The sequence below is a fragment of the Pinus tabuliformis genome, chromosome 4_2 (genome assembly GCF_031772625.1).
Source record: "Pinus tabuliformis cultivar Carrire ecotype Pingquan chromosome 4_2, CPIR1, whole genome shotgun sequence".
Lineage (NCBI taxonomy): Eukaryota > Viridiplantae > Streptophyta > Pinopsida > Pinales > Pinaceae > Pinus > Pinus tabuliformis.
This window is the reverse complement of record NC_142304.1, coordinates 840253311-840325399: the sequence shown is the minus strand read 5'-3', so window position 1 is coordinate 840325399 and position 72089 is coordinate 840253311.

Sequence of the window (72089 nt, the reverse complement as noted above, 5' to 3'; positions counted from 1 at the left end):
GGTTGAGATGGTATCATAACCCACAGGTCCCAGGACTTAGGTGGCATTGGGATCCAGGGGAATCCATTAGGGGCATGATTGACTAGAGGATTGTTTGGGATCCAGGTATTGAAGGATCGATTCATGGTCATTTAGAATGGAGACATGGAATAACACATTGCGTTGTATGATATCTTGGTATCAATCTACATATGCTTTTGTTGTGGATAAAAGTGGATTGCTTGAGGGCAAGCAACCTTTGGGCGGGAGGATTTGTAATATTCCCTTCTTTTGGATATGGTCAAAGTGGACAGAATCTACCCATAGTATTTACCATGGTATTTGCCCATGGCATCGGCCCATGGCATTTGCCTTTGTTTTTCGAGGGAAAACAATAAAACAAAGTCTCTCGAGAGTCCAACAAGCCTATAAAAGGGGATAGGAGCCTAATAGCGTGAGCATTCTGAGTCTATCTATCTAATTGTGTTTGTTGAGAACTTGGCGTGGCCAGTTCCAGTTTGATCCTAAGGACGAAAACCCTGTGGGTGAGATTTCTCTAGTGGATCCATCCAGTATCCACAATTGTGCTTCAGTATCTTTAATTTCTCTATTGATGGGTAGGAATACATGCCATAGGCACAGCTTTAGTAGGCTTTGTGTGGGCATGCAATTTTGTTTCCAATTATTTACATAAATAAGAGGCTGCATTATCAGATCTGTTATGTGCTCAGTGTATTTACTACAAGAATTTTATTAGAACACCTAGAGTGTACTAGATCTGTTAAAAAATTTGATGTTTGGAATATTACAATGAGCTTGCTTCAATGCACCATAGGAAGCATTATTATTTACTATGTGCTTGGCGAGGGAGTGTGGTTCACAACAAGATCCTTAGGGGACTTTTGAGGGGTTGAAGTTTGAACCTTATGTTCATTGAATGTAGTTCATCATCAAATCACTCATCATCCTTGTCTAAATTAGAGGAAACCTCACTCTCCATAGGAGATGGTTCATAAGGATTTCAATTTTTAGCCCTAGAATTACTAATGTTCCACTTCCGGTGAGATTTGAGTAGAGGGAAATAATTTTTTAGACGGTTTGTTTGAGGACAAGAGAAGCAATAAAAAGTAGAATCTCATAGTCTAGACCTTCAATCCAATGAAAATCTCTTATTTTTAAATTGATATGGTCTGCAAACCCTTTATTGATATCGATTTCAATGCAGATTCTACCATAGGTATAAACAAAAAGATGCCCAAGAGAAGTATAAGTTGGAAGGAAACTACCCAGGGAGTTTCTGATGCCCTCAAAGACTAACTAGTGTCATAAGTGAGCAGGTAGATTAGGAAGCCGAACCCATATTGGCATCTTGGTAATGACTGTTGTAGAAGGGTCAAAATTTAGAAACCAGGGAGTTAGGAACAGTCTAGCGTTGCCGCAGAACAAGGGCCCTTTAGATAAAAGTTTCTGATAGTCTTTCGATTCACAAAAAATCACAATGAATAAAGGTCTGTTAGAGCATAAAATAAGCTTTCATTTCTTGATCCATGACGAATGGAGCCATTGGTAAAGATCTGTCGAGCGAGGCCAAAAACCAATGAAATGATAGATAAGGGATTTCTTTGCAAAGATATGATGGATTTCCTCAAGAGTATGGTTATATATTCTAAGGAGGGATCTTTCTCATATTTTTCAACCAGAAATGGCCTAGGAACTACATGGGACTAAGTTTCCTTCAAGGGGGGCTAAACATTGACATCATCTTTATAAGTAAAATCTCAACAAGAGGAAGGTTTGCCCACAAGCTCCCCCCCCATAAATGAAGGGTAATATAAATAGTGACATCATTACCAATACCATAGACTAAAAGAGGGGAAGAATCACCCAACCGTTTACCTTCAAAAATAAGACATTGCATGATTGAGGGAATACCCACCTAGAGCTTCAGGGAAAGCTTGAGGTGCCATGCCAAATATGTGGAATATACCCCAAGGATCAAGGATCGGCCAGAGAGAATGTTGACAAGGATCTGAAAAGAAATTTGAGGTTTGGGGGCCTCACCAATACCAAGAAGGTTAGTAAATATGAATCACTAACCTTAGCTTGGGGGAAAGAGGAACCCAACTGCAGAAAAAATTTCACAACTATCTTCTACTCACAAGAATTAAAAGGAGAGTGGCCCTGCACCAGTTCGACGTGCATTTCATCTAGTGGGGGCGAGGATTCACCTGTCATGGAGATTGTTTCTTTGTCCACTACGATTGATTCCTTGAGATCCATAGTAGCACGAGATGCCAAATAAGAACTTAGGGTGGGATCCTTGAATATTGCAGACCATTACTAGGGCTATATTTTTGTATTCCCGCTCAATGAGCCATGTCTCATTCCTTTGTCCATTTTTGCTTCGGTGCACCCATCAATTTAAGCCTTGATCTTTGGTTCAGAGAGCAGTATTGAAGCACAAACCCTAGCTTACCAAACACCTCATTGGTCATAAAATATTTAACTTATTATCATAAGTTTAAAACTTAAACTTAAATTAAACTTTTCTTATTGAATAATTTGAACAATATGAATTGAAAGATAATATTTTGAATGGTTAGGTGCTAAAGTTTAAGTGAATCTAAATTCTTGATGAAATATTTCACCTCCATTTATATGTATATTTAAAAATATTTAATATTTTTTTATACTAATAATAAATATATAAAATAAATAATTGATAAATATCAATTCATAATACATTAAAATACTCACTTCATAATATATATCACTGATTAATTTTTTTTTTATTAAACTAATTAAATCATAACTTTATTTTAAATGTTTTAGTGAGATATAAAAAATATATTTAATTAAAACATATTTTAATGAGAATTTTATAAACCGTGTTGTTTTTGGGATATAGTTTGTATGATTTGTTATTTAATATTTTAATAAAAATTCAATTTATTTGTGATTTTATTATAAAATAAAAAATTAGGAAGAAAGATTAAACTCCATTCGTTTTTATTTTTTAAAACTGGCAACTGTTACAGGAGAATCGATAGAACATTAAAGTCTACACATTAAAGTTTAAAGGAGAATCGATACCAAGAGTAACAGTTGACTTCTGTTATTTCCAAGTCTACTGAGGTCTCCCAACCTTTTGTTTTTGTTTATATTAAATGGGTTACTGGCATTTTAAAAATATCATCATGCTCTGCATCTCACATGAGTTACTGCCATTTTAAAAATCTGTGTTTAATTATTGGATCTTCATTCACTACACTAAATCGCTCATCAATCTGTCATCAATGGCTATTTCAGGCCCATTCCCCTATCATGTCACAAATTTTCCATTTCACAGGCCCATTCACTACACTATGAGGTTGCAAAATCTTTCCGTTTTCTTGCCTCTTTTCATCCTCTCCCTCTTTCTACATCCATCCTCATCTGCCCTTCGCAATTCATCAATCCATGGAGATGCCAATGCGCTCATTTCAATGAAAGAAGCCCTCCTTGACACTTTCCCTGAACACCACCCATTGCACATGGACTGGCGTCCATTGTGACCTCATGGGTCGAGTGGTGGCTCTAAATCTCTCTTCAATGGATATTTTAGGCCCATTCCCCTCTCATGTCGCAAATTTGTCATCCCTCCGATTGCTCGACCTCTCCAATAACGGACTCACTGGAAGCCTTCCCTCAAACATATCAAACATGAGGAACCTCGAGGTCCTCGATGCCTATTACAACCAATTTTCAGGGACGTTGCCACTAGATTTGGCCTATCTCCTAAAGCTCAACCATCTTGATCTCAGATTTAATGCCTTCTCGGGCAGCATTCCTGGTGAGTACGGGAACCTAAAAAGTGTGGAATATCTTTCAATCAGTGGAAACAGTTTGAGTGGAAAAATACCCGGAGAGCTTGGAAAACTGGGGAGTTTGAAAACACCTTATTTGTGGGGAAATTCATTCGATGGTGGGATTCCTCCTGAGGTAGGAAATTTGAGCAGCCTTGTAGAACTCCATCTGTCTGATTGTCGCCTCACAGGCCCTATCCTTCCTCAACTGGGCCAGCTTGTGACCTTAAAAACCCTGTATCTAGATGCTAACGTATTTCTGGTGAAATACCCATGGAACTCTCGGAGCTAAAAGAGTTGAGGGAGTTGTACTTGTCCATTAATAGACTACATGGCAAGATTCCATCTTTCATTGGGGACTGGCCAAATTTGGAGTTTTTGGTGCTTCCGGGAAACAATTTCATAGGTCTCATGCCACAGCAACTGGGCATAAGTGGAAAGCTGCAGGCATTAGATATAACAAATAATTCATTTGTCGGCCCGATTCCTGACTCTCTCAGCAAATGCAATTCGCTGGTTGAAGTCTACATGGGGAAAAATTATTTGAATGGTTTGATTCCTGAAGGCTTGCTATACTTACCCTTGCTGAATGTGATCAGATTGGACAACAATAATCTCAGTGGGAGCATCCCTGACGTAATTAATAATGTATCCTATACGTTACAGACAATGATAATTTCCAATAATCGTTTGAGTGGCTCTATTCCTTCGTCCATGTGGAAATTATTTGGTTTGCGGCAGCTTATGATTAATGGGAATCAACTAACAGGTAATGTACCGCCAGAGATTAGCCAACTGGGTAATATTGAAGAGATTGATTTCAACAAAAACATGCTTTTTGGTAAGATTCCCAGGGAAATTGGTTATTGTGTTTCTCTGAGACGCATTGATCTCAGCTTAAACAAGCTTTCTGGTATGATTCCTAGGGAAATTGGTAACTGTGTTTCTCTAAGACTCATTGATCTTAGCCAGAACGAATTCAGCGGTCCCATCCCACTAGAAATCGCAAGGATTCCCAATCTAAACTCTTTAAAACTACCGGGAAACAGATTGTCTAGGGAAGTTCCCTTAGACATTGATGGTCTGAGCCAGATTGAAATTGTCCACTTCAGCAAAAACAGACTTTCTGGTATGATAATTAGAAACTATACAACACACAACTAAACACAGAACACACTGAAGACTCACGAAAATGAGCTTGACATTTCATTACTAAACATAATTATTTATACACATGGATAGCCGTAAATTCTATAGCAATCCACCGACTGTAGCCGCTCTACGCCGACTATAGCCGCTTGCTGCCGACTTCTCCAGAAGACGCCGACTTCTCTAGAAGACACTAGGTTCTGCATTAATGTTGGTGGTTGGATTTAACAATGTTTTCCAACACTCCCCCTTAAATCCAACCATATGAAAATATATAAGATATTGTAAACATACTCCTAATTGACATGCCTACTGGTCTAAGTCTCAGCTAGGCTTACAACAAACATTTCATTTTTGTCTTCTTGCTAAAAGGTCCATTCTTGTTCATTTCTTGATGCAACTTCATCTTCACTTTTCTTGCCATAAAATAGTGATGGAGCTTCTCCTTTCCTGATTGCAGGTTAACATTCTTCAACATTGCTTCACGTTCTTGGGACCCATACTTGTCCTTAATGCTTGCTATTTCTTCAAGTTTTGATGCTTCTTCCTTATTGTCAATATTTGCACACTTAAAAACAATGTTAGATTCATAAACAAAACCATATTGATTTTTGTCATCGTACTCTTTGGAAAGAGCTTTTCTTCCTTCATTTTTCTTTGCTGGCATGGTTGGTTGATTCATGTCTTCAACCTCTTTCGTCAATTCTGTTACTGCAAACATGTTGTCCTGCATTTGATTTGTGTATGGAGGTAGGCAACTCTTCTCACCAAACAACAACTCATCAATAAGATGCTTTTCATGCGTCATATTTAACCACTCATCATGGGATACATAATTGTCATCAAATCTGACTTCATAAGTTTCTGCATCACAGGTAATTTCCTCACTATCACATGCTATGCTATTGTCAGTTAAAGACATACTTTCAGCCTTAATCCTAGCTATGATGCTTTCAACACAATCACTTTTAGCTACAACACCTTCATCAACTTCAGCTTTCTCACTACCCTCCATACTATATTTCAATTCAAGAATATCCCAAAGTATTTTTGCATCACGTATTTCACCAAATTCATACAATATATTAGACAAAATATTTTCATCTAAAGCAGATATGATGAGAAACAATGCTATTGCATTTCTACGCTTATCATCAAGATTTATAAAAGCTTCTTGGACAAATTTCCATAAATCTACTGAACCAAGCAATCCTTCCATTTTAATTGCCCAAAGCTTAAAATTTTTACCTGAGAAAATTGGCAGAACTGGCATTAATCGTTTCAGTATTGCATCAGTGTCTTCAAATTCTTCTATCTGATTCAAATCTTCATTAGGCTTAAATTCTGGAAATATTTCTAATTCTTCTGCAACTTCTGCCATTTCATTCTTTTTCTTCAAGTATTTCAATTTTCTCCGTGATTGTTTGAGTCTCTTTTGCTGACCCATCACTCTATCACAAAACCAAATATGCAACAAAGAACCAAATCTTCAAGCTTTCCGCTTCTCTAGTGTTCACAGAGGGTCCACCTTTGTATGACTCACATATCTCAGGCAAATATCTCTAACACATGGTGTCTCACAATACGCCCAGCTAACAGCTACAATGTTTTCTGCCACGACGGTCTCAGCCGTACAACATAGTCTTGCTCTGGATCTTGCAAGGCACTACCTTGAAACCAGAATGGGTCATCATTGTTGCCGCAAATGAACTCTTACAAATGCAATTCGGTGGCAGCCTCATTAATGCAAGATCATGCCCAAAAACTCATAACATCCACACCCTCGGCTAACAACAACAACCACACGATGATCCACTCATAGATTACAGAAAGATTTGGTCTCCACCAACAACGACCTTCACTTGTATCACACAGAATTAGCAATTGAATATTTCATCAATGCAAGAGTGCCTCCACACAGGCTGGACATCAGCAGACAATGTCGCTCAACGCAAGCTCTTCAGTAGCTAACAATTGGCTCTCAGTGATGGCACTCTCCAACAACGCCAAACAGAACAGCGGGCACTCAATTTCTTTGGCAGCTAGATCCACGCTCACACACAGTCCACAACACAGTCACACAACAGACTTACTAAAACCCACGACTCACACTGACCAAACAATGACTATGTGACTTTCACACACAGGCTTACTATATTAAAGAAACACTCTCTAAAAGCAAGATCTCAGAACCTCCAATCGTGTGTTTGATTCACGCATCCGCTGCACTGCTCTCACTTGGCTCACAACAGCGCAACAAAGTAAGGCTTAACGCCTCCTCGAGCCAATGCTCCTCACACAGCAACATCACACAACAACACTCAAACAGTGACACTTCCAGTGGCACTCAACAGCACCCTAGCAGGACTCTAGGTGTAAGGACCTGCAGTCCTTATGCGCGCGCTCTGGCTTGAAGGTGAGCTCGACCTTGGCATGCGAAGTATCGTGGAGTAATACAAGTGCGTAAAGGTTGGGTGGACGAGTCATATATATGCGTGGGAACCTTGGTTAAACATATGGAGGCCGACTTGGTGGATATAGGGGCTTATGTGATGAAGCGTGGGCATAGGGAGGTCGGCTGGGCAAGCCACCACCATGCCCTACGCTTGGTATAAGTTGTGTTGCGTTGGCTCATTCAAACATCATCGCAACTCGCTCATACATCTTCGCTCATGTAGAGAGGCGCAGATCTGCAAGTGTGCAAGTCTAAGGGGAAAGGCGCAGATTTAAGGATGTGCCCGTTCTTGGGAGGTCATGCACGGTGAAGCGTGGTTATGGGTGAAGGTGTGGGCAGGAGCGCCTGGCGGTTGGGTGAGGGCGTGCATGGGTGTGTGGTGCCCGACGGACGGTTGAGGCGTGCACGGGTGGTGCGCCCGATGATCGGGTGAGGTGTGCATGGTGAATGTGTGGCGCCCGTTTGTGCTAAGTCTTGGCGTGGGTGTCTTGGTGGCTCGGGTGAGCGCCCGCCCATCGTGCAAGTGTGCACGAAGGTGAACGAAGGTTGGAACCGGAGGTCGTAGAGTTGGGCAGGCGGTACTACGTGCTGTTCACACGATTTGGGCATTTTCCAAGAGTTGGCAAGTGGGACTGCGTGTGGGTAGGTGTACACAGTTTGGGCGTTTGTGACCAAACGAAGAGCGAACCGGCGAAGACGTGCGACGAGGTGAATGACGGGTTGGTGAGTCGTGCGGCGACCGTGCAGAGGTGCTGACGAGCTGGGCAACTGAGTTTGCCGAAGTTGGAAATTTGGCTAAGTATAAATTTGGGGTTTCCCAAGGACTTAGTCTGTACTTTGTAAAAGTGGAAAAATTATATATATTGATATTCAGGCAGACTCATATTGCAGGGAGTTGCCCCTCCCTTTATACTGTTGTGCATTTCTCTTGTATAATGTTGTTGATAATGAGTGTGTATGGGTATTCATTGGTATAAAGGAACACATAATAATACTTGGTAACGAAAATAAAACTAAGTATAGAATGTTAAGGCGTAGTCCACGAACATAAGTATTGGTGAAAAGAAAGTGTTTGGTGGTGCCGCACCTCGCTATAAGCAGTTGAAAGACTACCACAGGTGTAGGGGCGTGACACTTGGTATCAGAGCTCGATTGGAGCTGGTGTTAGAGCAGGGTTGCTCGTGACGAAGTGCAGGTGTGGACGCACTTGACAGTTGATGACAGTGGAAGCAGGTACTTGCAAGTGAAGGAAGTTGGTTTCACATGCAAGTGGAACAAGGGCTGGTTCATGGTTGCAAGGAAATTGGTGAAGTTGGTGAATGGTGAAACAAGGTTTAGCAGAGGTGAAACTTAGTGCTTGGATCAAGCTGAACGAAAAGACATGGCAGGTTTGGAAGAATGCGAAGGGAAGCTCTTGCTTACTTATACAGGTTGAAGAGGTTGAAAGAAGAGAATCCCAAGTTCGAAAGGAACTTGAAGTCCTGGAAAAGAATGTTGAAGACGAACTTCTTCAACTTGGTTGGACAATGGAGCAAGGTGAAGTTGTAGAATGCGCTAACAAGGAAGAGGAAGCCGTGATGATTGAGGATGTTGCAGACATGACAACGATGGAGGATGAACTTGAGGTTGATCAAGTTGGACCAGGATCGTGCAGTTTGTAGACATGGATGGATGAGGATACTCACATGGAGGAGCCTCATGATGATGAAGTAAGTATTGATACCTGTGTTTCACTTGAGCATTTGGTAGATGGACCGTATGCAGGGAAGGGCAAAGCCAGTTTTCCAATGCAAGGGAGCATCTTACCATGGATGTCTATGATGAGACCTTGTATGGAGGAGCAAGGATTGTTGATTTTTGCAGGACTTGTGGGGTTGTTTGTGACCTTATGGTAGAAGGTGCAAAGGCCCGTGATAAGGGAGGAACATGATGATCATTGTGGAGGATTGGGTCATGCTTTAGCCACATGGAGAATTGGCTAAGTGCCCGGCATGACTCATGGATAGATTGGAGGGCACACACTTGAGGTATAATGATTCTTGGGTGGAATTCTCATGGCCGAAACTAAGAGATAATCCTGGTGGAACCTCTAGTGGAGGAGATATGATGGAGAGACTCATGTGATGATGATATGGTTGGGTGACCGAGTTCACTAGACCGAAGATTGTAGACTTGGATGAGGATGACCGATTGTTGTGATGGGTCTACTTGGTTGGACTACATGGGCAACTTAGTCACGGACATCAGGTTGGAGACATGGAGCATGGCAGTCTTATGCAGAGACATTATGCGGGAACACTTGTAGACGTGTCACTTATGGGCATCCAAGGAGGAGTGCCAAGGCAGGGATGGTGTGCAAGTAGATTTGCTGATGTGACATGGAGATGTTTTACGTATGAGCCGATGGAGAGGTTGTACACTCTTGCACAACAAGGCCCTGAATTTGGATGGATTTGTGAGCAGAATATGGAGCATTCCTACTACATGGAGAGCTGAGGCATCTTACAGAGACCTTTGGACCGAGACTTGTATGCTTGCTGAGGTGTTGGTTGGGGATGGTTTATGGAGCCCATGATGACATGAGATTTTTGTGACTTTTGGGGACTTCATATATGGTGGACTTAGAAGATCTGATGCATTGAGGAGCTGAGGTCAGGGACTTTGATGCAGGTGCATACTTTCAAGTACATGCATGGGTGTGGCTTGAAAGAGTGACTTGATGTGGAGGATCGATATGAGACACTTTGGGGTGATAGAGTTACAATGATGAAGATGCTTTGGTGACTACACTTGAGCATGGGTTGAGCCGAGACTCAACCACCTTTTGACACATGGGAGCTGATTGATCTATGATCATGGGTAGCACATGGATAGATGAGACAAGTGTATACTTGTTTCTATGGAAGACTTGAGGGATGGCACATTGTAGATATGATGGGGGTTGCTTCATGGACCTGGATGTGGCACACCGAAAGTTGGAGATTGATGAGATAATCTCTTCATATGGAGGAGATACACATATGGATGATGATGTTGGGATAGATGCGGCTGATTTCATGTAGCACATCGACACCAAACATCATGGACAACATGTTGCAGATGAGATGAGGACTACTTCATGGACCTGAGCATGGCTTACACTTATATGGAGATGGATTCTTGATCGAGTTGAGGATGTGACAGGATGTTTTGAGAAACAACTGATGGTGGCATGAGGATGTGCATTCTCATGGTTTGAGCGTGACAGTTGGATTAGCTACCCAACTAGTTCAAACATGGGGGACGTCAGTGTACAGAGATGTGTTAGCATTTGTTGGAGTACCATGGCAGCAGTTCACATGATGACACATGATGAGGTTGACACAAGATGTTGCAATGGACATGTAGCTTGGATGGAGGAACCAGCCTTCCATGGAGAGCAGCATGTGGAGATTGTGACAGGGTGGTCGATGATCATGGATTGAGATGATCTCTGATGTATGACATACCGATGAGGTGTATACCTTGGTATGGTGATCTTGGTGATAGATGGTTTCCGAGGTGAGACATGGTGCAAACAGTGGTTCTACATATGATGCGGAGATGTTTGCAGTATGTGGAGGAGTTGACATCATGGATATTTGATGATCTTGGTGGATGGCTACCAGGATGATATGTTGTCGAGGACGACAATGACTTCAGGTGGAGGAGGATGTAAGGACCTGCAGTCCTTATGCGCGTGCTCCGGCTTGAAGGCGAGCTCGACCTTGGCATGCGAAGTATCGTGGAGTAATACAAGTGCGTAAAGGTTGGGTGGACGAGTCATATATATGTGTGGGAACCTTGGTTAAACATATGGAGGCCGACTTGGTGGATATAGGGGCTTATGCGATGAAGTGTTAGCGTAGGGAGGTCGGCTGGGCAAGCCACCACCATGCCCTATGCTTGGTATAAGTTGTGTTGCATTGGCTCATTCAAACATCATCGCAACTTGCTCATACATCTTCACTCATGTAGAGAGGCGCAGATCTGCAAGTGCGCAAATCTAAGGGGAAAGGCGCAGATTTAAGGATGCGCCCGTTCTTGGGCGGTCGTGCACAGTGAAGCACGGTTGTGGATGAAGGTGCGGGCAGGAGCGCCTGGCAGTTGGGTGAGGGTGTGCATGGGTGTGTGGCGCCCAACAGACAGTTGAGGCGTGCACGGGTGGTGCGCCCGATGATCGGGTGAGGTGTGCATGGTGAACGTGTGGCACCCGTTTGTGCTAAGTCTTAGCATGGGTGTCTTGGTGGCTCGGGTGAGTGCCTGCCCATCGTGCAAGTGTGCACGAAGGTGAACGAAGGTTGGAACCAGAGGTCGTAGAGTTGGGCAGGCAGTACTACGTGCTGTTCACACGATTTGGGCATTTTCCAAGAGTTGGCAAGTGGGACTGCATGTGGGCAGGTGTACACTGTTTGGGCGTTTGCGACCAAACGAAGAGCGAACTGGCGAAGACGTGCGATGAGGTGAACGACGGGTTGGTGAGTTGTGTGGCGACCGTGCGGAGGTGCCGACGAGCTAGGCAATCGAGTTTGCCGAAGTTGGAAATTTGGCTAAGTATAAATTTTGTGTTTCCCAAGGACTTAGTCTATACTTTGTAAAAGTGGAAAAATTATATATATTGATATTCAGGCAGACTCATATTGAAGGGAGTTTCCCCTCCCTTTATACTGTTGTGCATTTCTCTTGTATAATGCTGTTGATAATGAATGTGTATGGGTATTCATTGGTATAAAGGCACACATAATAATACTTGGTAACAAAAATAAAACTAAGTATGGAATGTTAAGGCGTAGTCCATGAACATAAGTATTGGTGAAAAGAAAGTGTTCGGTGGTGCTACACCTCACTATAAGCGGTTGAAAGACTATCGCAGGTGTAGGGGCATGACACTAGGGCTCTCAGCATCTCCAGCAGCAAAAAACAAAACACTCGATTCCACAGCTTCGCAGGTGGCACAAACAGGTTCACTCTTCAATAGTAGATCCGGCCTCACGTAGACACCATTGGGCCTTCCTCACGGCTCACCTGCGCTCTCACCCAAGCTCAAACCCTGAGCTCCGATACCAAATTAGAAACTATACAACACACAACTAAACTCATAACACACTAAAGACTCATGAAAATGAGCTTGACATTTCATTACTAAACATAATTATTTATACACATGGATAGCCATAAATTCTACAGCAATCCGCTGACTGTAGCCGCTCTACACCGACTAACACGCCAACTATAGCCGCTTGCTGCCGACTTCTCCAGAAGATGCCGACTTCTCTAGAAGCCACTAGGTTCTGCATTAATGTTGGTGGTTGGATTTATCAATGTTTTCCAACAATGATTCCTAAGGATATTGGTAAATTTATTCATCTTATAGAAATTGATTTTAGTCTGAACAAATTCAGCGGTCCCCTCCTAGTGGAAATCGCCACGATAAGATCTCTCTACTCTTTAAACCTATCCAGAAATCACTTCAACAGGAGAATTTCCAAAGAATTTAATGCAATGGCGAGCTTGATCTCCGCGGATTTCGCTTTCAATAACTTTTCCTGTCTTGTGCCAGAGGGTCTATTATCTCATTTAGAAGCAAGCGCTTTTGCAGGGAACCACTACTTGTGCGGAGAACAGTTGGGCAACTGTAATTCTAGTGTCAAAGGGTTGCCCATCCGAGTACACATCAAGCTTGAACTTCTCTTCCCTCTCTTAGCGCTTGGAATTCTCTTCTTCTATTCGTTGGTGTTGGCAATTCGAGCAGTCACAATTAAGAATAAGAAGAAAGATAGCGAGGGCAGGCCATGGAAGATAACGACCTTCCAAACATTGAGCTTTGGAATCGATGACGTGGTGGAATACATTAAAGAAGAGAATGTCATCGGCAAAGGAGGAGAGGGTGTTTGTGTATAAAGGAATCATGCCCAATGGGGAACTTGTTGCAGCGAAAAAACTTACGTGGATAGGCTCTTCAAATGCTCATGGCTTCTCTGCAGAGATCAAAACTCTGGGCAGAATCCGCCATCGACATGTTGCTAGATTGCTGGCATTTTGCTTCAACCATGACATCAATCTTCTGGTGTATGAGTACATGCTGAACGGAAGCCTGGCGAAGTTGCTTCATGGAAACAATGTCATGCCTCTGGATTGGAACACCAGGTACAAAATTGCAGCGAAAACTGCGCAGGGGTTGAGCTATCTTCATCAGGATTATCGGCTGGCAATCCTTCATCGCGACCTAAAGTTCGGCAATATTCTTTTGGGCTCCAACTTTGAAGCTCGTGTTGCAGATTTCGGCCTAGCCAAACTCTTGCATCGATCTGGTACGTCGGAATATATGTCTTCAGTTGCAGGGACCTTTGGCTACATAGCTCCAGGTAAGTGGTTGTTTCATCTTTAAATTTTGAAGTCGTCGATTTCTAATTTCAGTGGAGGGTTGCCTGAAAGTTTAACTGAGCTGCTAGCTTTCCGAAATTCTATTGTCTGTTATTGAAGTCCATCCATCATCTGTTATTGCCAATTATAAACATAGTATGTTGAGGCAAAGTAGCGTTGCATTATAAATAAAAGCAATTGTATAGAAGTCAAAAGTGCTTCATAGTATGCATATTGCTTATTTTACAGTGGTTTTCCCACTGGCTTTTGCTGTAGCATACCATTTAAGATAGGATGTTGAATTTACAGAGTATGCATACACTATGAAAGTGGATGAGAAGAGTGATGTATACAGCTTTGGAGTGGTTCTGCTTGAGCTCATTACTGGCAAAAATGCGGTGGATGAAAGCGAATTTGAAGAGGATATGAATATCACAGGGTGGGTGAAAAAGATGACCAATTGGAACAGAGAAGAAGTTATGAAGATTATTTATCCCAGACTTATCAACGTCCCAGTGGAGGAAGCCCTGCATATATTGTTAGTGGCTTTGCTCTGTATACAAGAGCAGAGTACCAGAAGACCTACTATGCACCAGGTAGTATTAATGCTAACATACTTCAATCCCAGGCAATAATTTTCATGATTCACATTTGACCACGGGATATGATTGGAATAAGGCATTCTCATCCTCAACCGGGTAGTTCAGGGTTGATTGGATGTGTATCTTGATGAAGGGTAGCTATCTTGACTGAAGATCCATATCCATCTGCTCTTTTAGCATCTATGTGCAGGAGCTTCCAATCTAGAAGTCCCTTCCTTTATTTTGAAGGAATTAAGTTGTGAAAATGTATACAACTGAGGCATCTGAATCGGTATTCCCTTGACTTTCATCTGTTTTCCGTATTTCCTTATAGGGGGCATCTGAATCAATGTTGCTTTTAGATTCCTTTGTTTTTTGTTTTTCTTTCTGATTTGCTTACCGATTCCTCTAAACTACTTCTTTTCTTTGTTCAGGGCAGAGTCAAATCCCCTGTCATCGATTACTCTCTGATAGAGAAACTTCGAGGATTTCCAGTAGGTTTGGTTTTTGTAAATCAAGTCCCACAAATTTTAAATCCTTGCAGTTCAAGTTTTGAGCGGGTCATGCATAGCTTTTGGTTGAGGAGCATGGCAAGGTGTTTAACACAATAGCATAGAAGACGGATAAAAAAAAAACTAATCGTTCTTATATTATACAAGAACATACATTCCTTTTTATCTGCAAATGAATTTCAAAAAGCAAATCTTCATTTATTTTGTTCACATCATTTCGATGATGAAAACATGATTTTATTACAAATTTTTAAGCATAGCAAGGATCAAAGGTGTTAACTACTAAGAAAGGATTCAACGTAACGGGTCTTAGATTAATATTTTGATTTTAACACGTTTGAATTGACTCGTGAATTAACAATACTTTATTTGCCTATCAATTATTTTCAATTACCAGTGTCAAAATTAGTATTAAGTAATATTTTGAGTTTTAATACGTCTGACTTGAGATTTTAAGTAACAATGCTTTATTTACATTAGCAAAAAATATGGCTGAAATTGAAACATTTTAGATAATGAGTATGTTTAGATTTTATATATTTTCACAAGAGCATAGAGTTATGAATCATTATATATATATATATATATTCACAAGAGCATATAATTGTGAATCATTATTCCGTGGTCATAGATTTAGAAAATTTAACAAAATTATTGCTTCATAATGGATTATTATATAATTTGTCATTTATTTCGTAAATTTTTTAATAAAACTATTTGAGGAATTGGTTTGCAGGACCTAATTTAAATTTTCTATTAGTTTATTGGCCAAATTATTAATATAATTAAACTTGGAAAAATAACTTGAAGCATTAGTTATAGTTAGTGCCTCAAGGTGTGCTACATAATAAATGTTTAACAAATGAGACAGTTTTCAAATGAAATTAGAGGCAATGAGACATTTTTCAAATCAAATTAGAGGCCAGACCATCATGAATACTTCTGATAGATCATTATCCATCTAGCCAAAATCCTACCATTTTATATTTTGATAAATTCATTACTGATAATAATCCCCAAGAAATAACTATTTTGATAAATTCATTACTGATAATAATCCCCAAGAAATTACACAATGATTTGGAGTGCTATCTTTTATTTTCAAAAAATAAATAAGTTTTGTTGCACGTAGCATCTTCTTCCATCCATTAGATATGTAATATATATACAATAAGGTGTTGCTCCACTATTTTATTTGTGATTTTATCCACCAGAATAAAACAAAAAAGACTAAAACAAATTTTTGACTTTAGTTTTTCACAATAGACGATTTTTGTTGATTAAAAAAACTCTTTTCAAGATGCAATATTAATATAGGAAGAATATTCATTGGTTAAAGGTATAATAGGTGTTACTTTGTACCTATTCAATTCACATAAATCTTTGTGCAAATCTAAAGGTAAATATTTTATAGCCACAAAATATTTAGTATCCATCACACTGATTATTTGTATTTTTGAACATTTAACATAGTTTCAAAATGTTTAGTCCAGTAATGATGACTGTCAAAGGTCATTGGGTCAAGGCAGCAAGGACAACGATCTTCAGAAAAGAGTGTTGGGCCCGCCTTGAGATGAGACAAGCCATCACTATGATCTGATGCACGTCTTCAACAAGCTAAATGAATGTATGGGACTCATGAAGTAGTGTGCATGTCATATGAGAAATAATTTCTCAGCATGGAGCTCCATGTAGTTAGGTGATCAAGGACTATAGGGTTGATCTATGTTTCGTCACTGTGACAAGAAACAGACAGGAGATGTAATAGTGGCAAGGAAGGCTATGCCTGATTACAGTTGAGAAGTCATGCCAAAGGACAAAAAAATTGTGTGAAACCATGAATAAGCATGGAGAGCCTCAATGATAGGAGAGTTTCACATAGAGGGGACCGTGCCTGGTTGGTTTGTGCAGGTGGACTGAGAATTCATTCTCATTATGGAGAAACTGTCAATTGCCCTTTCTCATGGTTAATGCAATGGCAGAGACCAAGGAAGATGCAATAATAGAATGGAAGAGCTTTGTTGAGGTACACTTGCGCAGTGTGAATGTAGGACAAAGTGGCAACATCGATTGGGGGGTAGCAAAGGAACAAAACCTAGGAGCTTATATGAGAAATGGGGGGGAAGCAGCATAGTTGCAAGTGAGTTAAGTGGAAAATATCTGAGTGAGTGAACTGTTGTGTATGGTTGAGAGAGAGCTAGTTCTGCAAAGAAAGGCTGAGAGTGCCTATGCAAAGGTAAGAGACCCTCAGAGTTGTGTTGTTGTGTGTAAGGCCAAAATTTACTTGTACGCGGTTGTGAGTAAGGCCATAGTCTCCTGTGTTGTGTGAGAAAGGTCGAAGTCGCTTGTACTATGTAAGAAAGGTCGAATGTGCCTGTGTTGTGAGAAAGGTTGAAGGTTCTTGTGCAGAGAAAGAAGGCCGAGAGTTGAGACTGTGTTGTGGAGAGAAAGAGGCCAAGATTTGAGTGAATGCTGATGAAGAGAAGAGAACAAAGAGTTGCATGGATGGTGATGAATGAATATTGATTGAGATGATCAATGGGTTGCTGCAGAGTGAGCAGAGAAAAAAGCTGAGATTGGGTAGTGGCTGCCAATTACAAAGAACATACAGTTCCTATTTGAGTGTGGGTTGGTGCCTGCATACAAGAAGTTGGTGCTTCCATATCTAGTGGGTTCTTGAGAAGGCTTGGGGGTTGGTGCCTCCTGCAAGTTGGCTTGCAAAAATCCAAGGAGCTGCAAGTTTGTGCTTGCAAAAACTCTGTGAGGTTGGTGCCTCACATGGTGCTTCTGGTAAGCTGGACAAGTGTCTACAAAAAGAGGGAGTTGGTGTTTCCTACTAGTTGGTGCTAGCAAGCAATCAAAGGGAGTTGGTGCTTCCTGTGAGTGGGTTCTCACAAAATGGATTGATGTAAAAGAGTAGGTGCTCTTATTTACATCAATAAAAACATCAAGCTTTGGTGGTTTTTTCCCAAAAGGGTTTCCACGTAAAACCTTGTGTCTCATGTGTATGATGATCATGGTGTATATTCTTTTATGTTGATTTCATGTTGCTACCATATTACATATTTCTGTTGATTATATGGATGGATGCCAAGCTTGAATAAGAAAAGTAAATAGGTTTAAAAAGTTAAAATTAGCCTTAATATCAATTCAACTGCCCTCTCAGTATTATCATTGTTTCCAACAATTGGTATTAGAGCCAAGCTCCTTCAAGAATAGCTTAATCGCTAGAAGGTAGATTAAAGGGGAAAAATGGATAATTGACCTTGGCTAATAGAAAAAGGAGTTCAATTTTTATACAAATCAGGCCATGATTTCTGGTATGAAATGTGGAAGGTTAGAATGGTAACATATTTAATGGCCTTGGATGCTAATATGTGGTTCTCCATATTGAATGGAGAAAAGATTAAGCAGAATAAAGAAGCCCAGAAGATTATCATGAAGGGGTTATCTAAGTCAGATGCTGATAAAGTGAGGCATTGTGAGTCAGGAAAGGAAGTGTTGGACAAACTGCAATGTCTGTATGGTGGAGATAGCCATGTGGCTCAAGAAGAGGCTGAGGATCTCTACTACCCTAGAAATGAACCAAAACATGGAGAATTTATTTCTCATCACACTCTTGTTGATGAGGAAGAAGTCTCAGAAGATAGACTATGCTTCTCAGAAGCTAGCACCTCTGGGTAGTGAAGAAAATGATCTAGATGAAAGGATATTTTTTGAAAATAGGTTGATATCAACTCTAAATGAGATCAAGGACCTATCAAAGGAAAATCTCAAGTGAGAAAAGAAACTGAAAATCTATGAGCTTGAGAATGAGAAGTTGAGAAAAATAATGGTTGAATTAAATGCTAAAAAAGAAGAGGCTAGTAGACTGATTGGGATGTTAACCAATCAGTTTAGTGAGAAGGAAGCTTACTATGAGAGACTACAAACTGAGGTAGTGTCATTAAGACATGACTTAGAAATGTCAAATAAAGAATTGTCTCAATATCAGAAGCTAAAGGGAGTCCAAGGTTCCAACAACAAGAAAGAAAGAAAGGTTGTTTTACAGCAGCAGAAACAAGGAAAGAAACATCAATGAAAGAAGGAAAGCAACAACAAAAGGCTAGGAAGTAGTGAACAAGAGTCCAACAGAAGGCTAAGAAGCAAAAACAAGAAGTGCAACATAATAGGGCAAAGCAACTGCAAGAGAGAGTGCATTATAGCAATGCAAGTTGTCACCGAAGGCACATGAAGAGCTAGAAAAGGTCCTTTCCTACTCAAGGACAAAGCCTTCAAAGAAAAGGTAACCTCTGTAATCAAAAGAATTTTTATGGGTTTTCTTTTACTTGCAATAATTTTGGACATAAAGCCATAGATTGTAGATGGCATGCAAGGAAACAGGATGTGCTAGGTAGAAGCAACTTAAGAATGCACAGAAAGGCTAGGAGAAGGCATGCTAGCCACGAGAGGGATTTTAACAAAAGAGTTGTAAAAAAGAGTAACTCCTATGCCTAGGTCTTAAGCCATATTGAATGCTACAACTGTGGAAATATTGAGCACAAGAGAGTTGGCTACAGAAATGAGAAGATACAAAATGCTTCTTAGCATATGCATGTGAATGCAATAGCTTGGGATTTGAAGACAAGGAGAAAGAATAGAGTTGAAAGATATGAATTTGTCTTCAATGCTCTGTGTCAAAAGTGAAAGATGGAAAGAGGAGGAAGAAATCAGAGGAATGATCCTCCTATCCATGTAATGGACCCCTATGTAGGGAAGAAAGGCTCCAAGTGGAATTGGGTAAAGAAAGAGGAGGTGAAAGAGAAGTTTCCTCTAGTCTTACGCAGTCAAGAGAAGACCCAAACATGGGTAAATAAGGAGCAAGATGGTAATGATTCTGTTAGGACTCGACCATTGAATTTATGGAGGAAGAAGGGGGGTGATTTGCTATGGGGGGGGTAGATCTTCTGTTTCTCTTCAATAAAGGAAGAGAAGGGCCTCAAGATAGGCCAAATAAGTTAGATGTAGGAAGCCAAAAAGAATGAACAAAAAGGTGCATCTAATTAATGAAGGTATGGCTGTGTTTTCTTACTGATTTCAATAATGAATTGGTTTATTTCGAATGTATCATCATTGAAAAAGAGGAGTGCAGCCAACATGAAGAGTACACAATAATACCTTATGTTGTGGGAAGAAGATGGGTTGCAATGGAAGTGTGGAATGACAGGAAGCTCATAGTCAAGTCTGGTCCATAGTATCATTCCTCATGCAGAGGCAAGAAAGGTGTTGTAGGAGATCGAGGAGCATTGGCTCAGGGGGAGCTGTTTTGATAAACAACAACAGGCAATAATGGGCAACCTCAGAAAGGGAGATTGCTGAGCAAATGAAAGGTTTGCATCTTTGGTGAAATACCCTTATTTCGTTTAAGATGTATGTTTTATTATGCATAACAATATTGTGTTCATAAAACAAAATTGGTGCAAGATTTCCATGTCCCTTAACCCGTATCGCTATGTTAATTGGTTGTGTTGGGCTCATGTTGAGTAACCTTGTGTGCAAATGGACATTTATTTTTGAGAAAAGAAATATTAGAGTTTTCTTGGTACATTGTTCCATTTGTTCATTTCCTTTCGAGAAATTGGTATTAGTTGTGAAGCAGTCCCTATTATAAAGATATGATCTCATGGGGAGAAGTAGAGATGTCGAAATAAAGTAAGTACAGTCTCGGAAGCAACAGTAGCAGTGAAGTCCAAGAAGAAATTCATCATCAATAATTGGTATTTGCAGCAATGATAATATCATGAGCAGCTTAATTGGTATTAATCTTTAATTGATACAAAAGATGCATTAGTGGAGAAAGTGCTCAACCACTAGCCATACAGTGTCCAAAGCCAGAGGCATTCAAATCAGAGGAAGTATATGTTCAGGGGGAACATATCACATATAACCAGTTTATGGAGCAACAATAGCGATAGTCCTGGTAGATATGTTTGCAAAGAAGAATGAACATCTCAACAACTAGACTCTGGTATTTACAACTAAGTCATTGCATGGGGAGAGAAAGGAAACTTGTAGCCCCTTGCTATCGATGTCATAGGGGGAAAGAAGTTAAAGAGAAGTTGTGATGGCATATGAAGAAGAAAACATGCCATTGGTGTCTCATGCAATGATATGTGTGGAAGCAACATGAGGTTTGACCATCACATGAAGAGAAGGATGGAGTGTTTCAATCAATGCCAAAGGGGGCGATTGTTGGACAATTGACATGGTCTGGATGGCCAGTGGCCTAGTGACGGAATCTGCAAGTGTGTTGGCATTGATGTCAACATTCATGCTGGGGAGATGTGTTGGGAAGTTGGCATTGTATAACTGTTGGCAGGAGCAGTGCCTAACTGTTGGTAGGATCATTGCCTAACTATTGGTAGGAGTGTTGGCATTGATGTCAACCAAACTAGCTCGGATGCTTGGCACAACAAATGTTGGAAGTGATGGCCCAAAAGGAATCTCATGATAGTTGCAGGTTTCATGAAGAAAATCATCACAATAGCATAATTTTTGGAGAATCCATCAAATGATGATTATAGTGATGGACCAGATGGAAGTCCATGGTAGCTGCAGGCTTCATGTATAGGATCACCTTGGTGGTTGTCAGTTCAGCTGTCCGGAGAGTCCAGGAGAAGAATAAGGACAGAGAGTTTGGAGCCATCTTATAGGTAGAATATGGGATCAAAACCTACATCAGACCCTCTCCATTGGAAATTTCTTTGGAAGAGCTTCCCAACGATATGCAGAAGTCCAAAACTAGACTCCTGGATCAAAATTTATGGCTTGCCGATGATCAGGGACTTGAAGTCCTAAAGAAAACTGGAATATTGGAGGTCTAGGATATCGAAGATCGACACGTCGACGTCTTGACATATCAGAGATTAGAAGATCGTAGATCAACATATCAATGCATCAGTGATTAGAGGTCAGCCTATTGGTGCATTGACGATTGAAGGCTAGCATATCGACGCATCGATGATCAAAGGTCAACATATCAGCGCATTGACGATAGGAGGTCCACGTATTGGTGCATTGGAATGTTGGAGGTCAACATATCAAAGATATCAAATATTAGAGGTGTGATACGTCAAAGTAAGCTATATCGGAGGTTGGAGGATATCGAAATCCCAAAGATTGGTGTATTAGAACATCAACATATCAGAGATCGCAAAATCGGAACTTCGTCAAGTGAAGAACCTTTAAAGATTTGTGATATCAATAAGTGTTGATAAGCCTTTAAAAGCACTAAGGAATGCGAAAAGAGAATTAACAAAGGATTTCGGTGTAAAACCAAGGTTGACGAATATTAATCCCATCCTCAAATATAATAATGTTTTTTAATAGTTGTATTATTTGACTTCAATTTAAATACATCAACTCGTGTTATTTGTCTTCCATATTTTTTAGATCAATCAATTTAGATATTTATTCTTAAGATTATCCTATTTAACAGATTACCATATTTTTAATAAAGATTAAATCATGAAAGTTAAATTCAATGAAGTTCCCCAAAAAATGTAATAAATGGTAAAAGAAACAATTTCCATGTAACATCATGTAAAAAGCATGTTACAATACAACAAATAATTCAATTATTATTCAATAAAACCAATGTATATTTTAATTTACCATTATCAATCCTATCTTATTGGCACAAAGCCTAAGTGTAATTTGGTAGCTTAAATTTTCTTTAACAAAGTGTATTTTAGTTTGTCATCACTAATCACAAAGTTTGGTGTATTTTGGTAGGCAAGTTGTTTTTAAATAATATATAAATGATCCTTATTAACTATTTTACACATTCAATTTTTTTTTACTAGTGGTTTGGAAATTGGAGATAGGTGAAAACTAACAAAATAAGAATATAGATTTTTATTCATAAACAAATTAATAAGATACCATTTTAAGTTTGTAAACTTTTTATTATATGATTTTTTAAACAAGAGCTAGAATAGCTAATTTATTAAAAGATAATGAGTTAAAGTTTAGTTTAGATACATGATTTTACATAAGTAAATTGAAACTAGTGGATATGGTCTGAATGAAACTAGTGGACATGGTCAGAATGGAGTATGTATCAATGACCATCTACAAAATTCTAACACTGAAGTTTATGAACAAAATGTTATAATGTGAACAAGATTCCACTATATGTGAAGAAATATTCAAAATATCTAGAATATGTAAGCATCCATTGTAGCACAAGCCTTATTTATATAGAAATGTTTGAATTACATGACATGATGTAACATTGATATTAAAGTTTGTATGAATAGACAACTCATATAAACATGTCAAATAGTCCAAGATATTTAGAATACAGTGAAAGATTATGTTTTCGGAATAAGAATATGAATGAAGAATATGATCTGGTTACAATGACGGTCCCATATATATACTTAGGTGGGTACACTTTCATGAACAATCATGTCTTTTGAAACATGCCTCTTCAGTATACTAATCATTGTTAACTATTAATTATTTACATTCAGAACAATGTATATTCACTAATCATAGTTAACTATTAATTATTAATTATTTACATTCAAATTCATAATTGTTGAGCTAATAAGAAACAAAATTTACAAAGCATCGAAATGCTACATTAAACCATAAGGAATTATTCCTCGACTTTGACTTTTGAGTCTAGTCATTAACCATTAAGGAAGGGTGACATAACCTTTTTCCCCATGCCACCAAAGTTCACCTTGATTTAGCCTTGAACCCAAAATAGTCATATGATTAGCGTTGGAGTTGTTTGATCTGAGAATATGGAGACATTTCTTCTTAGGGATACATTGATACAAATGATAAATCTGGATGAAAATATGACTTAGATTTATATATGAATCCCCAAGCATATCTATGTTCTTGATTTTACCCCCATTTTACAATGGGTATTCTTAATAACGTGGCCTATCAATATCACATATTAAAAAAAACATAACTCATTTCATATAGCAATACTTTATATAATTACAATCAATTTAATTAAAATATAGAAAAGAACATAACTAGCTTAAATATAAATCTTAACTTCTAATTTATGATTATTACAATGATTATTATAAAATATCATATAGAGATTAAATTTACATTATTCACTTAATAATTGTTGATAATTAAATTAAAAAAAAAATATTTAAAATATACACACTTAATTAATTTATAAAACTCTAAATAAATAAAAAATAAAAAATAAATAAATTATAGTAATTAATATGATAAAATCACTATCAAAATATATATTCATAAAATAAATGAAAAAAAGATAAATATAATAATATCATACGACTACATTATTGGCCCAAATAAAGGTTCCATCACTGTGAGTGAAGTCGGTAAACCGAAATTAACGCATCCCGAGATGCAGATTTCAAAAGTAATTTCCTATAAAAGAATTTTGGAAATGTCAACGAAGCATTCACTTTCTAATTTAATTGCCCTGCAATAAAGCCTTGATCATATGGAATTACATTCTTTTCACAGTTTCATAAAGGTCAAGGCTTCATTTTTAGAAACTTAGTTTTGGTTTAATGGTTTTTAGAATTACACATTTTCACATTTTCCGACAGGTCAAGTTTTCATCATCTCCAATGACAGTTCTTTATCTAAAAAAGTCAGTTTTGATTTTTATGAATAGTAATTGGTATTTTTTTGCATTGGAAAAATTTATAATAATTTATTTGACGAGCAACGAGGATAGTTATTTTTAGTTTTTAATAGCTAATGTCCATTGATTCACAGTCTTAGATTGATAACATGTTTTCTTTCATTAATTTCTTAGCTAAACAAAAATAATTTTAGAAACTAGGTTTTTAAAATTAATAAATTTTATACGGGTTATTTTAAAACCACTATAGATCCATCTTAACTAGAGATCTTGCAAGAGCAGAAAGGGATCAAATCTTTGAGGTGCAAACCTATTTTAAAGTGTAAAACTTGAATAAATAGTTTGCACCTACACAAAGTTTATCTCTATCTAAGCTTTGATAGATCTGTAATTCATCTCTCTATATATATAGACACTGCTTGTACTTTTTCATTGTTTAAGTTGCATTTTTTAATGTATAAAATGGATTCAAGGTGTTCAAAATTTACTTGAGCATAAAATAGTAACATTGCCTAAAATATTCTAACCCATTATTACTTTATATAATGTATATATAGTTTCCTTTTTTATACTTTTAACTACTTTTTTTCTCTATAAATTTTATATAAAATTATGTTATTTCATATGGATATCTAAACATCTTATTTATGGTCTAGTTTAGAGTGAAATAGTTTACCCTTTCTTTTTAGTATGACCACTAAGAATGAGATTATTGATGTTTTATAATATTAATTAAACAATCAAACACATACATTTATTTTTGATTTTTTATTATCTAGACAATTTTATTTATTTAAAAAATATTTTATTTTTATTTTAAATTAGACATGTGTCAAATTCAAATTAAGTAAAGACAAAATTACATATCTCAATTGTAAAATAAACCTATAAGATCAATAAAACTCTTAACTCAATTAATAATATTTTATAATTAAATAAATAAAATATCCGTCAAATTCAACCCCTAAGTGTCATTTTGGATATCTTTTTTACCATTGTTTGCACACGCAAATTACGTACGTGGACGTTGCAGTCACGTATAATTATTTTAGGCCTTTTCAAAACTGGTACTAATTACTTGCTGACATGTAAGAAAAACACTTTACTCTCTCGGCATCTCTTTATGTTTCATTGAAGAGAATTTTGTTTAATAAAGGAAGGGTTAGGTAATCAACCTTCATATTTTCTATTATTGCGATGGATTCAGTCCATGCCCCCTTATCAATCAAAGCATTGAAATGTATTATAAGTGCGAGTTTGTGAAAGTTCTATTATAGCGGTTGCTTCTTTGCTGACTAACTTTCTTGATATCAACACTATTTTCCCATGTTAACCGGTTATGCTGTTATGTTTATATGTATATATATGTGTTTGGGATTTGTTAGTTTCATGGAAACTAATTAGAGATTTAGAGTTTTTTTTTGTCGCACTTTCGGAGGGTGTGGCATGTTTGGATTCTTGGAGTAAGAAGGTAAAGGAAGGGCAGGAAAGCACAAGAGGGTATCGGGATCAATAACTACATCAGATTTGCTAGTAGGTATCGAGTTTTATGTATGTTTCCTTCTCTAGTTTTGGCATGAATAGCATATGCATGTGGATTTTTGGTTGTAGTCTATCATTGGCATGGAGGATGGACGAGATTAACAGTGGATTTCCTAGCCTTGCCATTTCCTAGATATCCATGGTGATTGTGGTTTTATTTCCTTGTTGTGTTTTTGGTTGGTTCTCATGTTTCCTTAGCTTAGGTTGAGTTATTAGTCTTGTTGGACAAATGCTCTGGAGCCATGGAACAACTTGGGTCGAGTTACTAGTCCCGTAGCCTGGGTTGGAAAAACGCTCTGGAGCCCTTGGTGGGTTGAGTTACTAGTCACATAGCCTTGGTTGGACATATTCTCTCTAGCCCAGTAAAAGTTGTGGGTTGATTTACTAGTCCCATAGTCGGGTTGGACAAACACTTTGGATCCCTCGATGGCTGGGATAGAGATCGATCTGGTGATGGTTTTGTGATGTCTATCCATGAGGTGGAATCATTGTTTGATGGGTTGAGGTGGATGGCCTCTGGAATCCATAGATAGTTTTTGATTGATGTGTTCTATGAGATCCCACATTCATGCTTGGAATATGGCACAGGGGTGAATGGCTGAAGAGAGATTTAGCTCAACCATTCTACAGGTGGATGGAGCGTGGAAATCTGATCCCAGGTTTGGATTTTGCATCATCAATGAAAGGTTATTTCTCCTGGTATTGATAAGAGTATTATGATGCACTAAATGTGGTTTATATGATTGTGATTTCATGGATAATTATGTCCCTATTAGGTTGGTTATGTATGTGTTTTTGTGACAACATCCATGAGTGGCTCTCATCATGTTTTTACTCGTAATTGAATGATCAATGTATCTATGACCTAATGGATGGAATGGCAGTTGTTGTGCTGAGGCGACAATGGTTCTTAGCAATTCTCAGCTAAGTATGAGACCCCTATGCTCAGAACTGTTAATTACACCTGTAGATTACACATTTGCAATATGTTTGAAAACATGCCTGTCATGGCTAGTAGGAGTCCATTCAAGGTCTTCAAAGAGTATTTGCTTTAGTATTGTCATTTCCATGTTATTTTATTGATATGAAGAGATGGTTCAATTATGGGCAGTGACCTAGGCTCTAGGCTTGAAAAAGTGGCCCAAATCCCAGAGTCGATGGCATAACACTGACAATCTTGGTTTTTGGTCGCTGGCAGGCAAGTCTGTGAGAGAGAATTTAGGTTTGTGGTTGTACTCATGCCTATAGCATGGGAGAAATTGAGCCTTAACTTGTCCAAAAGCTCAGTGAGACCCCAAAGCAAGTTGCCTAAAGTATTGGATTAGTTCATGAGGGTCTTGTAGCTGATGATTAATGTCTGTATGGTGTACTTCCATTGGTTCCACTTCCTTAACGTGACTTAGGAGGACGAATCATATCATAGTGATCTCTCGTCACATGTTTACCCAGGCTGGTCGATTGCTTGGGTAGATGTGGGAGGAGGGTGTTACATGGGGGGTTGGGAAATATTTTATTTCATGGGGAATTCATTCAATGGTCGGATTCTTTCGAAAAAAGGAAATATGAGCAAGTTTGTACAACTCAAGGGAGTTGAGGGAGTTGCATTTGTCCTATAACATACTATATAGCAGTATTCCATCTTTCATTGGGGACTTGCCAAAATTGAGAAACCTAGAAGTCCTCAACATCGATAACATTTTTTTGTCAGAGGCATTGCCAATGGATTTGGCCTATCTCATGAAGCTCAACTATCTTGACCTCAGAAGAAATCAATTCTCAAGTAGCATTCCTGGTGAGTACGCGAAGCTAAAATATGTATAATCTCTTTTTATAGATCAAAATAGTTTAAGTGGAAAAATGCCTAGAGAGATTGGAAAATTGAGGAATTTGAGAACACTTTCTTTGTTGTTCAATTCATTCGATGGTGTGATTCCTACCGAGATAGGAAATTTGAGCAACCTTGTATTCCTAGATATCGGTAGTTCTGCTCTTAGTTGTTCAATTCTTTGGCATATTGGTGGTCTTCAAATTCTGGAGATGGTGTTTTTGTACGGAAAATGCCTCGCGTGCCCTATCCCTCTTCAACTGGGCCAAGTTGTGAGCTTAAAACTCTTGGATTTATCCCATAACAAACTGCATGGCAGGATTCCATGTTCCATTGGAGACTTGTCAAATTTTGGTTTTTGGCAGATTTCATGGAATAATTTTATGGTTCTCGTGCCTTAGTAATTAGGTATAAGTGGGAAGATAGTGGAACTTTTTCTTGATTCTAACAGAATCACTAGTTCCATCCCTCCAAATCTCTGCAAGGGAGGAAGGGTACAAAAATTATGTAGAAGACATAATTTATTTTTTGGCCTAGTTCCTTAGTCTCTAGGTATCTGCAACTCCTTGGTTGAAGTCCCCATGGGGAAAAATATTCGAATGGTTTGATTCCTATAGGATTGTTATACTTAACTATGCTGACTTGGATCGAATTGGAAAATAATAATCTTAGTGGGAGCATACCTCACGTAATGTGTAATGTATCCTCGACGCTACTGACGATCATAATTTCCAATAATCATTTGAGTGGCTCTATTCATTAGTCCATGTGGAAATCATCTGCTTTGAAGAAACTTGTGATTGATGGAAATTAACTAAGAAGTAATGTTCCACCAAAGATTAGCCAATTGGGTTAAAATTGAACATATCGATTTCAGCGAAAAAAAGTTTTATGGTATGATTCCTATAGAGGTTCGCAATTGTAGTGCTCTAATATACATTAATCTCGAAACATACAAGTTGTATGGTAATGCTCCCTCAAATATAACATGTCTAGGTAAAATTGACCATATTGATTACAGCAAGAACAAACTTTCTGGTATGATTCCTAGACAGATAAGAAACTTCATTGCTCTTACTTACATTGATTTCAATGCAAACATGTTGTCTAGTAATGTTCTCTTAGATATTTGCCATCTGGGTAAGTGAGAACATATCAATTTCAACAAGAACAAGTTTTTGGGTAAGATTCCTACGTAGATAAGCAACTTAAGTGCTCTAAAACATATTGATTTGAGAAAGAATAGACTTTATGGTAAGATTCCTAGGGAGATAAAAATATTTAGTTCCCTAACATATATTAATATTAGCACAAATAGGTTGTCTGGTATGATTCCCACAAAAATTGGTAACATTATTTATCCAAAATGAATTCAACAGTACCATCCTAATGGAAATCGCCATCATAAGCAATATCTACTTCTAAAACTATCGAGAAATCACTTCAACGAGAGAATTTCCACAAAATTTGTGAAAATGAAAAACTTGATCACCATGAATTTCTCTTAAAATAACTTTTCCAGTCTTGTCCCAGAGGGCCTGTTTTCTCATTTAAATCCAATCTCTTTCATAGGGAACCCCTACTTATGCGAAGAACAATTGGTCAGTTGCAATTCTAGTGTGAAAGGGTCGCCCGTCTGAGTACACTTCAAGCTTGCATTTCTCTTGCCTCTCTTAACGCTTGCAATTTTCTTCTTCTATTTATTGATGTTAGAAATTTGAGAAATCATAATTAAAAAACCCCGAAATAAAGGATGTGAATTGACTTCCAAGCCTCCCTAACCCCATATAGAAGATTAAAACAAAACCTCATTACCCAAAGAAATTAGACCTATCACCTCAAGCCCTATCACAAAACTAAAATTAAGACCAATTTCCAAGCAGAGAGTAATTGACCTAAGTTTTAGTGGAGGGAGTTGCAAATGACACCCATAGCAACCCATTGTACTCCAAGATTCTAAGCATCTAGACATAGACCACACCTCAAAGGAAACTCCACGGTTTCCACCAACACCTTCTCAAGCCATAAAACTTAATTTTTGTCGTTTCAATCATAAACCCAAGCCCAAATGAAAAACTCCTTACACTACCAGTTGGAACAAAAGGCATGTATAAGGAGGTCGAGGACTTACCCTTGCCTCCACCCAAACCACAACCAACAATTTTCTGAAACTTTGATTGAGCTAGGTTTATAATGATCATTACCAATTGGGGGCTTACATGCAATTGCATGTAGGGGGTTGGCCACACCATCCCTTCATTAATGAATATCATGTCTGAGAGTGGTGGGCATAGCCTCCAAAGCCCCCTCTTTAAACACATTAACACCATATCCAATAAATCACCTTTTTAATCTTGAATTAATATTTAAAACTTGTTTTTTTCAAATGCTCCATTAATTTCTTCATGTTTAAAATCCAAACATGGTATTTTGACTGTCTGGGTAATTATTTAAGTCCCATAGTTTTGCAAAGAGAGTGCCAACACTCAGTTAGGAATCCACAATCATTACATTCGAGTTGGAAATCCTTTTGAAAGAAGAAAGGGTTCATAGTTATTTTGTTAATACCAAAATCAACCCACCATTATTGAAACCATTCACAATACATTACATTCTTTTTATAAAATTATTATAACTCCTTTCAAGACAATTTCATGAAAATATATATATATATATGTATGGGGGATTTACGCAGTGCATTATATTAGATATCATTTTTGGGATTCAACTGCGTTAAGTAAGTCATTCAAACGTATGACCATTTCCATGAGAGGTAGTCGTAACTGACTAATTTCTCATGATTTTTGAATAGTTCAGTTAGCACTCATTGCATCGGGTGATGCTCACAGGGGTGAAGAAGTGGGATTGAAACTAGTGAAATGTGGAGAACGAATCACATAGCATCAATCATCACTTCCGGGGCTTGCACCCGGTAACCAGGACTTCCCAGGAGGTCACCCATCCCAGAACTCCTCTGGCTCAAGCGCGCTTAACTGTGGAGTTTTTTCCACAATCAAGCCCACTTAGCTTGCTACCCCATTTGCAAAACCTTAGCAAGTATTGTGCCTCATGAACCATTCAAGTAGAGATCCCTTGACTCTTTTTGAATTTAAGTATGGGGGATTTACGCAGTGCATTATATTAGATATCATTTTTGGGATTCAACTGCGTTAAGTAAGTCATTCAAACGTATGACCATTTCCATGAGAGGTAGTCGTAACTGACTAATTTCTCATGATTTTTGAATAGTTCACTTAGCACTCATTGCATCGGGTGATGCTCACAGGGGTGAAGAAGTGGGATTGAAACTAGTGAAATGTGGAGAACGAATCACATAGCATCAATCATCACTTCCGGGGCTTGCACCCGGTAACCAGGACTTCCCAGGAGGTCACCCATCCCAGAACTCCTCTGGCTCAAGCGCGCTTAACTGTGGAGTTTTTTCCACAATCAAGCCCACTTAGCTTGCTACCCCATTTGCAAAACCTTAGCAAGTATTGTGCCTCATGAACCATTCAAGTAGAGATCCCTTGACTCTTTTTGAATTTAAGTATGGGGGATTTACGCAGTGCATTATATTAGATATCATTTTTGGGATTCAACTGCGTTAAGTAAGTCATTCAAACGTATGACCATTTCCATGAGAGGTAGTCGTAACTAACTAATTTCTCATGATTTTTGAATAGTTCACTTAGCACTCATTGCATCGGGTGATGCTCACAGGGGTGAAGAAGTGGGATTGAAACTAGTGAAATGTGGAGAACGAATCACATAGCATCAATCATCACTTCCGGGGCTTGCACCCGGTAACCAGGACTTCCCAGGAGGTCACCCATCCCAGAACTCCTCTGGCTCAAGCGCGCTTAACTGTGGAGTTTTTTCACAATCAAGCCCACTTAGCTTGCTACCCCATTTGCAAAACCTTAGCAAGTATTGTGCCTCATGAACCATTCAAGTAGAGATCCCTTGACTCTTTTTGAATTTAAGTATGGGGGATTTACGCAGTGCATTATATTAGATATCATTTTTGGGATTCAACTGCGTTAAGTAAGTCATTCAAACGTATGACCATTTCCATGAGAGGTAGTCGTAACTGACTAATTTCTCATGATTTTTGAATAGTTCACTTAGCACTCATTGCATCGGGTGATGCTCACAGGGGTGAAGAAGTGGGATTGAAACTAGTGAAATGTGGAGAACGAATCACATAGCATCAATCATCACTTCCGGGGCTTGCACCCGGTAACCAGGACTTCCCAGGAGGTCACCCATCCCAGAACTCCTCTGGCTCAAGCGCGCTTAACTGTGGAGTTTTTTCCACAATCAAGCCCACTTAGCTTGCTACCCCATTTGCAAAACCTTAGCAAGTATTGTGCCTCATGAACCATTCAAGTAGAGATCCCTTGACTCTTTTTGAATTTAAGTATGGGGGATTTACGCAGTGCATTATATTAGATATCATTTTTGGGATTCAACTGCGTTAAGTAAGTCATTCAAACGTATGACCATTTCCATGAGAGGTAGTCGTAACTGACTAATTTCTCATGATTTTTGAATAGTTCACTTAGCACTCATTGCATTGGGTGATGCTCACAGGGGTGAAGAAGTGGGATTGAAACTAGTGAAATGTGGAGAACGAATCACATAGCATCAATCATCACTTCCGGGGCTTGCACCCGGTAACCAGGACTTCCCAGGAGGTCACCCATCCCAGAACTCCTCTGGCTCAAGTGAACTATTCAAAAATCATGAGAAATTAGTCAGTTACGACTACCTCTCATGGAAATGGTCATACGTTTGAATGACTTACTTAACGCAGTTGAATCCCAAAAATGATATCTAATATAATGCACTGCGTAAATCCCCCATACTTAAATTCAAAAAGAGTCAAGGGATCTCTACTTGAATGGTTCATGAGGCACAATACTTGCTAAGGTTTTGCAAATGGGGTAGCAAGCTAAGTGGGCTTGATTGTGGAAAAAACTCCACAGTTAAGCGCGCTTGAGCCAGAGGAGTTCTGGGATGGGTGACCTCCTGGGAAGTCCTGGTTACCGGGTGCAAGCCCCGGAAGTGATGATTGATGCTATGTGATTCGTTCTCCACATTTCACTAGTTTCAATCCCACTTCTTCACCCCTGTGAGCATCACCCGATGCAATGAGTGCTAAGTGAACTATTCAAAAATCATGAGAAATTAGTCAGTTACGACTACCTCTCATGGAAATGGTCATACGTTTGAATGACTTACTTAACGCAGTTGAATCCCAAAAATGATATCTAATATAATGCACTGCGTAAATCCCCCATACTTAAATTCAAAAAGAGTCAAGGGATCTCTACTTGAATGGTTCATGAGGCACAATACTTGCTAAGGTTTTGCAAATGGGGTAGCAAGCTAAGTGGGCTTGATTGTGGAAAAAACTCCACAGTTAAGCGCGCTTGAGCCAGAGGAGTTCTGGGATGGGTGACCTCCTGGGAAGTCCTGGTTACCGGGTGCAAGCCCCGGAAGTGATGATTGATGCTATGTGATTCGTTCTCCACATTTCACTAGTTTCAATCCCACTTCTTCACCCCTGTGAGCATCACCCGATGCAATGAGTGCTAAGTGAACTATTCAAAAATCATGAGAAATTAGTCAGTTACGACTACCTCTCATGGAAATGGTCATACGTTTGAATGACTTACTTAACGCAGTTGAATCCCAAAAATGATATCTAATATAATGCACTGCGTAAATCCCCCATACTTAAATTCAAAAAGAGTCAAGGGATCTCTACTTGAATGGTTCATGAGGCACAATACTTGCTAAGGTTTTGCAAATGGGGTAGCAAGCTAAGTGGGCTTGATTGTGAAAAAACTCCACAGTTAAGCGCGCTTGAGCCAGAGGAGTTCTGGGATGGGTGACCTCCTGGGAAGTCCTGGTTACCGGGTGCAAGCCCCGGAAGTGATGATTGATGCTATGTGATTCGTTCTCCACATTTCACTAGTTTCAATCCCACTTCTTCACCCCTGTGAGCATCACCCGATGCAATGAGTGCTAATAGAACTATTCAAAAATCATGAGAAATTAGTCAGTTACGACTACCTCTCATGGAAATGGTCATACGTTTGAATGACTTACTTAACGCAGTTGAATCCCAAAAATGATATCTTATATATATATATAGATATATAGATATAGATAATTTAAAAAAAAATCAATTTAATAAACTTTATATTTATTAGTTTCTTTTCTATAAATTGTCCATTAAATTTTGACAAATATAGCATTTTTTCAAAAAATTATAATGATTGTGTATTTATTGACTTGCTTTTTGGTTATGATGGACAAATATTGCATGCTTTTTGTAAAAACAATCTATAATGACTTTCTATTTGTTAACTTGCTTTTGGAGAATGGTCCATTGAATTTGGAGAAATATTGCATGCTTTTCTTTAAAAACAATTTACAATGACTTTGTATGTATTGACTTGCTTTTGGGCAGGTCCATTTATAAGGACATTCTATTTGTTCACTTGCTTTTGGAGAATGGTCCATCGAATTTGGATAACATTGATATGTTTTTTAAAAATAATTTATATTGAATCAGTGTTTATTAAGTTATAATTTATCTATTTGATATGAGAATCTTCAAAAACAATTTATTTATAATGACTTTGAATATATTGACTTGCTTTTGGGTAATGGTCAATTGAAATTGGATAAAGTTCACATGCTTTTTAAAAATAATTTATATTGAATCAATATTTATTAAGTTATAATTTATCTATAAGATATGAGAATCTTAAAAAACAATTTACAATAACTTTGTATGTATTGACTTGCTTTTGGGTAATGGTCCATTGAATTTGGATAACTTTGACATGTTTGTTTTGAATAATTTATATTGAATCACTGTTTATTAAGTTATAATTTATCTATTTGATATGAGAATTTATATGGTCTTTGTGATTAAATTATTAAAGAAGATTATATATATATATATATATATATATATATATATATATTAATATGGTTTCTTGTCAATTAAGTTTTTATAAAGTATGTATATATATTTTAGATCATTTATATTAAATTTATGTTTATTAGTCATTGTTTCATCAAGGACTATATTATTCATCTCACGTTAAAGTGTGTTTACTTTCTAAGCTGAGATTTTGTAATTTAATTAAGGTTTTAAGAAAATGTTTAATATTCTTACTTTCTCGTAAATTAAAAATGTAATTTTCTAATTTTCTAGAAATGTTATTTCTAATTTTCAGTTGGTTGAGCTAGCTCTAAAGGGACATAATTCCCCTAGTGGAGGGTGTTTTATTTTTGGTATTTTTCAGTGCTTGAAAATTAATTTTAAAATCGAAAAAAGGTTAATTTTGTGAGTGGCAATTTCATAGGTGAGTGCTCTAACACTAACACTGGCACTGACATTGTTATGCTCCTGCTCTGCCCAATGATTCCAGAAGTGATTCGATTGCAAGTCCTTTACGTAGACAGGGAGGGTGGGGATGTTGAACTAATTTCCAATTAATATTTTTCGGAGCTTTCATTGTGAGTAAGAACCTCCACACAATGTTGATATCTAAGGTGGTGGAATAATAAACGAAATAACTATTACGAAGCATGATCATAACTAAGATATATTCATAACAATTGATATTAGTCCATACAAATTCTTGTGATGTGATACTCTCATCAATTTCATTAAATCCATTTCATTTGATTGGGTTCTGATTATGTGATGAATTCCATATGATCATGGGAATTCATATAGCGATCAATTTGGGAAATATCTGTATAGAGAATAATTGATCGATTTTCTCACTATTAGCAAATTTCTGTATTTGCAACTGAATTATATGCAGAAATACATTTTCTAGCATGCTAAGAATTATAGATGAAGCTTTGTTGTATGGCTTGTATCTTGCGTGTTACTGTATTCAGACATTAGTCAATAGTGTGGTGGTACACAGTTTGAAATTAAAAAAATTACATAACCATCTGAACTGAGTCACTCAGTTATCTATTGTTCATCGTCTCTTGTCCCTCTATATGTTGATGGAAAGAAGTGTTGTGGACTAACCTCATCCATTTAGTAAATCCCTTTCCTTGTCATAAACTCTTTATTTCACAGGGTTCAAATTAGAGATCGGTCGCATGAGCGACTCCATTTTATGGTCGGGAATTATACAAAATACTCATGTTCAACAAAATCCTACAATTTAATGAAAGTATTCCATGCATGAATGTTTGTTTCTATGCTTAAATTTTTGTAATTTCCTTGCTCTTATATTTCATTGTTTGATTTTTTAGTCAACGTTATATTTTATATTTTGATAAATTTTCCCTAACTCTATTAAGAGTTCATCGCAACTATGTTTTACTCAATACTGACATGGTGGAATTCACACTGCTAACCTCCGGTTCACTAATCGAGCACCACCACTTCCACTAATATTTAAGGGTTAATGGAGTCATTGGTAGTTCCAAGGAGAACATCATAAATGTAGGTATACTTGGGGGATAGGTACTATAAGTATCATAATGGGGATATCAATGTAACCATTTTTCTTTCCCATTGTATTTATCCCAATGGTCTTTGAGGATAACACGGCATGTCGGACAATCAAACTTGCTTTTGAATGCCAAAGAGACGATAATGGCCACGACACTACCATTAAGAATCCTAAAGCGCTGCATAGAAAACACTAATGCGATGTGCACCCCTCAAATTTTCTTGTTGGAATACTCTGACATAATAGTGGAAAATAAAGGATAATCTCTGCCTATGACAATGTCAAGCTAGAAAGTGTGTGAAGGATGGGTTGTTTGGAGGTGTGCTTTGTAATATGAAAGTGTGCAGAGTATGGCTAGTGCAGAGGTGCAGAGGTTGGGTTATGTGAACGATGCTCATCGTTTGATATTTAAAACTTATTATACTTACCTCCTTACAAAATACAAAATTTAATATAGTATATACCCAAATCACCTTTTTAAATAATTTAGGTTGCATATGGTGCCACCAGCTAGCATAATTTCTATTGATATAAATTTGTATATATGATCCGTGCATAAATTATCTTTTTTGGTTTGACAAGTACCGTAAACTATTTGCTGTTGTGGCTAACATGGACACTCTTGACTACATTACCTCAACAAATATGTGGTGACTCATGACATGAAATTGGTTAGACATGTAGAATCGAGTTTATGCATTCATTGGTCAGACAATTGGCCAACTTCTTTATTTCTTAGGCAGAAGTTTTTCATCCTAACTACTTGTATTAATGAATTATATGGATAGACTCAATAAGTGGGAGGAAGAAGCTACTAGAGTGGGAGTGATTGTGTTCCGACTTGGTACAGGAAGAGATCTAGCAGAGCACCAGAGACATATCCTTATCAAAGCATGATGATGAGGAGAATTATGTCTTAATGAGTAAGGAAAAGAAAGGGAAGGAGAAGTCATCCCATTCAAAATCATATTCTTGTCACAATGGCAAGAATAAGGACATGTTTAAAGTCAAGTTCTTTCACTATCAAGAGTTGGGACATTTTGCCACAAAGTGCTCGCTCAAGAAGGCCAATAAGAAGCCCTCAAGAGGAGCGACAGGTGAGGCTTTTTCTTCACAATTCGAACTGGACTTTATCGTCACGCTTGTATGGTATCATCGATGATGGGTAGTGTGTGGTACCTAGATAATGGAGCTTCTTTCCACATGACCGGTAACAAAGATCTCTTTGGTAACTTGGAGGAGAAGTATCTCCAGATGCATATCGAGATGGGTGATTATGGGAGGTATAGCACTACTGGGATTGGTACAGTTACCATTTAGAGGTATTTAGGTACTCCCCTCACTTTTAGACATGTTATGTATGTTCCTAGTTTGAAGAAGAACTTGGTATTTGTTGCCATGTTAGAGGATAGAGGCTATGATGTGATATTTAGTAAGGGAAAGGCGTTACTTTGTCACATAGCCAGAGGACATGTGAAGATGATAGGGGTTTGATTGAATAATCTCTACAAGTTAGAGGTAGACGACTGTGCTTCCTTGAGCACGAAATCATAGAAGGTGTAAAGACGAGACATCAGTGAGTTGTGACATAGGAGTTTGGGTCAATTGCACCATGGCACTTTGAAGATCATGCAACAAATTTCTACCAGTATTCTCATGGGTTCACAAGAGTAGGCAGACACATGAAAAGGGTGTACATTGGGAAAATACACCAAAGCTCCATTTCATGAAAAAGACATTCGAGCACAAGCGGTCCTCGATCGAGTTCACTCAGATGTGTGTGGACCATTCTCAATAGCATCCATGGCCAAGCATATGTATTAAGTTATATTTGTTAATGATTTTTCTCGTAAGTGTTGGATCTTCTTCATGCAGAAGAAAGATCATACTTTTTCAATTTTTTGTGAATTTAAAGCACTGGTCGAGAAAGATATTGTCATGAAAGTTAAATCTCTCAAGAGTGATAACGATGGAGAGTATGTGTCATATGAGTTCAAAAACTTATGTGCCTCAGAAGGCATTCAACGAGACTTTATAGCACCTCATAACCCACAGTAGAATTGGGTGGATGAAAGGAATAATAGAATCATTTTGGGAGTGGCACGGATGATGTTTCATAATCAGGGACTACCATTACACTTGTGGGATGAAGCATGCAACGTAACTGTTTATTTACAGAATAGAAGCCCTCATCGAATTATTGGGACGAGTACGCCGGAAGAGGCTTTTTAAAGGAAGAAACTAGATGTGGGACACTTCAAGGTTTTTGGTTCATCAGTCTACTACCATGTAACCAAAGATGCACGGTAAAATATTGAGCCAACAGCTAAGGTGGGGATATTTGTGGGGTACACTGATACACCTCACAACTATCGGGTGTACTTTCCAACCAACATGATGACATTGGTTTGGAGAGATGTAAAATTCGATGAAGAGAAGGCTATGAGACGTTCCCTTGAGAGGGATTTTTAACTACATGTGGTTGAGGAGCTTCTAGCTCTAAAGGAGGAACCTCAAGATGATGTAGAGTAGCCACATGCAGAGGATCAAGGAGTGGATATACCCACTCATACAGAGCCTTACAGAGATGGGGGAAAGTGCACCAGAGAGGTTGACAGGTTATTGCATGATGGTAGAGAGAATGTTGGAGAAACCACATCACAACACAAGTAGAGGAGGTCAATAGAGAGGTACACTAGCTACATGGCTCTGATGAGCAGATGTGTAGAGATTGAGCTATCCTCTTTTGAGGAAGTAGTGTAGAAACCAGTTTGGGTTGATACCATGGTTGAAGAGTATGACTCCATTGTTAGGAACAATGTTCGAGATGTGGTCCCAAGACCATCAAACAAGTTAGTGGTGAGTTCTAGATAGCTTTACAAGGTAAAGAAAGAAGCATATGGTAGTGTGGAGAAACAAAAGGTAAGGTTTGTCATCAAAGGGTTTTCTCAAGTTGAGGGGATTGACTACGATGAGACTTCTTCTCCTGTTGCAAGGTACTCATCAATCAGATCCATTCTAGCACTGTCAGCACAGATGGGATGGAAGATACATCAGATGGATGTAAAGACAACATTACTCAACGACATGATTGAGGAAGAGGTGTATATTGAGAAACCTGAAGGATTTGAGACCTTTAACAGAGAGTTGCATGTGTGCCGACTTAAACGAGTGTTGTATGGACTGAAACAAGCACTCCATGCTTGGTACACTAGGATCGATAAATATTTAATTAGGTTGGGCTTAACCAAAAGTTATTGTTTTATATGTCGACGATTTGATTCTGAAAGGTGATGATAAGTTGATCAAGTCTTTCAAAGAGGATCTTGCAAGAGAGTTCGAAATGAAGGACTTGGGGCTCTTGCATTACTTTTTGGGTATGGAAGTATGGAAAGGTGATGAGGAACTTTTTGTCTCTCAGGGAAAGTATTCGAATGAGATACTCAAAAGGTTCCACATGGAGAGCAGTAAACCCATGAAGACTCCTCTAGGAGGTAACTGGAGGAAGGAGGATTCTAATTCTGGTGAAGTAGTGGAGGATACTATTTACAGGAATCTTGTGGGTTCACTCATGTATTTGGTGCACACACGACCAGACATGTGTTATATAGTTAACTAGCTTAGTCAAGCGATGGTTAGCCAACCAAGTTGTATTGGCAGGAAACCAAACATGTGTTGAGATACCTCGGAGGCACTACTCAGTATGGTTTATTGTACAAACAGACAGAGGGAGTGAAGCTTCAAGGCTTCATAGATGCATATTGGGCAGGGAGTCCATCTGACAGGATGAGCACACCAAGTGGGATCTTCAATATTGAGTCAGTAGATGTTTCTTGGTACAACATGAAACAAATATCATTTGCACTTAGTTCAACAGAAGAAGAGTACATGGCTGCTAGTCAAGCAACTTGTGAGGCTATCTAGATGAGGAAGATTCTTTTTGGTTTGTTTGGTCATCATATGGATCCAACTGTGATTAATTGTGACAATCAGAGTTGTATCAAAGTCTCTAAGAATCCAATTTTTCATGATCAGTCCAAGCATATTGATATCTAGTATCATCATCTTCGAGATTATGTGGAGAGGAGAATTATGTTGTTGGAGTACATTCCCACAGAGGAGCAGGATGCAAATATTTTGACAAAGGCCTTGTCAAGATGAAAATTCAAGTTTCACAGAGGCAGGATCGAGGTAGCAGATAATCCCTTTATTATTGAAAGGAAGTTTTAAAAATAGCAACAAGAAATTCCAATTTAATGTTTCCTTGAATTAATTGTGAATTAAATAGAAATTCTATTTCATAGCAACTTGTAATAGTTAACTAAGCTAAATTGACTTAGCTGACTTAGGAAATTTGAGTTGGAATTCTATCTAGAGTCATGTAGAGTGATCGATAAATTTTAGGGGCCCAAGTTGAGTTCTTTTGAGTTGTAATTAATTAACTCAGTCTAACTGAGTTATAGTTGGTTAAACTAGTTCTAATTGTTAGAGGAACTAGTTGGAGGTTTAGTAGTGGGGACGGGAACTAGTGCATCCTCAATGCCACTCCAGTTAACTGAAGATTCACTCATAAATAACTCATGCATGTCAGTTAAGAGGAAGACCCAGTTTAGATTAGAGTTCAGGGACAATGTACTATCAATTGTATAATTTTCCAAGTTGTACAAATAGTGGATGAAATTAGTTGAGGACGTATGGATGGATTACGTAATCATGGGTGGATAATTTCCCAATTAAATATGGGCTAATTCTATTAGAAATTGTGCAAGGAAGTAGAGGATTGGCAGGCGGAAAATTTGGCTAAGTGGTGGCTTCAGATGGTTTGTGTAGTAGAGAGTTATATTGTACTAGTGAAGGAATTGTTCAGGTTGAACAAGCATTGTATTTTCTTCTAAGATATTCTGGTTAATGCAATATAGATAGCCAGGGTTTTTTAGTTGTTTCTTTCCCCAGAGAAGTATTGTGTTATGTGTGATTGATATTCTTCCTTTTATTCTTATTGTTTTCATCGATCAATTTTGGTTTCCATTGAAGAGTATAGTAGATTCTTGTCTTGTGTTTTAGCATATTGCATAAGCTGTTGAATCTACAAGTAAATATCTACATGGTATCAGAGATGAAGACAATATAGAAGAGGAGAATTCGAGTTTTTTATGCAGGTGAAATCGAATTTGCAATTTCATACTTTAGAGTCAGCAATATGTCATTCTACAGTTTGAGACTTGAGTATGCCCTCGAGGGAAGTTCAAATTACATAGCTTTGAAGGACAAGATGGAGGCAGTTATGGAAGACGATGGCCTCAAGGAATTCATAGATCATGATATTCTTAAGCCTCTAGCATCTGACGCTAAAGATATGGTTGAATGGAGAATGTGTGTGGCAAAAGAGAGAAGGATTATCATGGAAGGAGTTTGAGATCACATTGTCTTGAATCTCCATGGTAAGAACACTCCATTTGCAATGTGGAAGGAAAAATGGAATTTTTGGCACATTTGATTTATGAAAATAAAGGAAATTAGGAGAAAAATAAGGTGAAAGGTCACAGGTTGCATGTGAGGAGGAAATTGAAGGAAAATAATGGAAAATGAAGAAAATAGAGGCATTGCTAATAAAAAAACCTTGGTCAGTGTAAAGCTTGGTCAATTTAGTTTCAGATCTCTATCATTTTTCTCTCTCTCACTCACTCTTGGACACTTTAGAGTCTTCTTGGGGAACTCTTAGAGGGTGTGGCATACTTGGAGTTTTGGAGAAAGAACGCACCGAAAGAGCAGGAAAGAGCAAGAGGAAATCAGGATCAACAGCTACAATGGGCTTTTCTTGCAGGTACTGAGTTGCATGTATGGTTTCCTCACTACTTTTGGCATGCATGGCATATGCATATGGTTTATTAGTCATGATCTGTAACTAACATGGAGGATTGACTGGATTGATAGTGGATTTTCCTAGCCTTTCCATTTCCTGGATAACCATGATGATTGTGGAGTTATTTCCTTTTTTTTTTTGTTGGTTCTCATGTTTCCTTTAGCTTGGGTTGAGTTACTAGTTCCTGGAAGCCCTGGTTGGAAAACCGCTCTTGGAGACATATAATAGCTTGGGTTTAGTTACTAGTCCTGGAAGCCTTGGTTGGAAAAACACTTTAGAGGCCCTAGGTGGGTAGGAGTTACTAGTCCTCGAAGCCCTGGTTGGAAAAATTCTCTAGAAGCTCAGAATAAGTCATGGGTTAAGTTACTAGCCTTGGAAGCCTTGGTTGGAGCAAACACTTTGTAGCCCTGGAAGGCTTGGGTAGAGACCAATCTAATGATGGTTTTTTCATGTCCAACCGTGAGGTGGAATCACCATTTGATGGGTTGAGGTGGATGGCCTTTAGAAGCCCTGGATGGTTTTGCATTGATGTATTTTATGAGATCCCACATTCACGCTTGGAATATGGCACATGGGTGAATGGCTGAAGAGAGATTTGGCTCAGCCATTCTACGGTCGGGTGGAACTTAGTAATCCCATATCGGGTTTCGATTTTCCATCATCAATATAAGGTTATTTCTCCTTGTATTTCTATGAGTATCATACTATATTGTATGTGGATAATATGGCTGTGATTTCCTTGGTATTTATGTTGCTATTATGTTGGTTATGTATATTCTTTATGACAGTATTTATGTATGGATCTCATCATGTTTTTACTCGTAAATGAATGAACAATGTATCTATGACCTAATGGATGAAATGGCAGCTAATGTGTTGAGGCATCAATGTTTCTTAGTGATTCTCAGATGAGTATGAGACCCTTGTAGCATCAATACATAACTACTTGAAGCAGAAGAAAATGACAGCCTTCTGTTTCTTGACACCCTCATCAAAAGAAACCAAGATGGCTCCATATCCCACCAGGTTTATCGTAAGAAAACCCACACATAACATTATCTTCATGCCAACTCTCACCATCATCTAGCTCAAAAACTTGGAGTTCTTAACACTCTAGCAACTAGGGTTGTTCGCATTTCAGATCTTGACCATTTTGAACAGGAGAAGAACCATCTCATGGATTTTTTTGAAAAGAATGGATATCGAAGACACCAAGGAATCAAAGCTTTCAAGAAGGCATAGGCTCCTCATAACAGACAACCAATGGATGATTATGTTGGTAAGGTTCACCTCCCTTACATATTGGGCACCACTGATAAGATTGCTGATATTTTATAAAAGAACAATATAAAAACCACCTTTAAACCTATGAACACAAGTAACAGATGCCTAGAATTGGCAAAATATCCCATTGATCCAAAATGCCACAAAGGGGTGTATGTGGTTCTGTGTTCTTGTGGCAAAACCTACATTGGTGATATCGGTCGATCAATCTTAACAAGGATTCAAGAGCATGCTGCCGACATCAAACATAACCGGTCCAAAACCCCAACTTTGGCAGAGCACTCCAGTAAAACCAATCATCATATTTGTATTGAAAACTCTTGTGGTGTGGCAAAAATTGAGCATTATCACCATAGGAAGTTTAGGGAAGCTATAGAGATAGGAAGACACCCTTACAACCTTAACTGTGATGATGGTTGGAAAATAAGTGATAACTAGATTCCCACTCTAACCTCCGACTTCACCTTCCCGTAGCTAATCCCTGCCCTCTTATTGCTTAGTTTTTCCTTTCAATGTCTTCCTTATAGTGTAAAAATTCATAATCCCTAAAATTTTTCATTAAAATTCTTAATAATAGATGCTAAAAATTCTATGATTTTTAACTAAATTCAATTCTAATTTTATCTTAAAAATTAATCATAATAGTTAATAATCAACTAATAGGTTTATGATCATATTAATTATTAGCTATTATTAACTATATTTTCTTTTTAATTTTCAAATTAATTCCAACAAAATTTTAATCTAATTCTAAACCTTAAATATAATTTTTAAAACATTAAAATTCAATTTTATCTAAAAAAAATCTAAAAAACTAATGAAAGTTAATTAATACAATAAAGAAATTTATTCATTAAATAATAGTTATTAAAAACTAGAAATAATTCAAACTACTCATTAACCATGGGTTAATATATTAGTTAAAATTTGTTAATAATAAATAAACAAATAGTAGTTCCTAATTATTGTTAATAAAATGAAAATCTGTACAATTACAATTTAATTCTAACAAAAATTTTAATTTTATTAGAAACATTACATTTAACTTTAAAAAATTAAACTCAATTTTAATTTATAATTAATAAAAATTTATGAAAATTAAGTAATAAAATAATGAAAACTATTTTATAATCATTAAAAAATAAACAACAAAAATTTATTAATAATCTTTAAAGTAAACGAGGTATTAAAAACTAAAACTAAAATTAAATCATTATCTATTGTTTCACTCTCTTTCTCTCAGAACCTGTCAGTTGTCTTTCATTCCCATTCTAGCCCACACCTTTATTTATTGATCCTATTGAGTTCTGACTTATTCACTCATGGATATATCCTGATGACGAACTTGACCCTATTGAGTTTTGGCTTATTCACTCATGGATCTATCTTGATGATGAAGTTGACCCTATTAAGTTCTGACTTATTCACTCATAGATCTATCCTCATGATGAAACATAGAGGATGATTCGAAACATCGATTCCAAAAAAATAAAAAATATGAATGTGATGACTTTAGAAGATGACACCACACACACACACATGCACGCACACACACACACATAATTTTTTCAATAATATAAATTATTTAATAGAAGTATAACTTTATATTTAATAAAATTTATATTTATTATGTTAATTTCTTTTCTATAAATTGTCCATTGAATATGGACAAATATAGCATTTTTGTTTTTTTGTATTCAAGCTTCTGTGATCCATACTGAATTAAACAAAGTCTTTCAGTAGAGATCACATGAGAGAATTTTTTTGGCCAATGCTTTTCGAACCAACAAGTGTGGTTCATCATCAGGACCAGATGAAGAGGCAAACCATGGCAAAGGCTTAAATAGAGATCAATGTAGAGACATAATTATAATGACTTTGTATTTATTGACTTTCTTTTTAAGGTATGATGGAAAAATATTGCACGTTTTTTATAATATCAATTTGGAATGACTTTGCTTTTTGTAAAAACAATTTATAATGACTTTGTATTTATTGACTTGCTTTTGGAGAATGGTCCCCGCATGCTTTAAAAAAAAACAATTTACAATGATTTTGTATGTATTGACTTGACTTTGTATTTATTGACTTGATCTTGGGTAATGGTCCATTGAATTTGATAAAGATAACCTATTTTTTAAAAATAATTTATATTGAATTTGTGTTTACTAAATTATAATTTATCTATTAAGAGAATTTATATTGTCTTTGTGATTAAATTATTAAAGAAGATTATATATATATATATATATATATATTAGTTGTTTTTTTGTCAATTAATTTTTATTTTTTTTTGTAAGCTACAAAAGGATCTATTCTATTATATGCATATAAAATATGTACAAGCAATAGATGATCTCAACCCGCCCCGAAGGGAAACCGGGCATGTTGATCCCCATCAGTCTGAGAATGACAATTCAAAGCATGTAAACATACACCACCGAGTCTACAAAATGTATCTTGTTCTACCTACGAATAGCATTATAATTCTACCTACATACAACATTATGATTCTACCTACATACAACATTATAACAGTTCAGGACCATTATCAAAAAACTGATTCTCCTAGCGATTGACTGAAGGATTAAAATGAAGACTGAACAAAAAACTCAATCTACCATGGATTCCGTCTTGATCTCCTCCTTGCGCTGTCCATTAGTTATCTTTTTCAGCATAGTTTGAATTTCTTCTAACCTGGTATCCTGCATCTGGATAGTGACATGAAGATTTTTCATCTCCCTTCTTAGATTGGGGATTCCTTGAGCTATTTCAATCATCTCTTCTGCTACATGTTCCATTGCTTTTGCTATTAACCTTTTCACTACCCAATAAACATGCAAGGCTTGTTTATATAGAGATAACCAGCCCCTAGTGTTTCCTGGGTCTGGTAAGAGAATGCTCTAGTCCTCCATTTCAGGGTCAGAGGCTTCCTGCAATACATTGTTCTCCAGCTCCTGGATAATTTTCCTGATGTCCTCATTCGTCCCTTCGTTATACGCCTTTTCTGCATCCCGAGCCATCTGCTCTGTTGTTCTCTGTCCTCGTTTCTGGCGATTTGTATGTTTCATCCCTGCTTCATAAGCATCTTCTTGCCAGCTTCTTCCTCAGCCCCTGCGACCTCTACCTTTGCCTCTACGGGAGGGTCTTCCTCTGTTATTGCTCTGGCTGCCTTGCCCTTCCTCGACCATCGCCTTTCCCCTCTGTTCTTCCCTCCCTGCTTCCATTTCTCCCTCTTTTCGCCCTTCTTCCTCCTTCGACTGTTCCCTCTCCTAGTTGTTCACCCTCTCCTCTCTTCCTTTGGATGGCAGATTTTTTTCAACTTCCTGCGGATTTCCTCACACCTCATTTCTTTGCCTAGCTTGCTCTTTATCCTTCTGAGCTCCCTGCTTGTCCTTGTCCTAGCCCATTTGGCTACCTTTCTCATCTATATTTCCTCCTACCCTCCTTCTTCTCTCTGCCATTGTCTCCTGCCCTCTCCTCAGTCGAATACCCAGTTTTCTTTGACTGTTATTCTCTGCCCTCACCACTTTTCTAATTCTCTGGGTAACTTCTGCTTTGGTTTTGCCAGCTCTTAAATATTTTTCATTGCCTATCCTACACTCCATCGCCCCAACTATTCCATCATTCTCCCTTGTTCTCACCATTGCGCCTTCTCCTCCACACCTCGGTTTTCGACCACCTCTGTATGCCGGCTCTGCATACCTGTGGATGATTAACTCAGGAGGTGGCTTGATATTCCACGTCCTGCTTGCCGTCATTTCAGCATACCTGTGGATGATTATCTCAGGAGGCGGCTTGAGCTTCCACGTCCTGCTTGCCATCATTTCTCCGCATCATGTCCTCTTCTTCACCCCGATCGGGTTTTTGTCAATTAAATTTTAATAAAGTTTGTATATATATTTTAATTATTTTATGTTAATTTTATGTTTATTAGTTTTTGTCTCTCCAAAGACTATAACTTTCACTATGGTCAAAGTTTTTGACTTCCAGTATTTTGTTGAGGTTTTTGTAATTTTGATCAAAGTTTGAAGAAATTGTTTAATATTCTTATTTTCCCGTAAATTTAAAAAATAATTTTCTAATTTTCTAGAAATGTTATTTGTAATTTTCAATTGGCCGAGCTAGCTCCGATGGGACATAATTTCCCTAGTGGAGGGTGTTTTTTTATTTTTTTGTACTTGTAAGTGACTGACAAATAATTAGAAAAAAAAGCTAATTTAGTGAGTTGTTATTTCATAGGTGAGTGCTCTAACACTAACACTGGCACACTGACACTGTTATACTATTGCTTTGCCCAATTATGCCAAAATTGACGCAAATTTAGGTATTTTACTTAGAGGGGGAGGAGGAGGGGAGTGGGGTGTTGAACTAATTTTCAATTATTATTGTGTGGAAATTTCATTGTGTGAAAAAAATCTCCACACAATATTGATATATAAAATGGTGGAATAACAAACGAAATAATTATTATGAAGCTCTATTCATAACTATTGATATTAGTTGATATAGATACGAATTATTGTGAAGTGATACTCTCGTCAATTTCATTTGATTGGGTTCTGATTATGATATGAATTCGGTATGATCATGTGAATTCATCCAGTGGTCCATTTGGGCAATATCTGTATAAAGAATAATTGATTGATTTTATCGCTATTAACAAATTTCTGCATTCACAATTGAATTATATGTGGAAATACATTTTCTAGCACGTTGAGATGAAGCTTTATTATATGCCTTCTATCTTGCATGTTATTGTATTCAGACATTAGTTAGGTAGTGTGGCGGTAGTCGTTTTGAAATAAAAAACTTTACATAACCCGTTGAACTGATTCACTCAAATATCTATTTTCCATTGTCTCTTGTCCCTATATATGTTGATGGAAAGAAGGGTTGTGGACTAGCCTCATCCATGTGGTAAATCCATTTCCTTGCTGTAAACTCTTTATTTCACAGGGTACAAATTAGAGATCGGTCGCATGAGCAGCTCCATTTTATAGCAAGGGATTATACAAAATACTCATGTTCAACAAAATCCTACAATTTAACAAGAGTATTCCCATGCATGAATTCTTATTTTTACGCTTAATATTTTGTAACTTCCTTGCTCTTAGATTTCAATGTTTGATTTTTTAGTCAACTTTATATTTTATATTTTGATAAATTGTCCCCATCTTTGTTAAGATTTCATCGCAACTTTGTTTTACTCAATACTGACATGGAGGAATTTGCATTGCTAACCTCTGGTTCATTAATCGAGCACCACCACTTCCACTGATATTTAATGGTGAATGGAGTCACTGGTAGTTCCAAGGAGGATGTCATAAACGTAGGTATAATTGGGGGATAGGTACGGGGATATCGATGTAACCGTTTTGCTTTCCCTTTGTGTTTATCCCAATGTTCTTTGAGGATCAACATGATATGCAGGGCAATTGTACTTTGTTTTGAATATCGAAGAGATGATGATGGCCACGACACTGCCATTAAGATTCCTAAAGCCTTGCATAGCAAAAACTAATGCAATATGCACCCCTCGGGTTTTCTTGTTGGAATACTATGACATAATAGTGGAAAATAAAGGATAATCTTTTCCTATGCCAAAGTTGAGCCAAAAAGTGTGTGAAGGATGGGTTGCGTGGAGGTGCGCTTTGTAATCTGAAAGTGTGCAGAGGATAGTGTGGAGAGGATGGATAGTGCATAGGTGCAGAGGATGGGTTATGTGAAAGATGTTCATTGTTTGATATTTAAAACTTATTATACTTACCTCCTTACAAAATACAAAATTTAATATAGTACACATACCAAAATCGAATTTTTAGATAATTTAGGTTGCGTTAGGTGCCACTAGGTAACATAATTTCTATGGATATAAATCTGTATATATGATCCATGCATATATGATCTGTACCGTAAAATAACTATTTGTGGTTGTGGCTAACATGGATACTCTTGACTACACCACCTCAACAAATATGTGGTGACTCAAGACATGAAATTGGTTGGACGTGCAGAACGGAGTTTATGCATTCATTGGCCAGACCATCGGCCCACGTCTTTATTTCTTAGGTAGAATTGTTTCAACCTGACTACTTGTATTAATGAACTATACAGACAGACTAGCAATATAGGCATTCTTTTTTATTTTTATTTTTATTTTTTATTGCTTTGTCTAGCCTATCCGAACAATATTCATATGCTATCAAGTGACTGGTACCATTTGTTTAGCTGATGTTAGAAACGTAATTGTTTCTGTCAAAGATTGTGGAGAGGATCCTTTTACTGGTTGATCAGTGTTTTAAGGTGTGTCGAAAAACAATTCACCGAGTTCTTCTTGGGTTTGTTTGTCATTTTCACCTACTCAGCAAATGAAGCCAAAGTTTGAAGTTGAAAATCCCTTTCCTTCAAGTTCTTTTTCAATTGGTGAAGCACAGTTTCCAAAGAGCCATCATCCACTACTATGGGAAGAATCTGCCAAATTCAATATCCCTACAAATCCCTTGTATATACCTTACCATTTTCTCATTATTCATCTTCATTATTTTTTCTTATTAAATCACATTTAACAATAAATCTTCGTTGCAGCGGGATGATAAGAGAAATGAGAGTGGCGGTGTCTTATTCTACCATTATAGTTGCAAGGTGATTTTTTTCCATTACAACAATCTATTGTGTTTATCTTTCTCTACAACATCATTTGCTAGTATCCATATAATTACACTTTGACTATAGTGCTATGAAAATTACATTGTTTTATATATTAAATTACTATACACCTAATAATCTTAATGTATCATAACTCACCCTTTACATTGAACCCTATGATGACATATGTCACAAAATTTTAAATTGTGAATGCCTATGGCTCATATCCTTTTCGTTGTCTTTGCTTCTTGCTTTTATCATTCTTTCTCTCTTTTCTTACTGGTGTAAGCAGACCCCAACAAAAATAACAATAACAAATGTGTGGTTTATTCTATTGGAGTTCAACTTCTCAAATTATTATGGGAGGAATCGTTTGGACCATATATCTAACATCTTTAAAATTGAGAACTATTGAGGATTCACACTATCAATTTAAATATGTTGCAATTGTTATAGCAGATACATGAAACAATTATAGTCCTGGAACTGAGTTATTTAAGTGTAAAGGTTTACCCCTGTTGTCATTTTATCATGACTAGATTTGACTTGTAAAACATACCTGCATACTATGAGAAGCGAGTTTAAACTTAATAATTTAGTGTACCATGATAAGCTTACTGAAAAAATGCAGAAAATGCATCAGTTGAGTGTTCTAAAAGTTCCATAAAGGCTAATCCTTGGTACTTTTACTTTGGGAGCTAGATTATTTCAAAAACTATCCCAACTTTCCACAACTATCTTCCACTCTCACGGATCCCAATCTTTTGCCTCTTTATAATTTACATTAGTATCACACATATAATGACAATGTCAGTGAAGCCTCAATAGTTATTCCATAGTGATTAGGGCATTATGCAGTATTCATTGTTCCATGCTATGAGTTATTTGCGGTATGAACTATTACTTGTTCATTTTTAATTAATTAGTGGTATTTATTTTGTGGTATTTATCACTATTACGGTATTTATGCGTGTTCTTTGCAAGATTGATGTGATCCTAGTTTCAATTGTGTGGGGCCCATTGTGTGAAAAACTTGATTGTACGGAGTTACTTTGCATCTCCACATAATGAAAGTCTCATAACAATGGATACTCCTGCGACAAAAATCATTCTCTTTAAGATATCCTATCACCACTTTATCTTTAGTTCATGCTTTTTATTTATAAGATATAATTATTTATTTTATATTTCTAACTTGTTGTCTTTTCTACAATTATTAATAAACTATAACTAGATGTTATTAGAAAAAATTACGAAGGTTGAATCTATTTTGTTTTTACACTTTAATAACGTATATAACCGAAACCTACTTTTCTCTATATATTTTTGTTTTAATATATAATAACTCAAAACTATTTTTCTTTATATTTATTTTGAAAATATATTTTTTGTAAGTTCGGTAAGTCTTTCTTCATTCGTTAAAAGTAAAAGTAGGTTACAAACATGTAAAAGATGTTTAATGGACTCAACATGCCCTATGGGAAACCAAGTCTGGTGGCCACTGAAATACATTATATGCCATCTAGAATCTGAAAGTTTTATATCTGTCCATCAAGGCTTTATATGCCTATAAGTCTGACCAACAATTTTTACTAATACATCTACAAAATTCTATAGTATCCGACATATATAATCTTTAAAAGCTAACAAAATTCCACCACTACTAAACATAAAAACATCAACTAATCAAAAGACTCCACTAGAGCTGGGTCTCGTGCACTCGAAACCAACATCTTTGTTTGAGAGAGGCACTGAGTATGCTCCTCAATGTGGCCTAGCCGCTTGTTCTGATGTTGAATCTGAATCTTGATCAGTTGTATCTCTCTTTGAATTTCCTGCAGTCTCGGGTTTAGCTCCTTGGCATGCTCCTAAGGGGTCATTATGGCTATGGCCACCAGGTTCTTCATAATCCAGTAAAGGTACACAGTGTGATGTACTGTGTGAGATGACCACGGGTGTTACTTGGGTCAAGGACAAGATCCTTCCATTCCTCCACCCTGAATTCCATGCCTGCTTGACGGTTAAGATTAGTTTCCCAAGTTTTAACAAAATATTTGACATCTGTGAGCGTGCCTAAATCGTAGGCCTGCATCTCCTCCTTAAGTCTATGAGCGTTGGTGCACTGACCACTCCTTTTTGGCATTCTGACTAAGGGTGATACGTTCTCCCTCATCTTCATGTACCTGCTTCCATTTACATGGCCTCCAACCCTCATCGTTTTTGTACCTTGAACCATCCTATACCGAACACTATCATGTTGAGCGTAGCTGGGCTGGTCCAGAAGCCCCATCACCAGCTCGAGCCAAGAAATATTCACACAATCATAGAAGACACTAATATTACAGATACCTACTATATAATTATTAGAGAGCACCACAAGATAGTCGGGTTCCGAGTTATGCCACTAAAACATAGTCTAATTCATCTCATGTGGGCCACTCCATCATATATCAACTTAGTGAAGCATCTAGTAAACCAAAAGGCCATTGAAACATCCTCTACTCATGCAACAACAACCTTGAACATTATCACCGTTGAGGATTTCCTCATCATATTGAGTCCTCAACCAAACCATGCCAGAAGACCCATACAACCATAACAGACCCTTGCCCAGCCAAATTTATAGTGAAACCTACCGCTTGAAAAACCTACTACCTTTTTCAGGCTGCATGGAACCTGACCTCCACTCACTGACACCCACAAACAGAGAGAAACATGCCCATGCAGGAGAGAATGATGTCAAACATAACTAAGACAGGGATAGAAACAACGTACTTTATATATATATATATATATATATATATATATATATATATATATATATATATATATATAACTTCACACCATGACACCCCATACAGATGACTACCATACCGAACCAGACCAGGCCATCCCATAACCTTGACATTTTCGTGACTATGACACACATTCTTCAGGCCTAGAGGGGAGGTAGAAGAAAAAACATATCCAGTATCGCTTTTCATTATTTCATGTTGTAGTGACAGTTCTGGTGAGAAGCACCTCCACCACGAACTCACCAGTGTAGAACAACAGCACCACAAAGTAATCCAAATGAATCCGCTTGAGGGAGAAATGCTCAGTGATTGAGGTGTTGTCCACAAAAACAACTAGGCAGGGTATCTCTTCCCTTGTGGGACCTCTTTGATCACACATTGTATGTCCTTTGTCTTAAATCCACACCATTCTTGCATGCATGCACTGACAGTTGGCTGCCTCCTGGCCTTATCTCCTAATGTTACTCTCATTGCCTAGATCCCAAAGACGATTGCCCTACCTTCTCTCACCCCAATCGAGGGGATATTTATTTTGAAAATCTTAGTAGTTAAAATCTTATAAATTTTAATAGCTTAATTTTAACACTACTTTATTATTCTGCATTCGAGATAAATCTTAATTGTGGTTCAATCTCATAATTAAAGGTTCTTTATGAAGTTGGATGCTAGAGGTGCATTTCATTAATTGAAGCACTTTGTGTATTAATTACCGGAAACATGTTTGAGGCCCCACAATCTTGATGTGAGCCTAGTTTTGATTGTGTGGGGCCCATTGTATAGAGAGATCCATTGTGCGAAAACTTCATTGTGTGGAGTTACGTCGCAGCTCCGCATAGTGAAAGCTTCCACACAACACATATTGTTAACTCATTGTCTGGAGTGTTATTTTAATATCATTGTCTGACTAATCATGAATTGGAGTTTTTTTTGGTATTTATTTGCATTTATTACTAGATGATGGAAATGTTAATAAAGTTATTGACATCGAGAAAACCAATAACACACTTTACCACACTTTACTTATGGCAACATTATTCCACTTGGATAATAATTAAACAATTTCTTAAAAAAATCGAATATTAATTAAAACATATAACTCTTCTTTACATTATTTATTAATTTATCTAAACAAACCTTACAAAAAATCCCTTAATTTGTGGAAAGCGAAAACAAAATCAATTTATAGTCCAACATAAGCGATAAGTACTAGTTACTATTGACGATATGCACGCGATCTTAATTATATGTTAATTACAAGGGCACCTCAATGTTAGGAATTGTTTAATATTTTCAACGATGTGTTGCAATTAAAAAAAAAAGAACTAAAGACTCTTTATTTTAAACGATATCAAGACATTGACCTCTTGTGTAGGAATGATTGAGATTGTGATTAATATACTGAAGTTAATCAGATACTTTAAGCTTGCAGCGTTTTAAGATTAACAACATTTCTAAAGAGACGTTATAATTTTTGCATGCAGGTCATGTACAACCCAATTTAGTGCAGGGGAAGTTGTGTGGAGGTGGTTGTGCAGAGGAAGCCCATGCAAAAAAACAATGCTTGTGCGGAGAGCTTACGCTATGTGAAAATATTAATCAATTAATTAGTTGTAGAGACAGGGACAATGTTGCATCACAACTATTAATATTGTTGGCTTATTTTTTAATAGTTCATTAAAATTTAATGAATATTATATAGTATATATATTTTATATTTGTTAAACAATTTAATAATTAAAATAAGTTTTGTTTGTTTTTGTTTTATTTTTTTCTTCTTCTTTTCTTTTAGTTGGGTGGAGTTAATTTTGGGCCAATTTTTCTTTTGTGAATCCAAAATTTTCCATTAATGCCAAATATTACATCTTCTCATAACATATCTCAAAAACTTATTGGCCTCACTCTCCCTAGATTTTTTGCCAGTAGGTGCATACCTAGATATATATTAAACTTCTAAAATAACAATTATTTACATAAACTAATAGGAAAAAGTCTCATTAGGCCTGCAAAATTAAAAGACAACAAACGATCATTAGATATCATCATATTTTACCAGGATATGATGATATAAAGTTGAGCTAGGGGATGGTGAGGGTTTGAATTCACAGTGGGCATGCCTTTCCATGTGAACCATCCTAGTTTCCAAACGGTCAAGCTGCTCCTAATGCACCATTGTCCTCTCCATAGATTGACAAGGTTGTCATGCATCTCCCACACGTTTCATCGAAAGTTATTCATGAAGTCAGTTGTGTCATTGTGATCATCTTTCCAAGGTTGATTGACCTGGTCCAATGGGTTTCTCAACTATGAAAATATGCTCGCATTGTCTTCCACCAAGGAGACATTTCCCATAGAGGGAAAGGACTGAGCGAATGGTGGGTCTACGATTTCTCCATGTCCCTACTCTTGTTTTTGTTTCCACCATAAAAATCCCCTTGCTTCCATTCCATTATGCACCCAACCTTGTTTAGGATGCATATTAATCACTCTCCTTTGAGCTTCTTGTCTCATAAAGAAAAAGTCCTTGTTGCGACAACTAATACTGCTAAGCATACGAGGATACTTCTTCTTCCTACAAGTGGTCAAAAACATCCATGACCCCCAATGCAGACGCCACTTACTTGGGAAACCCACACAAGCCACCACAAATATTTCCCAAGATTGCAACCAAACAAGTGCCAATTTGTTGCTACCCAACTCGACCCTAGTGGAGGAAACACCCGCCAACCCTCGAATCTGGTCAAAGAAAACTCAAATTGGAATACCTAGAAAGCCAAGGATTTCAGAAGCACACAATCAACACACCACACAAGATCCCTCTTTCACTAGATACAACTAACCCATCTAAATACCGAAGGAATAACACTCATACCACTCAAATGCCCAACATAATGATTCCTCGCCTGCTAACAAACCTCTAGAATTCCCCACTTCCCCTGAGCATACAGAAGAAGCAAGGTAAAATGTTCTTTTCCCAACCATGTCTCTACCCAAACACACCTAGCAAGATTGGAACTTATAAGCATAAAAACGAATAGCATAGAATGAACAACAAAACTGAAAACTTTATACTTGGTATGGATACCCATAGCATTTTTGAGAATGGGTCCCAAGCATATGCCTCAGTGGTGTAGCCCAGTTGTTCCTCGAGACGTTTCTCGCTAGATGACTCAATGCCAGATTTTTTACCTTTGTTATGAAACTCTTGTACAATATGGTTTTCAAGGCCAATTCCATTCAATATTCCCCCTGTCATCCCTACTCTGAGATAGGGAGCCTTCCCCTTGAAGCCCTCCTCACTATTTGACACACAATTTTGGGCCAATTTTTATTTAAATGGTAAAAACAATTTAATTTCATGTGGTTTTCTTTATCAATCTTTTTGTATGAGATTTGAATTTGAACCTTATTCAGAACTAAAATTTCACACAAATCAACTCACTTACATTTCATGAGTTTAATACGTATTCACTATATTTATTATATTTTATATTTTATATTTTAATATTAGATTTCATTTTTACTTACTTGTGTTTATAAAAAATATTAAATTTTAATATATTTATAAAAATACAGTGTATAAAATTAAGAATATAGATTTTCTTTTCAAAAACTATAAATTTAAATAGGCGAAAATAGAGTATCTACACTTTAATAAATTTTAACAACCAAATAACTAAATAATAATAAAATAATTTAAAAAATCAATACTTATAATAAAATAAATATTAAATTAAATTTTTGCTTTATTTTTTGTAAAATCTTCTCATTGTAAAATTAAATTACAGACTATATTGATTTTTTTAATAATGGTTACTTAAAAGAAACTCAGCTTGATTATGCAAAAATCTTGGATTATGTTCATACGTACGAAATTGAAGTACTTCATTGGATTTGGTACTTATCTTGTTGAATATGTGTTGTATTTGCTTTAATGATTGTTGTGTCTATGTGAAATATTTCACTAGATAACTAACAAATATTTCCTTGCTCTCATGTGCCTCTCTTAGGATAATATTATTACTTTCCTTCTAGAGACCCACTCTTGTCTCCCCTCTCGTGAAAATATCCTTTTACAAATTGCAATTGGTGTTTCACAATGTCAACTTACTTGTTGATTTCAAAGGTTATGTGCATACTCTATTGTGTTATTCATTGCAACCAAGGAAAACGTTAGAGCTATAGTGGTCAGGCCGATTCTTCGGATGGGGCTCCTTCTCCAAACTATGTGAGGTCTAATTGGGACTTCACATCGGGGATACTTGGCAGAATCCAACATCGTCAATGGGTTTGTTATTTGATATTTTGATTTGATCATAATTTCATTTATTTATAGTATAATTCAATATAAAAAAATATTCTAAAATAAAAAACTTGTGAAGAAAAAATATATTTGATCCATTTTTTTTTTTTTCAATTGGAAACAATTAAAGGTGGGAGAAGATGAAGAACGTCAAAAGTTGAATTCTGTCATTTGAATTGGTGGACCATCTATGGTTCTTGACTTGTGTTGTTTCGAAGTCTATTGAGATCTTTGTTCCTTTTGTTTTTTGTTTATAGTAGATGGGTTACTTCCATTTTAAACAAATCATGCTTTTCATCTCTACATGTTAGATTATTGCACTCATGCACTAAAATATGAAGGTTTTGCAAAAGCTTGTTGTGTGCCTCTCTATTTTCTTACTCCCTTATTTCTACACCCATCATATGCTCTCTGCAATTCATCAATCCATGAAGATGTCAATGCACTGATTTCAATAAATGAAGCCCTAGTTGATCCTAACTATCTGTTACATACCTCGACACTTTCATAACACCACCCATTACTCATGGACTGATGTCCATTGTGACCTCATGGGTCGAGTAATGGCTCTACATCTCTCTTCAATGGGTACTTTAGGCCCATTCCCCACTCAGTTTACAAATATTCTAGTACTTCATTTACTCGACTTCTCCAATAACTCCCTCAATGGAATTCTTCCCTCTAATATATCAAACTTGAAGAATCTAAAGGTGTTTGATGCCTCCTTTAATGTCCCCAATGAAAGACCTCCCTCCAACATATCACAATTGAGGAACTTGGAGGTCCTCAACACCTATAACAACTCCTTGTGAGGGGCATTGCCATTAGATTTGGCCTATCTTGTGAACCTCAACCATCTTGGTCTTGGATATAATTACTTCTCACACAGTATTCTTAGAGACTACATGAAGCTAAAAAGTGTAGAGTATCTTTCACTATGTGGAAATAATTTGGGTGGAAGAATACTCGGAGAGCTTGAAAAACTGGGGAATTTGAAAACACTTTATTTGGGGGATTGGGAAACATTTTATTGCATGGGGAATTCATTCGATGGTGGGATTCCTCCCGAAAAATGAAATTTGACAAATCTTGTACAACTCGAGGGAGTTGAGGGAGTTACATTTGTCCTATAACAGACTACATAGTAATGTTCCATCTTTCATTTGGGACTTGCCAAAATTGAGGAACCTAGAAGTCCTCAACAACCATAACAATTCTTTGTCTGAGGCGTTGCCATTGGATTTGACTTATCTCATGAAGCTCAACTATCTTTGCCTAAGAAGAAAACAACTCTCAGGTAGCATTCCTGGTGAGTACGGGAAGCTAAAAACTTTATGATCTCTTTTTATAGATCAAAATATTTTAAGTGGAAAAATACCCAGAGAGCTTAGAAAATTGAGAAATTTGAGAAAACTTTCTTTGGCCATAGTCTAACCAAACTACTTTTTTTCCTTGAAAATCATGATTATTCTGGCAAGATTTTGATAAAATTTGGCAGGGGATTTTGTAAATCTAGGTTATAGCTATCAAATTTAGGTTTTGAGTGCCCAAGAGGTTTTTGATGGTTTTGAATCCATTTCCACCATAAAAAAAAAACATGATTCAAACATTGCTATTGCAAGATATTTTGATTTTTTTCCTAGATTCTGGCTACTTTTTGCGGTCCAAGCAATTCCTCCGCTTGAGTAGACACTTCTCTTTCTTTGTCGTTCAAATCATTCGATGGTGTGATTCCTCCCAAGATAGGAAATTTGAGCAACCTTGTTGATCCAAACTTAAACAAGAACACAAAAACTTACAGATATAATCATAAACATAGAGATGCAGTAGAAAAACACTTCATTTCATTAATAGAAAAATATTGAAATATGGTTACAAACAGAATGGAAATAAGATAGCTCGGGCGATGGTAGCTTATCTATGAGAAGAGATGTGGAGGCTACATGCCTATGAACTGAGTTAAAATGAGGCTCAAGGGCCTTTTTATTATTCAACAATAAGGGGAAAACCCTAAACAACCAAAACCCTAACCCAAGGAGATGTAACACCAAGAGTTTATGGGCCCTGTTGGGGTTAGTTGCACAGCCAACTTCTTGGGGCCGTAACTTGGTCATATTATCTTTGTTTGACGCGTATGATACCTTGTTGGAAATATTTCTCCTAGGACTACAACTGCTGTGATTGCCTCGACAATCACTAGAGGAATTTTTCCAAAAAAACATCGTGTATGGCCTCAAAATGGCTATGGAAGTTCAGGACCCAAAAAACTACCAAAAATAGTAAATTGTGCTACAATTAAGGAAACAAATGAAACTAACTGGGGTTCTAAGTGGAATAGGCAGGTAGCCACCAATATCCACTTAGATCATTCCTGCCCCCTTAGGAAGCAATGGTCCCGATTGTGTGCTGAGCCTCCATGAGGTGAGGAAATATCTGTTGAACCTAGTCCTTGGTGAACCACATGCCTTGGTGACTGCGTTGGCCTGCTTTGACAACTCGATATAGTTGTATCCTCTGTTTTCAAGTGTGCTTGATCAATGTGTCCATGATCTGATCAGTTGTGGCCTGTTCCATACAGTCTGGGTTGAGCTCTGTTGGTGTGAGTTGTTCTGCAATGTCAAATGTGTCCAACAATGGTGGGAAGTACGACCGAAGGTGATCTACATTGAACATTGGGTGTAGACCAAGGAGTGGTGGGATGCTGAGCTCGAAGGAATTTTCATCAATAGCCTTGGTGATGGTGTATGGCCCATATCAGATTAGGTGAAGCTTGCAGTGGGGTCCAGTAAGGCGCTCGTTTTGCAAATGAAGCCAAACTTTGTCGCCCACCTGGAACTTGTGCGACACTCGATGTTGATCATGGTGTTGCTTGTACTTAGCATTAGATCTGTCCAATATATCATGGACCTATTGGAGGATGTGTTGAATGTTCTCAATGAAGTTCTTATCCCTTTCAGCTTTAGACTGTATGTGAGCTGAATCTACTTAAGTGGTTGCAAATGGTATGACCACATCAATGGGGCATAATGGCTGAAATACCAGCCCTACCTACAAGGGGTTGTGGCATGTTGACTTGTGGAGAGCTTTGTTGTAGATGTGTTGGACATAGGGGAGACTTTCATCCCATGTACGTGGATGCTTCGAGTTATACATGCGCAGAATGTGTACGATCATCATGTTGACAACCTCTGCTTGGCCATTTGTTTGGGGATGGAAAGTCGTGGACTTAGTGAGTTTTGTATCCAACATCAAATAGAGACTTGACCAAAATGCACTTAGGAATCCGTTGTCCCAATCTGAGATAATGGACTGTGGGATCCCAAAGTGTACCCACACTCGCTTAAAGAAGAGCTTAGCAGTGGCCTCTGCTGTGATATCGATTTTAGCAAGAACAACTTTTCTGGGATGATTCCTAAGGAGATCAACAAATTTAGTGCTTTGACATGCATTGATCTCAGCACAAATAGGTTGGTTGGTAATGTTCCCTTAGATATTGGATATTCGAGAAAAATTAAAATTATTGATTTTAGCAAAAACAACTTTCTAGCACGATTTCCAGGGAAATTGGTAACTATATTTCGTTGACACACATTGATCTTAGCCAAAACAAATTCAATGATCCCATTGCAGTGGAAATCACCAGGATGAGGAATATCTACTCTCTAAACCTATCGAGATACTGGTTTTATAGTAAAGTTCCCTTAGATATTGGCAGTCATAGCAACATTGAAATACAAAAAAAAAAAAAAAAAAAAAAAAAAAGACAAAAAAAAAAAAAAAAAAAAAAAAAAAAAACAAACAAACAAACATGTTTTCTCGTATCATTCCTAGGGAAATTGGTTAAGTTATTTGTCTAACAAAAATTGATTTTAGTGGGGACAAATTCAGCAGTCCCATCCCAATGGAAATCACCAACATTCTCACCCTATAATCTCTAAACCTATTGAGAAATCATTTCAATGGGAGTATTTCCATAGATTTTAAGAAAATGATGAAATTGATCTTCGCAGATTTTAAGAAAATGACACACTTGATCTCCGCGGAGTTGGATCTAGTTGAGGTAATTTTTTTGTTTTTTAATTTGAATTAATAATTGAGAATGAAGTGTTATGAATATAGGGATGATGACTACTTTGAGAAGAAGTAGAGAAACAATTCTCTAAAGGAGGAGAGGTGAGAAGGTCAAAGTGCAGTAGGCTTACAACTTTGAAGCTGAGGAGCAGATGTGCTCTAAAGGAAACTAGAATAGGTTCTATAGTAGAGAATCGGGAGAAGAACAAACAAGCAGAGGTTGGGTAGAAGTTGTCGGAGAGGGTAATTCCACAGTGAGTGTGGGTATAATTTCATAGAGAAAGAGGCCAAGAAGGAGAAATCGCTACTATAGCAAGTCGCAGACTTGTTACGAGAGGAAGAAATCTTGTTGCAACCCACAAGAAGTGGAAAATAAGTGTTCACAGAAGAAGAATAAGGAATGGCTATTAATAGTCATGTGTAAGATTTAGAGAAAAGAAATCACAACCAGTCAAAGCAAAATGCCAAAGAAACTAGCATAAGGAGGATGAGTGATTAAGAGTTTGAAAGGGAGATGATTTAGTTAAAGGAAGAATTCAATCATTTGAGACATCCAGGGATATGTTTAGATGATGAATAATAATAAGGTAAGATGGCCTTCACTACAGAGGAAATCAAAAGAGAGGATGTGTGCTAGGATGAAGGAAGAATTCAGAATAAATGAGTACCAAATGGAAGTTTATTGTGAACCTGAACAGGGAACGATCCTTGGAGAGGATGAAAGAGATAAAGATGATGAAGAGAGATCTTTTGAGGCCAGCAAGTCTTTTATTTTTCATGGATGATTGGTGTGCGAATGCAGGAAGCTTTTCATATGATGTTCATAACATTGGTTTTGTTTATTACAAGAATAAAGAACAACCATGAAGCATTGTTGCAGAGACAGAAGGGAAGGAAAAATTGTCTTGTAAAGGAAAACAAGATGGAGACTGTATACAATGGATGAATGCAATAATGAAGGAAGAACCTGAGGTGGAGAAATTTTTATTCTTAGATGAGACATCTAAGATAGAGACATTTACTTTTTGTAATAAAAGTGATGAGGATGGTGAATCTTTGGAGGAAAAAATTGTTGTAGTGGAGAGGAACTTGATGAATGGTTTCATGTTTCCAACAATGTATAAGGAAGAGACATTGGAGGCATCTACAAATACCTTAAAGTTTCATATTTTTGAAACATAATATATGTTTTGTGTTTGTAGGAGATGAGCAATGCAAGGATAGACATGCTTATGAATCTATCAATTTTGAGAAGGAAATGTCATTGAAAGGATACACAGATACAATCAATGAAATTTGTCAAGAGGATGAGGACATATAAGAAATGATATGCTAGTACAGAGAAGTACAAGGAATTTTGGAGGAGGCTATGAAAGATTAAAAAAGAGTAAGCATGGCATTGGTAAAAAAGAAAGGCATTGCAGAAGAATGGATAAAAACTATAGATGAAACCTTGCACAAAGGGATAATTTGTTTGTGGAAAATTTGTAATTTTAACAAAATACAAGATATGGACTTGCTGGAATAGGCGAACAACTTGAAGTTTCAGCCCAAAAGCATGCAACAGAGGACCTATAGGCTTGCTAAACAACAATAAAAGAATTTGGAAATGATAAAAGTTGTACAAATTCCTTGTGGGGGTCAACAATCAATAAATTATAGCAACAACATTTAGCAAGAATACAACAAGGATTGGAAGAACATGTACTAGCCATGGGACAAGCTTAACATAGAGATTGGTGAATTATGGATGCTAATGAGGAAAACATCCAGGAAGAAAAAAAGATGTAGTAGATAGAGGAAGATAGGCCATCAAAGGTGCAATAAACTGAAGCACTTTGCATTAAGAAAATAAATGGGCAACTGCAACATAAAGTATGGAACCTAGGAAGGAAAAAAGAGACAACAGTAGCATAAAAAAATAGTTGGTCTATCGCAAGTCAAATTTTGGGATCCAGGAGTATTACATCAGCTTATGAAAGTACATGGTCAGGAGACCATGAATATTTTGAACCTTCAGAGTAAGATGCAGGAGCATCTTACCTCCAAGACAAAATGTATTTTGAACAGACCTATGGATTTTCTTTTACCAAGGGAGTTGGTTCCCTAAGATTGATTTCATTCTTTATTTTAATGTATAAACCTATGTTTTTATGAGAGTTCTATGAATGTGAGGAATCTTGTAATGAACTCTTCTCATTAATAGAGATTTAGAGAATAGTGTGTGAGTTTGAGAGAATATTGGGTTAGTTTAGAATATGGAGAGATACAAGAACCCTAAATTAGAGGGTATGGGTGAGGCTTTTGTGGATCTAGGAGGAATTCTTGGATATGAAACCAAAAGTGGTTTCAATTAAAATATTTTATGTAATAAGAGTAGAGAGAATAGAGTAGAGGAGCTTGAAAGAAGATGAACAAGATGCTTGTAAAGGCCAAGAATGGGCTTAATTTAAATCAGGTCAAGAGGATCTTTTAAACATCCACATATATATATATATATATATATATATAGTGAATTAAACATCAATTGGATTCTATGTGGAGGGATTTGTTCCTTAATCATATGTGGTTTTATTTTTATGAGTGGACGTATGTGGGTATGAGAACTGATAGAGTAGTATTAAAACCTTAGAGAGAGGGCTTATGAAGCTTTGACTTAAATCTAAGGAGAGATAGAAGCCTTTGGTTCACATAGAATCACATTGAACTGTGTCAACAGTTTAGGAGGATAACATTACCTATATGCGAAAGGAATATAACAATGTTTTCATATAGAAGCCTTGAAGGATGAACCTAATCAAAGAGACGCAGGGAAGCGTGGAGCAAATCCGAGAAGGATTGAGACTAGCCAAAGTGGTGTAGTGGATATGTATAGAGAAGTATTGAAGAATTAAGCCCGTTAGAGTGGCATGACGGAAGCATGAAGAAAGAAATAAGATACACAGGTAAACTTAAAGAGAATTGCAGGATATAGAGATGAAGAGGAAATTCCTTGTTAAAGAGTTGCAAAGGAGTAAGAGGGTCATTCGGTCAAGTATAGAGGGACACTATAGCACAAAAGAGAGAATATTTTCAAAAGGGACTTGGTCACAAAACAGAGCTAGAGGACAAAAATAGAACTGGAAGAATTCTCGTCCATAGATAGATATGGAAGCCACATGGAAGGATTTAACTAGTTTGGACAAAAAGGAAAATCTTGGAGAATACCAGCGAGCTGACCTCAGAAGCTCAAAAGATAGGAATCACTTAATTCATTTACAATTATTGTTGGGCTCTAGGATCTGTCAATTAAAATTGTCAAGATATAGTGATAAACAAATTAGGTAGTGCTTGGTCGGGATCTCGGAAGTTAGGGATCTCGTAACTTCGTTTTAATAACACCCTAGATTGGAAGCCGAGATCATTAAGTGTCGGAGACAGGAATATATTCATCACCTGGATCCATCAGTCGAAAAAGGCTATCTCAAAAGCATTGGATCTTAAAAGTCGAGAAGGAGTTGAGCTGAGATTTAGAAACCATTTCAAAAGCAAAGCCTTCAAAGGAAGTTCTTCCGAGATTGTACGTGGCAGCACATTTGTCGAGGTAGGACCCACAAAGCATCTTGGAGGTGATTTGTAGTGTTAAATAAAAAGGTGAAATATTGTAAGTCTTGTAACTTTTAACGAAGTGCATTTTGAAGACCATTTGAGATATTAAAGTCCCAAGGTCCCAAGGTTACGAGGAAATTGATGTTCTAAGGTCGCTAAAGGTTGCGAACTTGAGATCCGAGAGGTGCCAATAGTATTCCGAGGGATGAACTTCACTTCAGCGGCTATTAAAATTAAATGAAAGGCTTGGGACAATAAGAGGAATTTAGCGTCGATTGGAGGAAAATTAAGGGTCAAGACTGTAAATGAATTAGGCTTGCACCCTGGGGACTATACAAGGCTTATAGCTTGAACCAGTGGTTTTAAAGGAGGGTTGTATACCCTTGGAGTGCCACCACTTGTACGAGAAAGGGATTTATCTTCGTAGAGGGTGAAGGAAACAACTTTTAGACATAGCAGAGTACTAGGATTGTGGGTTAGAGTGAACTTGACCTCGGATACGGGTTTGGGTTTTCATCAAACTTCCTCTTCGCTCTCACACAATATCCTCTCCTTTTCTAAGTGAAAATCTCTTTATTTTAAAATTATTTTAATGAGAAATTTATAAAAACATGTTGTCTCGCGGTTGGATTTTATGATTTGTTATTTTATTAAGAGATATTTAAGTAAAAATCACATAAGAGACTTACTTTTAGGCGACGCATTTTGAACCAACTAGTGTGGTTAATCTTCAAGAGAAGATAAGGAACCAAATCTTGGCATCAAATTAAATATATGAAGAATTTTTTTTACTAGGCATTAGAATATAATGACTAGTTTTCATTGAAGAATTATTATAATTTTTATTTTTATTTATTTAATTCATAACTCACTTAGATCGGCGAAGAACCCTGTGGACTCTAAATTTGGGAAAGGTGTTTATGTCATCCCATGCTCCTGTGGGACTCCATACATTGGTGAAATTGGTTGCTCAATAAATCAAAGAATTCATGAACACGCAACCGACATCAAACATAGAAGGTCCCGCTCCTCAACTTTGGTAGAACATGCAGAAAAGACAAAACATCACATCTGCATTGAAGAAGCTAGGGTCATTACAAGGGTTGATCATTTTCATCACCGTAAGTTCAGAGAGGCCATGGAAATTGAAAGGAGGCCTAATAATCTAAATAGAGATGATGGTTGGGTTATTAGCAGGTGTTAGAGCCGTGCATTGTCTTCTTAAGTGTTTAGAATTAATTTTTAACTCTATTATTAATTTTATTTTTATTTTCTATTATTGCCTCTATTTATTTTGTTTATTATTATTCTTTTTATTTATTAATTTTATTGTTTGAAATTTTAAGATTAACGTTTTGAGTTATTTCAATTAAGTTTTTTTTTTTTTTTTGTTAAGCTTGGTATATCCTCCTTTTCATTAATTCATAAAGCAAATTTAGACCACATAGATTGGCTAGGTGTCCTCAACTTACCTAGTGGGAAACCAAGTCTGTTGACCACCTATCCCCATTGTATGAAATCTAGTAACGAAAGGTTTTCAGTCTTTCTATCCAAGCTATGTTAGTCTCAGATTCATGTTCATACTCTAGAGATCTACATAAATATATATTTGCATAAGTAAATGTAAAAGATATTTGCATATATAAACAAATCGATAACATAAATTTTCTAGTCATGTTGTTCAGCAGAAGTTGATTCCACAGGCGCTGGGTCTTTGGCATTCGTCCTCGGTAGCTTGGCTTGGTCCAAGATACAAGGCAAGTGCCTCTCAATTTTTTCAAGTCAAACATCCTATTTGTGAAGTTGAAACTGCACCTTTTGGAATTCCTGTTTGTAATTCGGCATGCCTTGGAAAATGACAACCATGTCCACCGAAATCTGCTCCATAGCCTTACTCAACAGGATTTTCGTCAACCAATATAGGTAGAGGGTCTTCTTGAATTGAGTGATTCTTCCCCTTGTGTTTCTAGGATCCAGGACAAGGGTTCTCCAATCCTCCAAGTCCGTGTCTGTCTCACTCTCTTGTTTCACTTCTTCTTCCCACTCCTCTAACAGTTTGTGAATTCCCTCATTAGTGCCATTGTGGTAGGCCTCTGCTACCTCACTTATTAACCTTTCCACATATTTCCTACCTCTGCAAACCTCAGACATGCTTGGATCCGTGTCCTTCTTGGTCTCTTGGGCCCTCCTTCCACGACCACAGGTTTTCGCAGGACAAGCCATGATTTCACTGGCCCAACCTTGTTCATTGCAACAAACCATTAACCATTGATAGTTTAACATAATATAACAGTAGCCTTGCGCATAGGTGGTAACATTACAACGTGGCAATCTGCCTTCTTCATCCCCTCCCCTATCGGTTGCAATGTCTAGCCCTTCGTAGTCATGGTTCAATTCCTTGAATGGGTCTGACCCACTACGAGCCCCAGTGGTTACTCTTCGCCTCATACTCCTCCTCTTAGCCTCAATCAGGTTTTCTTCCGCTCCCTGGTTCCAGGTGGGTAAGTGTTACCACTTTCCATCACTCAGCCAACCGAGGCAAGAATACCTATTCCCCTCTTCCCAGGATGCAAAAGGAGGACCCAACCCAGTCATCCACCCATACCTAAGCCCCATGACATCGCCATCACCAATCTTCCTACCATAGCTAGTGTCACTCCCTTGCCAGAGTTCCTACCCATAATTCGCGACCTTCTCCCTCATGCTGAGGTTTCTACCTATCTCCATGTGGCTACACATGCACCTAAAGCAAGGAATTTCACCCAGATTATAGGTGGACTGACAGAATCTACCCCCAGGGCCTATCTCTCTAGCTTTACCAACATGACTCCTAGGAATTGTTGTTAGGCCCATATACTACTAGTGTAACCCCTTATTGTTATTAGTGCAACCCTGGTTTTATATTGTCTTTCCCATGTAGTCCCCATATTGTTATTATTGTTCCCCATAGAAGCCCACTACTATTATTGTTGTTCCCTTACAGTATTATTATTAGGTCGACTCTGATTATATTATGACACCTTAGACTCCCATATATAGAAAGGAGGTCTTGTCATTTGTATCATCGAATAATTGTTCATTTGTGTAATGTAAAGGAGGATTCCCCATCGAAGAGGCTGATTTTTTAAGCCATTGAGATATCTTTTCTATCTTTTTGTGATCTGGTTTCATAACATTTGGTATGAGAGCTTTGGATTCTAGGGTTTCGCTGCTCCAAACAAGCTCTCGAATTACATCCCAAAAAGATGACCTTGGGAAAATCGCCATAACTTTCTCTCTAAGTATCAGATTGTAATTTATTAATAAGTTATAGAAAGAGGATGTACTGTAGTTTTCTGTGCAGTGTTTTCAGGTCCGAAGGTTGAAACAATGACACGTGGTACTTCGTACAAGTTTTCTCTACTAAAAAAGTGTATAATTAGGTCATCTTGGGAGACTGGGCATAACTCTTCCTTGGAGAATCCAATTTCGATTAGACTGATGGCATTGGAAAGAGGATGCGGAGGGCTACTGCAAGTCTCAATTTCAAACCTTGAAGATCTAAAATTTCAAAGATACAACAGATTCAAGATCAAGATCCCAAAATCAAGAAAAATCAATATGAGGAATTTTGATGGCAAGGATCTGGTAAATTGGATACTACATATGGAGCAATATTTCAATCTACATGATGGACAACTATTACAGAAGGTACATATCACATCTTTATATTTAGAACCAAATCAATTTGTATGGTATAGAGGGATTTTTTCTCGTAAACCACTTGTCACCTGCTCAATTTTCACAGAGGAAATGATAGCACATTATGAGGATACAAAGAGCAACACCTTCTTTAGCCAATTGATAAATCTAAAACATAATGGTTCAATGCCAGAGCACATTGAGGACTTCCAAAAATTGAATATAAGGGTAAATGATATTCCAAAGAAGCAAACGATTGATGTCTTCATAGGGACTTTAAAGGATAACATTCAACATGAGGTTTGTCTTTGGAAACCTGATTCATTGGAGATGGTATTCAAGTTGGAAAGATAAATTGAAAGCGGAATTATGGAAACAAGGAATCCTACCACTCACAACTATAGATATGGAAGCGTTTTTGCTCCTAGCCTTCCACAACATACAAGTTTTGCACCACAACAATTGGAAGAAAAAAGAGAAAAAGGGCTTTGTTATAGTTGTGATAGCAAATACACTAAAGGTCATAAGTGTGCTGAGAAGAAATTATTTTACATAGATAGTGAAGAGGAGGACTAGAAGGATTAAGAAATGTCCAAAGAAGAGGATATACACCAGGAACCAACCCCAGAGAAAGAACAAATGAATCTGACCATATCTTGTAAAGCATTGACAAGAATTATCACTCCTCAAACTCTCAATATAGAAAGACATATCAAGAAGAAAAAGGTTCTAGAAGTGAAAGATCACTTCGAGCATCAAGAAATGAATTTGATCATATCTTGTAATGCATTGGTAGGAATTACCACTCTTCAAACTCTCAAGATAGAAGGATATATCAAGAACAAAAAGGTTCAAGCAGTGAAAGATCACATCGAGCAACAACAACAAGTTCTCCAACTTTTAAAGGATAACCCCACTTTGGTGTAGAATCGAATGAAACAACAGGCAGATCAACAATGGAGTGAAATAAGTTTTGATGTAGGTGATTGGGTATTTTTACAGCTACATCCATACAAACAAATATCCCTCAAGTAAGCTAAGAAGGATAAGAAATTATCACCAAATTACTATGGTTCTTACAAGGTGATGCAAAAGATTGGTACTATGGAATACAAATTGGAGCTTCCTGCATCTTCCCAAGTGCCCCCATTTTTCCATGTTTCATGCTTAAATAAGGTTGTAGGTGACAAGCTCCCAGTTCAAACAATGATGTCAGAACTTGGTGAGGAAGGAAAAATCATATTGGAACCCGAAGAAGTCACGGAAACAAGAACCTGACAGCTACAAAATCGATCAATTTCAAAGTATCTCATCAAGTGTAAGAACTTACCCACTAAAGATTCCACATGGGAGGACAAGAATTTTATACAGAAGCATCCAGAACTACTCAAGCATTGATGACAACACTTTTTGAAGGAGAGGGGCATGTTAGTTCCATATACTACTAGTCTAACCCCTTATTGTTATTAGTGCAACCCCCTTTTAATATTGTTGTGCTCATGTAGTCCCCATATTATTACTATTGTGCTGCATAGAAGCCCACTATTGTTATTGTTGTGCCCTTACAATATTATTGTTAGGTCGGTTTTGATTATAATATGACCCCTTAGACTCCTACATATAGAAAGGAGGTCTTGTCATTTGTATCATCCAAGAATTGTTCATTTGTGTAATGTAAGGAGGTTTGCCCCTCAAAGAGGTTGATTTTTAAGTCGTTGATATATCTTTTCTATATTTTTGTGATCTGGTTTCGTAACAACTACACATTTAGGCCCTTTGTCCAGTATCACCAGAATTACCATACAAAAACGAAGGACTTCAAAGCAAATAGAAATGGATAGAATACCAAATAGGTGCGAGAAACATACACAAGACCAAGCATATGCCAGTAGCCTACACCCTGAGTTCTTCCAATGTGGCTCAATTTTGCAATTCTCACCCATAATTCCTCCCCTCTCCCTCAAACAAAAACCAAAACAGGTCAACATTACGAGAGCAGAGAAATATTTGAGTACATACCCTTTAAGTTCTGCACCCAGTCGATATTTTTGTTCCTATGGATGGCATCGCAAAACCCGTCCGCTGCACCAGTCTCTCCATCTGCGAATGATCCAAACAACACCACACTTCCCTCCTTCAATGTTGTTAAGGCCAACACTCTCATAACTCCCGTTTCCACATTTCACATATTCACTGCATCCCATCATGCAAGGGGCCACCACACCCATCGACTTGAGCGTGTGGGGGGCAGTGGTACTATACTTGGAGGTATAGACCATTAATCCCCTGTTTAAATGCCCAGTTGTCGGCTCGCACCTTGATCGGGCTAATCAAGTTTTCCTTTTTACTATAAATAATTAATTTAATTTAATTCCTATAATTAAATTAAATAGGTATTTTAGGCCCATTCCCCACTCATGTCACAAATTTTGCATTGATCTGATTGCTCGACCTCTCCTATAACGCCCTCAGTGGAAGTCTCCCCTCCAATCTATCAAACTTGAGGAATCTAAAGGTGTTCAATGTCTCCTATAACATCCTCCTCACTAGAACTCTTCCCTCAAACATATCAAACTTGAGGAATCTAAAGGTGTTCGGCATCTCCTATAACTGCCTCACTCGAAGTCTTCCCTCAAACATATCAAAATTAAGGAACCTGGAGGTCCTTGAAGTCTTTGACAACTCTTTGTCAGGGGCATTGCCACTGGATTTGGCCTATCTCCTGAAGCTCAGCCATCTTGATCTTGGAGCTAATTCCTTCATCAGAAACATTCCTAGTGATTATGGGAACCTAAAAAGTGTGGAATATCTTTCAATCTTTGCAAGTGGTTTGGATGGAAAAATACCCGGAGAGCTTGGAAAATTGAGGAACTTGACAACACTTTATTTTTTAGAAAATTCACTTGATGGTGGGATTCCTCTTGAGATAGGAAATTTGAGCAACCTTGTAGAACTCCATATGTCCTATTGTCACCTTATAGGACCTATTCCTCCTCAACTAGGCTAGCTTGTGACCTTAAAAGCCCTGTATCTATATAATAACAATATCTCTGGTGAAATACCCGTGGAACTCTCAGAGCTAAGAGAGTTGAGGGAGTTGAAGCTGTCGTATAATAGACTACATGGCAGGATTCCATCTTCCATTGGGGACTGGCCAAATTTGGAGGTTTTGTGGCTTTCGGGAAACAATTTCATAGGTCTCATGCCTCAACAACTGGGAGTAAGTGGAAAGCTACTGGAACTGTATCTTACTTCCAATAGACTCAATAATTCTATCCCTCCAAATCTCTGCAAGGGCAGAAGGCTACAAAGATTAGATATAACAAATAATTCATTTGTCGACCCGATTCCTTAGTGCCTAGGCATATGCGATTTGCTGGCTAAAGTCTACATGGGGAAAATTATTTAAATGGTTCGATTCCTGCAGGCTTGCTATACTTACC